The sequence below is a fragment of the Eubalaena glacialis genome, chromosome 5, assembly GCF_028564815.1.
Source record: "Eubalaena glacialis isolate mEubGla1 chromosome 5, mEubGla1.1.hap2.+ XY, whole genome shotgun sequence".
NCBI classification, from domain to species: domain Eukaryota; kingdom Metazoa; phylum Chordata; class Mammalia; order Artiodactyla; family Balaenidae; genus Eubalaena; species Eubalaena glacialis.
In genome coordinates, this window is record NC_083720.1 from 20,173,133 (window position 1) to 20,245,221 (window position 72,089).

At 40.5% G+C, this 72,089-nt stretch overlaps 1 protein-coding gene across 1 annotated transcript; it reads left to right on the forward strand.

Annotated features, from left to right (window-relative positions):
• Positions 1-27,277: 27,277 nt before the first annotated feature.
• Positions 27,278-58,612, forward strand: ANXA5 (annexin A5). Its single transcript, XM_061192019.1, has 13 exons — positions 27,278-27,489; positions 27,692-27,739; positions 40,620-40,704; positions 42,005-42,099; positions 43,268-43,381; positions 45,153-45,243; positions 47,809-47,888; positions 48,335-48,391; positions 53,597-53,690; positions 54,592-54,687; positions 56,249-56,307; positions 56,516-56,638; positions 58,082-58,612. Exons 2-13 carry the CDS (start codon positions 27,731-27,733, stop codon positions 58,139-58,141), a joined length of 963 nt encoding a protein of 320 aa, XP_061048002.1. The 5' UTR covers positions 27,278-27,489; positions 27,692-27,730; the 3' UTR covers positions 58,142-58,612.
• The last annotated feature ends 13,477 nt before the right edge of the window (positions 58,613-72,089 follow it).

The window sequence follows — 72,089 nt, forward strand, 5'->3', positions numbered from 1 at the left end:
TGGACTCTTGCCTGGAAAGCTAAAAAGAGCCGGAAGCTGTCTGTTGTCTGGAGCCCACAGCTGAGCACAGTACATGAGAAGGATGTGTGAATATCCATCGCTGGGCTTATGCTGAGGCCCTGCTAGAGCCATGCCCAGAAGCGGCAGCAGCAACTAAAACCAAGCTGGAAATTCCATTTGTTACCAACCGACTTTGAGAATGCTTTTCTGTTTTCTTAAATAAGACTTTTGAGGAGAGGGAAGCGGCAATGGGAATTTTAAAACAAATATTTTCAGGAGACAAAGGATTGACATATTTTGTTATTAGTAACTTCAAGCAGAAATGTGAAATCACTTTTTAAAAATGTGGTGAAAAAGACTCTTTTCTTGATAAGAATACAATATTTGGGGAAAACGTGGATCAGATATTTCCTCCTGAATTACTGCATCATAACAAATTCTGTATGATTTCACTCGTTTCAAATATATTTTAAGACAGGGAAATGGGGAGAAGGAGTTAAATAAATGAATATCCAAAGCAGTTGGAAGTAATGAAAAGTTTCCTTTTCCGTAGGAGATAATATTTTTTTAAATGTTTACTTTTTTTAATGCTGTTCATTTCAAATTTAAATGTTATTCACAGGATAGCTATTGGAAAGTTTGTACCTCTGAGCAAATTTTTTTTTTTAAGTTGGAGGAAACAAAATTTGGGGTGCTTGTTATTTTGCTTTTGAGTAGCTTATTAAAAATAAGCAACTTTGTTAAGCAACTATCATTTATTTCTAGCATATTTTGGTTAGATAGTTATGAAAATTAATTGTAACTAATTTCTTCAAACCCTGGGTTTAAGCATTATCGGAAATAACTCAGTGTTACTGGATTATTGTCCCAACCTGCACATTATCGGCCCCAAGTCCCTTCCCTAGCTTTCTTTAGTTTCTCAATGAGTCTGGGTGAAGGCAATGATTCTTCTCTTGCCCCATAAGAAACCACTTGGGGGCGACATCTCACCGCAGTCCTGGCTGCCTGAGCCCTGAGAAAGGGGTGGGTCTCGGACGCCCCAGACCTTGGGTTAGAAATTGGGAGAAGGCAGCCCCCTGCTAAGCTGTTTCTTTTTTGCCATCTCTGCCCTGAGGCAGCTCTTTCTCTTTGTGAAAACAGTTCCTTCACCTGTTGCTCGAGGCTTCCTTCTCTATAGCAGGATTTTTCCAAACGGGAGATGATGGGCTGTGAAACCAATTTAGTGAGTAAGGAGGGAGTGATCAATAACTTCATGGGGACAAGAGGCGTCAACTGGGACTGCCCTGGACAAAGCAGGACGTGTGCTCACCCGCTAGCTCAAGATCAGAATTAAAGAAAGTGAAGTGGAATCAGAACAGAAAATATCAGCGGGTCACATATAGAAAGTGTAAATAGTGTTTTATGACACTTTAGCTGGGAGCAGGTAAAACACATTTCTTACTGGAGTCAAGGACAGAAACATTTGAAAATCGCGGCTCTATAAGGCTGAGACTAGTCTGCAGAGGGGTCTTTGGGTAAGGCCATTATGCTTTCCTTCTAGGTTGTTCTCCTCTACTCTAGCCTCCTATTGCCCTAAATAAGGCTCTCAAACAACGCAAGTCTTACAACTAAACTCCTCCCACTTGAACCCCAGCACTGGGCCTGGAGTAAGCCAAGTTCCCTGAAACGTCATGTCTTTGCTTATAGGATAACACTTTGCTTGTCTGAAATCATTGAGGAATGTAAGGGGTTCATCTATTATAAGGGTATCTAAATGTGAACTTTCATGGAATAGAAGCTGACATAAATACATTTTTTCCTCTGCAAGCTCCTTGAGGGTAAGAGCCTTCTGAGCAAACGGCAGCAAGCTGACAGGTAGAGATCCTCAGTAACCGCTCATTGAACTTTGCTGGTCTGATGACTGGGTTTTCTCTCCTGCCTCATCCTGTGAAAACTGATACCCACATGTTGTTTCTTGGGTGGTATAACTGCCCTCTTTGTGGAATGTCTTCAGTATTTCCTCTCATAACAAGGATAAATCTCTAGCAGGAGAAGATGTACACTCTGGAAATAATAGTGCCCTGGGGAAAGGTTCAGTTAGAGAGTTCACAAAAAGCAGTTGGCACAGTGCTGGGTACCCAGTGAGTGCTCAGTAACGTGGACTGTGCCATTATTAAGGAAACAGAGGAAAGACAGAACAACACAGAAAAAAAAATTGTTGGCTCTTGTGTCACTTCACAGGAAGAGCCAGGGCCTTTAGCACTTAGCTTGGTGGTTCTGTTTATTAGGTAACCATTAGTGAATTGATTTTTAAGTGATACCATGGGTTCTCAGGACCCCTGACCCGCCCGCTTTTGTATGTCTTCTCCATGCCCTCTCTTTACCCAGATAATGCAGAGCAGACTTTCCGCCAGGCTGTGAAGCAAGAGAGGGCTCATGAGCTCTGGTGCTGATTCCTCTGAAATTGCAACGTCTGTGGTTTGGTTCAGGGGGGCTGTTGCCCTGCACTTGGCTGGTAGTCTGAGACAGAATCATGGCTTCCCAAGCAGATAAGCAGGGATTCTCAACCTCAGCACAGCTGACATTTGGGGCAGGATAATTCTTTGCTGTAGGGGTTAGCCTGTGCATTGCAGGATGTTCAGCAGCATCTTTGGCCTCTGTTCACTACATTCCAGTCGCACCTCCCTCCTCCACCAAGCTGTAACATCCAGAACTGTTTTCAGACATTACCAAATGGCCCCTGGGTTCAAAATGGCCCCAACCAAGAATCACTGAGCTAAATTAAGGACAAAAAGGCAAGATAATAGTCCTAAAATACACCAGTCTTAAGTGACTTTAATTAGTTACATATATTTTAGGACTTACCGAGTAGACATGTTTAAAGGACACTTTTGCAAGTTTTATTCGTATTGTGTCATGAATAATATAATTTAAAATGTCTCACCTTTTAAAATGCAGCGTGAATCAAGAAATCACTCCACCTGATTCCCGCACACTCCACGCACAAGGCTTGCCTTCTGCTTACAACGTACTTCCCTTTCTGGGCAAACTCCTACTCACCCTCCAACACCCAGCTCAAATGTCACATCCTTTTAAAGAATTCCATGTGTTCCAGTGGTATTTTATGTATATCTTCTACCACCATATTTACATATTATTATAATTATTCATAGGTCAGTCTCCCCAACAAGGGTAAGAACTATGTTTTACTCACTTTTCCACCTCTAGCCCTTGGCACAGTGCCTGTCACAAAGCTTTTCCACAGTAACTGGCTAAGAGCTGGTTGTCAGAGAGTCAGTGTGGAAGCTGCAAATCTGAGTTTCAATCCTACTCCGCTCCTTATTAACTATAGGACTTTAGACAAGGCATTTAACTCTCAAAAATGCTGTTTCTTCACCCCTAAGATGAAGATAATAGTATTTACAACTTGATGGTTGTAGTGATTTAAAAACAATGTTGTGGTTTAAAAACACCCAGTTACATCAATGCCTCTTTGGGAAATGAGCTGTGGCTGACCATGGGTTAGAATATATGAAGTCCATCCTTCGAGTTCTGTAGCTGGGCAGAGTGTAGTTCAGACACCTTGGGGAAATGTTGTGCGTTATTATTTGATTATGACTGTGTAATAATTTAATAATGATTTTCATTAAAATATTTTTTCAAAGAATTGTGTACTTCAACTCCCAGAAGTATATCCAAGGGGCTTCATTCAGGGCTGGAAGGAGGCCTAAGAACCACCATTATTTGTATGTTACTGTTCATGGGACCTCATCAGCACCACAGGCTGAAGAGGCCTGGTGACACTGGCTTATGTCCTCATAAATTGGGCGCTGCTCTAGGGAGCATTAATCACACTCCTGTGATTCATCTGCTCTCTGCTTGTTCCATTGGGAAGCAACCAGGAACAGAAAGCTCATGGGCTCTGGGGCCAGATAATCCACTTGTTAGTGTATAATCTTTAGTAAATTGTTTAACCTCTCCAAGCCTCATTTTTCTCATCTTTTAAAAATGGGAAGAAGAATAATTGTTCTCATAGTTGTTTTGGAAATGAAAAGAGGTCACATAACAATGGATTTTTAGCATAGTGAAACTACTCTGTATGATACTATAATGATGGAAACATTTGTCCAAACCCACAGAATGTACAACACCAAGAGTGAACCCAAGTGTAAGCTATAGTCTTTACGTGATTGTGATGTGTCAGTGTAGGTTCATCAGTTGTAACAAATGTACCACTCTAGTTGGGGATGTTGATAATTGGAGAGGCTACGCATGTGTGGGAGCAGGGGGTAAATTGGAAATCTCTGTACCTTCCCCTCAATTTTGTTGTGAACCTAAAACTTCTAAAAATTAAACTCTATTGAAAAAAAAAGAGGTCACATATATAAGACATCTAATACATGCCTGGCTCATAGGAAGTAGTTGCCCAATATTAGCTACATTTTGTTCACAGATGACAGAGTGCATTTCAAACATCACTCAGCTGTCCGTCCACCATGTGGAATATATCTGGCTTGCCTCCTTACTGTCAAAGGCTCTGACGTAAAGAACCATGAACCCATGTCAGGAATTATTCCAGTATTAGTAGTGGTATTATTGTTGCCTAGTAATAATAATCATATTAATGACGATATCAACCACAGTGAACAGGTATTAAACATTAGTGTGCCTGCATTTTTCTACATGCTTCATACACACTACTCAACAAACCTATGCAGGAAGTTCTATTATTAACCCCACTTAACAGATTAACTGAGGCACAGATGGGTTAACTGTGCCATGTCTCACAGTTGAAAAGTGGGGCAGCCAGAACTGAAAACCACAGACATCTGCCACCAGAGTGCATCTTTTTAACCACTGGGCCTAATTGATGGCCGTTCATTGTTTTGTTCACTGGCTCAACAAACACACATTGAACAGTTATTTCGCTCTAGGCACTGAAACTCTGGAGATAAATAAGACATAAGTCCTCAAAGAGTTCACAATCTAGTGTGCAGGACAGATATGTGAACAGATGATTTCCATGAAATGGGATAAGAACAACAACAGAGGTCGACGTTACATACAGGGGAAGCACCCTAGTGGCCGTGGTGGGTTCTCTGGGTTATACCCTCCTGAGAAAGGGCCCCTGGAGTGGATTAAATAGAGGAACAGCCTGCCACAGCAGTGAGTACTTGGCAGCTGGGGTGGCTGGTCAGACACAGGTAACCCCTGATAAACTTAGTCTGAAACCTACTTAGAGATAATGTAGCTTGTCGTTAGTCACTGGGCCCTTAATTTTACTACTTGGTATCTTTGTCTGGGAAAAGAACAATAATCAAATATCATGTGACTCAGAAGCTAAACAGTTGCTTATATTGTTCTCATTATCAATGGAACTGATAAACTGTGAAGCAGGTACTCAACTTGTGCTATAGAAATAAAAAAGTGCTGTACTTTGATGTGTACATTCTATGATAAGACTGTGTTTTCCATGGTAGGCTGCAAAATGGTGATCTCAAGGTTTGTTCTGAGCAGGAGGGAATTAGAAAGAAACGTTTCAGATTATGTCCTTCCTCTGAGAGTGCTTGTTTTCTGAGTTGTTAGGGAAAATGTGAAAAGCAGGACTCCTCAGGAAGGCTGCCCCACAGAGCATATGTTTGTGCTCTTCTCATTTTCACTGATGTCCTGGCAGAGAACTGTGGTCTTGGAGAAAAAGCCATTGTTCCAGGAACGCCCATCTATAATGCATTGTGGCTTTCAACCAATACATCACTTAAGGGATGGAAAATCGGTATGCGTACTCAGTGCCTCGGGGTTTCCAAATGAGCGGAGAAATGAGCTTCTCTGGATTCCAATGTTGCAGTTTGGCAATACAGGCCTTTCCCTGCAAAAAAAAAAAAAAAAAAAAAAAAAAGTTGTGAATTTAAGGGAGACTTCTTACATAGATCTCCTAGGTAGCTGGGTTAAAATGTGTAGGAATTTTAAGCATTTAAAAACACCAATAAGAGCTAATTCCAAGCGTGGTGAAATTGCCTTCATTATGAAACAATGTGTTGTGTTGTGAAGGGAGATATTACACAGGGATATGATGGTGACTTGGAAAGAAGAGGGGCTGCTGAGGGAAGAGGGGGACTGCTGAGGGGGGAAGCCATGCAGAGCTGACGCTTTCTGTTGTAGCTACAGAAATGCTTTCTGTTCAGCATGGCAAGGGGCTTTTAAATGATCTGGACCAGTGCCACTCCTCTTTCTTCTCTGCACCAAACACTTGACAGACACAAAATATTTGTAGTAGAAACCATTGCAGGGCTGGGTATCAGAACCTGGGTGGAGGTGGGTGCATTGGGAGGAAAGGGATGAGGTGGGGAAGGGGAGCAAGGCAATTCTAAAAACAACCCAACCAGGTGAGCGGGAACTTGCCTCCTCAGCCTCCCAGGAGTCATTACTGCTCCAGGGAGCCCCTCTCCTCTGGGACTTCTGTGACTGAGGCCACCACCCCTCAAGGGTTACACTGGGTCATATGTAGGCCACTCCTCCACGTCTGTTGGCCCTGAGTTCTCCGGAATTCCGCCAAACATGCCTGCTATCCCTTCCTACATGACCGTTCTTCAAATACCAGGAATCAGATCCCTTCTAAGACTCCTTTTCTACATTAAACTTCTGCTATTTTTTTTTCTGACCCATCCTACACTCTCATCCCTCAGGACCCCACTGTGTGCCAGGTGAGGCCAGGTAACCTGAAAAACAAATCCATGATACTGTGTCAGTCAGAGGTAATAAGTTACTCTTATGTCTACAATCACAAAACAGGAAGAGGCCTTAGAGGTCAGCTCAACCCAGCTCCACATTTATACGTGGAAAAAAATGGAGGTTCAGTTGTTGGTGGGTAAATTAGGACCAAAATGCAAATTTCTGAACCCTCAGCATAGCAGGGCATGTGCCAGACCACATTCCCGGGAAACATTTTAACAGGCAGCAAATCAAAGTATAAGGCGGGATTAACTAACAGCGCTATAAAGAATCCAGCCTGCTGTAGTTTTTGCCTCTTTTGGCACACTCCATATAATTTAATTTTACAAAATAAGATCATCCCGAAACCAGTGGGGCTCCTAAGGATGTTTTTTTCTTACTAGTAACCTGATAGTTTGTGGTTGTTACTGTTTTGTGGGTAAAATACTCACACAAAGTGAGTTGTTCTTCCCCTTCTTTTCGGTTGGTGGTATTTTACCTTCAAAGATGTAGTTCTATGGGCGCAACTTATTTCCAAAATGGAAAGATCCTCAAAGGACCAAGTAATAGTAAAGTGTGGGATTGTATTACGCAGCAGCTGTATCATTCCCTATGAAGGAAGGAGAGAGGAAAAAAATTCAAAGCAATATTATTGGTGTGAACATTTTGCTGAAAATACACAAAAAGTTCATATAATTCTTTTAAATTAACTTTTAATTTAGAATAGTTTAAGATTTACAAAAAACTGCAAGGATAGTACAGAGAGTTCCATATACCCCACACCCAATTTCTCCTATTATTAACATTTTACATTAGTATGATACATATAACATAATTATGAACTAATATTGATGCATTATTATTATTATTAACCAAAGTCCTTTCTTTATTCAGATTTCCTTTGTTTTTATCTAATGTTCTTTTTCTGTTCCAGGGTTCCACCCAGGATATAACATTACATTTAGTCATCGTGTCCTGGCTATGACAGTTTCTTAGACTTTCCTTGTTTTTGGTGACAATTGTGAGAAGTATTGGCCAGGTGTTATTTTTTTCCAACTTTTGTTTTTTTTTTTGGCCACGTGGTGTGGCTTGCAGGATCTCAGTTCCCCGACCAGGGATTGAACCTGGGCCATGGCAGTGAAAGCCAGGAAAAGCCAGGAATCCTAACCATGAGGCCACCAGGGAACTCCCATTGGCCAAGTATTTTCTGGGTCTCTCAATTGGGACTTGTCTGATTTTTCCTTATGATTAGAGTGGGATTGTGGGTTTTATGGAAGATGATCAAAGAGGCAAAGCACAGTTCTCAGCAATTGTATCAGGAGTATATGCTATCCACGTGACAAAGCTGTTGTTAATCTGGATCACTTAGCTGAGGTAGTATTTGTCAAGTTTTTCCACCATGAAGTTATTCTTTTTTCCCCCTTTCCGTACTGTACTCTTTGGAAAGAAGTTGCTATTTGTAGTCCACACATAAGGAATAAGGAGTTATGCGCCACCTCCTATGATCCATTTGGAGCTAATTTTTGTGAAATGTATAAGGTCTTTGTCTAGTTTTATTTATTTTTGCATATGGATGTCCCATAGTTACAGCACTGTTTAAAAACTATCCTTTGAATTGCCTTTGTAAAAATCAGTTGACTGTATTTGTATGGGCAATTCATTTGACATTGAAGGTACACTTGAGAGTGATTCTTGAGAAAATTAGTTGACTTTGATTTTATTTCCACTAGTCTGTGTAATTTAATTTTATTAAAATCTTTTATCTCCACACAGGTAGCTATCATCTCAGCCTTTGAAAGTGGCTTCTCTTAATAAGAAACAAAAAATCTTCAATTTCAATTTTCTCTTCCGTAGGTAAGATTAATAGAAAGGGATTTTAGAAAACCTCCACTCTACCGGTATTGTTTATCTTTTGAGAAAAGGGAAGATGCCTGTGAATGACGTAAGATCAAACAGCTGGCAAGTGGTAGGACCACTAACCAATGACTGATGATGATTCATCGAGGACTCCAGCCAGGCCTGTCACCCCGCATGGTCTCCTAATTTGAACAGAGGCTTCTGCCTCTTTAGATCATTTTCTCCAGTCATACTAATTCATAAATATACATACTTCTCAGGTGACTGAGTAAACAAATCCTCCACAAGGCTAACCAGAAAACTAGCCCCGGGGGAAATTACCCTGAGAAGGTTGGTTAGAGCAAAGCACTAACGAGGCAGCTCCTGAGTTCTTGCATCCCGGGAGACAGCTTATTTTTGATCTGCATCCAAATGGCACCTATAAAATCTCTTAACAAGTTTCTGGTCACAAAAGGAACTCAATGAGAAAATGTGGAGTTTATATGTGCAATCTACTACTATTATTGGGAAATATAGCTCAATAGCTCAATGGGCACATCCTGTGGATACTGTTAGGAAGATAATTTTCACATGAGAAAAACAATAGTGCACCTAACCTTGTGTGGGTGGGCATTATGTTAGGTGAGTATTTTGTTCACAAGCAAATAGACATATGGAGAGATGATGAGCCACTCAATAAATGGAGAGAGAAACTTGACATTTTGATTCCACAGAATTTCTTAAATATATTAAATAGATTTGTAAAGCTATGAATAGTTAGGTCTGTATGCTAAACAGTTAGATCACAAGATGCTTCCTAGTCTTTCATACATCATCCAAAGCAGCAAAAATGATCTTGGACGGTGAATGGAGGGGTTAATTTTATTCTTTCATTAAACTTTATTCAGACCTACTGCCGTAACCATCTTGCCAATTCTTTTAAAATATATTTGATTTTAAAACATTTCTCCATTATCTCCAAAATCATTATAATTAATTATAAAAGTCATCATTTGTTAATCCCCTACTGTGTGCGTAATATTATCTTAAGCATATTTATGCTCATTAATCTCATGCAGTCTTCACTTCAGTTCTATGAGGTGCATTACATTATTGTTTTCATTTTGAGTGATTAAGAAAACGACAACAACCCTGTAGTTTATGTTCAAAATTGTCATGACTTGTGTTTACTGCATCCCAGTCAAAACTCTAACTTCTTTATGCCCCTGATCACAGCTAGCTGCCCACGAGATTGAGTCATTTCATTAATTCATACTACCATGAAAATGATGACCAATGTTTATCTGTATAGAAGATTTGGAGAAATCAAATCTAATGGTAGATTTTTCTGTCAGTGAAAAGACATTGTTGGGAAAGGGAGTGCAGGAGACAGGGAGGGATTTCCTGCGTGCAGTCCACCTTCCTTTCAAATATACTTCTTCAATGTTTACCTGGTAAGATGGAAAACCAGGTATGTGTGTCTATCAATAAGAGCAGCATGTATTAGAGAATGAAGACTTGGCTTCTTCAGGGAGTACTGCTGGAAAGAGTGGAGACCTATGTACGTGGTGGGATTTTCTGTCAAAGTTATCTACCCACAGGTGGGATAAGTGAATTAACTGTAGTTCTGCAGCTAAGAATTCACAGGTTGCAATTATAATAATTAGAGCATGTCCAGGCAAAGGTTTACAAAAATAACTTAGGTGGTGGTTAGTATTGGGTACTATTTTTGGTCAAATTTCACATACTTGTTTTTATTTTCTATTTTTCTTCTACTTAAAATTAGACACATTTCTTCTTGGTCTTTTGTACTTTAGACAGACATTATTGGGCAGCGTGGATTCAAAAATACATCTCTATTCAGTTTAGGCTAAATTGGAACTTTCACATTCTCATGGTTTGGGGCTATGAGAAAACAGAAGAACATTTTGGTGACCTAAATAATTTGACCTGTCAGGATTCTACATCATTTTAACCAAAACATATACTATCTATGGCTACTGTAGTTGTACAAGACGCATACTCTATATAGTGTTGTGATTAAAAGTGAGGGCTCTGGAGTCGGACCATCTGAGTTCAAATTCTAGCTCTGCCATTTACTAGGCATGTGACCATAAACACTTGTTTAGCTACCTTGTACCTCAGTTTCCTCATTTGTAAAGTGAGAACAATAATAGTACTTTTTTCACAGGATTGCTGTGAGAAATCAAAGAATCACTTAGAACAATGCTTGGTACAAAATAATCATTCACGTTTGTAGCCACGTAATTTTGGAAAAGATGAGACAAATTATTAACAACAGGAAAAAGTGATGGTGATGAAAGTGACAATAGGGCTCATAGTTATGAAGGCAAGTTGTGGAGTTATAAAAATCTTCCCCTTATAGAATGTTCTTGGTTTGGTCACATACACACACACATAAAAAGGGTTTGGTAAATTCCAGCTACAGTTTTTTCTTTAATTCAACAACTATTTATTGAGCATCTACTATGTTCAGGCATTTTATTAGGCACTGGGAATTCAGCAATGAAGAAAGCAAACTCCTGTCCTCATGGAGATTATATATATTAAGGAGAGATATAGAAAATACAGACATGAATAATGGGAATTCCCTGGCTGTCCAGTGGTTAGGACTCGGCACTTTCACTGCAGTAGCCTGGGGTTCAATCCCTGCCTGGTCAGGGAACTAAAATCCTGCAAGCTGCACGGTGTTGCACTCCACAGTTCATATCTATAGTTTTAACTAATAATATCCATTCTTTTTGTCTATTTTTCTTGAGCATATTAATCATACTTAATTTAACTGTTTTTTGATAAGCAAAATATCTGGATCAATGTGTCTTCTATCTTTTGTTTGTTTGTTTTTTGATTTACAATGTTGTGTTAATTTCTGCTGTAAAGCAAAGTGATTCAGTTATATATATGTATACATTCTTTTTCATATTCTTTTCCATTGTGGTTTATCACAGGATATTGAATACTGTGCTATACAGTAAGACCTTGTTGTTTATCCATTCTATGTATAATAGTTATCATCTACTAATCCCAAACTTCCAACCCATTCCTCTCCACCCCCCTTGGCAACCACAAGTTTGTTCTCTATGTCTGTGAGTCTGTTTCTGTTTCATAGATAAGTTTATTTGTGTCATATTTTGGATTCCACATGTAAGTAATATATGGTATTTATCTTTTTCGGACTTACTTCACTTAGTATGATAATCTCTAGGGCCATCCATGTTGCTGCAAATGGCATTATTTCATTCTTTTTTATGGCTGAGTAGTAAACCATTGTATATATGTCCCACATCTTCTTTATCCATTCATCTGTCAATGGACATTTAGGTTGTTTCCATGTCTTGGCTATTGTAAATAGTACTGCAATGAACATAGGAGTGCATGGATCCTTTCAAATTATAGTTTTGTCTGGATATATGCCCAGGAGTGAGATTTCTGGATCATATGGCAACTCTATTTTCAGTTTTTTGAGGAACCTCCATACTGTTTTCCACAGTGGCTGCAGCAATTTTTAAAATTAATTTTTATTGGAGTATAGTTGCTTTACAATGTTGTGTTAGTTTCTACTGTACAGCACAGTGAATCAGCTATATGTATAAATATATCCCCTCTTTCTTTGGATTTCCTTCCTAGTTAGGTCACCACAGAGCATTAAGTAGAGTTCTATTACTATCTTTCTCTTTATGGTTTCTAGTACTTGTTGCTGTGTCCTGGAATGCCTGGGAGATTTTGATCCAATTTGATCCAGACATAGTATTTTAAAAATTATAGGGCTTTGGGGTAAAATCTTCCTCCAGAGAGGCTTTACCTCTTCTACTAGGGAGCTGATCACTTTAATCCAATCAGAGGTAGAACCAACTGCAGGCTGCATTACAGATTTTTATTTTTAGACTTTATTTTTTAGAGCAGTTTTAAGTTCACAGAAAAACTGAGCAGAAAGTACTGAGTTCCCATTTGCCACTTGCCCGCACCCTTGCATAGCCTCCTTCATTATCAACGTCCCTCACCAGAGTGATACATTTTTTTAAAAATTTATTTTATCGAAGTACAGTTGACTTACAATGTTGCGTTACTTTCTACCGTACAGCAAAGTGATTCAGTTATATATATACATACATATATATATAAACACGTATATATATATATACACACACACACATATATATACGTGTATATATATATATACTTTTTCATATTCTTTTCCACTGTGGTTTATCACAGGGTATTGTATATAGTTCCCTATGCTACACAGTAGGACCTTGTTGTTACCCATTGTACATATAATAGTTTGCATCTGCTCATCCCAAACTTCCCATCCACCCTTCCCCCACCCCCACCCCCTTGGCAACCACAAGTCTGTTCTCTATGTCTGTGAGTCTGTTTTGTAGATAAGTTCATTTGTGCCATATTTTAGATTCCACAGATAAGTGATATCATATGGTATTTGTCTTTCTCTTTCTGACTTACTTCGCTTAGTATGATAAACTCTAGGTCCATCCATGTTGCTGTCAGTGGCATTATTTCATTCTTTTTTATGGCTGAGTAGTATTCCATTGTATATATGTACCACATCTTTTTTGTCCTAGTATGGTACGTTTTTTTTTTTTTTTAACCAGGGATGATTCTACATTGACACATCATTATCACCCAAAGTCCAGAGTTTATGTTAGGGTTAACTCTTGGTGTTGTACATTCTACAGGCTTTGACAAATGTATAATGACATGTATCCATCATTATAGTGTCATACAGAGTAGTTTCACTGCCCTAAAAAATCCCTTGTGTTCCACTTATTCATCCCTCCCTACCCCTAACTCCTGGCAACTACTGATCTTTCTATTGTCTTCATAGTTTTGCCTTTTCCAGAATGACATATAGTGCATTACAGTTTTTGTGAGACTCCTTTACATCTCTGATCTGACCCTATTCCTAGAGAGTAGTCTTCTGCTATAGACTGAATGTTTATTTCACCCCCAAATTCATATGTTGAAACCCTAACCCTCTAATGTGATGGCAATAGGAGGTGCAGCCTTGAGAGGTGATTTGGTCATGACGGTGGAGCCCTCATGAATGTGATTAGTGTCCTTATAAAAGAGACCCTGCACAGCTCCCTCATCCCTTCTGACAAGGGAGGACAGAGCAAAAAAATGGTCATCTGTGAACAAGGAAGTTGGCTCTGGCCAGACACTGAATCTGCCAGAGTCTTTTATTTATTTATTTATTTATTTATATTTTTGGCCGTGTTGGGTCTTCGTTGCTGCGCACGGGTTTTCTCTAGTTGCAGCGAGCGGGGGCTACTCCTCATTGTGGTGCGTGGGCTTCTCATTGCGGTGTCTGCCAGAGTCTTGATCTTGGACTTTCCAGCCTCCAGAACTGTGAGAAATAAATGTTTGTTGTTTAAGTCACACAACCCGACCCAACTAAAACACCCTCCTGGGGTTCCACCTGAGGACCTGGGGTGCTCACTGTGGCCCTGTCCTCCTGTGAGTCTTTTGAGTTTGCAAAATCTCTGTTCTACTTTATAGAGACTTTCTATTTAGTTTCTTAACATCTTGATCCATGTAGTGTCAGAACTTGGGAAAACAGGTCAAGTGTCAGACTCGGTTTTCCAGCCCCTCTTCTCACTGGCATCCCAGCCTCACAAGATTCTGAGTTTTCTCTCCAGCCCCCCAAACTGCCGACAATTCTGCTGCCTTCTCTGCCCCTTGGTGATCTCCTGCCCAAATCTCTGGCTTAGATTCTTGGCCCCTTGCCAGGTACTCAGAACTGGCAAGTGCCCCCAAAGAAAAATCAACTGCAGAATGCCAGCACTCCTGTCCAAGTTTCGTCCTTCTCCAGAATCTTATTGCTCAAGTCTGAGCTTCCCCAGCAGTTCTTCAATGCCTTCAAACAGGTACTGTTCTGTGTATTTTATCCAGCTTTTCTAGTCATTCTCAGTGAGAGCATTGGCTTCATCTCAGCTGAAAGCAGAAGTCCTGACATACATTCCTGACAGATGCTTCTGTGTTTTCTCATTTATTCTGTTAAGATTAACAAATAATAGAAACAGTTTAGCCAAGCAATCTACCTACATGCTTGATTTTATGGATGATTTGTCATTCACAAGTATAAATCTGTACTTTAATTTAGGATGTTGCTATATTAACATATTTGATCATCTGTTGTGTAAATACTTATGAATTTTTCCATGAATTTATAAATGAATATCTGGTGGTCAATAATCACCATATTTGTGTACTATACATGAATTTCAACTGACCAATAGAAATATTGGGGAAATATAATTTTTTTAAACTGAAGTATAGTAGATTTACAATTTTGTGTTAGTTTCTGATGTACAGATAATTTTATTTTATTTTTTTTGTAACTCAAATTACTTTCAATCTTGAGCTTCCATTTTACTTGGGTGGCAGAAACTAATCTCAGTCAATTTGGGGATTTCCCTAGGATTGTGTTTAAGTAATGAGGGACTTACATAGTGTCAAAGCATCAGGGATGGGAGGGATCTCAATGTCATCCGTCCATGATGTATCTACCACACGGGCATCATCTGTTCATGATGTATTCACTGACATGGCACCATCCTGTCTCCCCACTCAGTGGTCTAGTCTGGCATTTCTTGACCTTCATTCTTATCTATGAGGCTCCTTTAGATCCACTGGCTCTCTCTGTTTACCTTGTTTTCATCCATGAATGCAAAGGAAACTTTCCGGGACTCCTGAACTATTCCAGTGGCATGAAATGATCCCAACTGTCTAGACACACTGTCCATTTTTTCTATAGGACTTTGATGCCTCCCTGGAGCTGAGCTCTGACTCTCTTTTGGATCAATCTTCCAGTGTTATGGGAGAGATAGAGGTATGTTTCACAATGCTTTGCCCCAATATTTTGTTTATGCCGTAAGCCCTTTGAATTTTCCTAACGACCGAAACATTTGAAACTCAAAATCCTGGCAGAGTTTGCTTTCTGTTGTCCCATGCATTCCCTGAAGCCATAATAACAGATTAGTCTAGCTGAAAAAGGGAAAATGAAATACTGGAGAGAAAAACAAAGCAAAACATTGGTTACTATTTCAGAAAAATTACCGTGCTACGTGTGTATTCATTCCATAACCCCTTACTTTCTTACTGAGCACCTCATCTACGCCAGGCAATATGCGAGACACCAGACTATCATGATACATGAGACACAGTCCTCAGCTCAGCTACCACCAGACTGAACAGGGAACACAGACAAGAAAGAGGCAATTTCAAGACTTCTGGTTAAAATATGGCAGAGTAAACACGTTTACTCACCCTCCCTCCCAAAATTACGTAAAAGTAACAGTAAAGAGTTTTTTAAAAAACCATGAACGTATAAAGACAAAAAATGAAATACTTGTAAGTAGAGTATATGGCAGCAATGGAATGTTGGAAACTAGAAGGCAGGGGGACTAGTGGCAAAACTGACTTAATAATTGAAACCAAAGCTGGCAGTAAGGAAAGCTAAGAAGAAGGCTGATTTGAACTACAGGATCTCAGAAACATTTAGAAATATTAGAGGAAGGGTGCAGGTGTTGCTGGCAATGGGAGGATTCGTTGCTGGTCTGTAAAAGAAATGAACTGGCAGCCAAAGCCATTTTATACTTTCCTGGTGAGAGTGTGGTTGAGTCATCTGTGGGAAGCTAGCTAAAAACAAAAGCAAAGAAACAAACAAGAAACAATGTAAAACCTAGTCAGACCTGCTGTATAAAAAAATAAATAAAATTAAATTAAAAAATTAAAACAAACAAACAAAAACCTAGTCAGATCACCTACAGGGGTGTATACCAGTCTATTCCAGGCAGTTTTTAAAAACTGCTTTATTTTTAAATATGAGCAGACCACAGAGTTTTAAATTTTAAGGTAGTCAAATGCATTAGTTTTCCTCTTATGATCTGTTATTCGTGGTCTTAATTTCTTTGTTAATGTAATGTCAAAACAAAGTAGAGTGAAATGATTGCTAAAAAGCACATGTAGTATGTTACTAATTACATTAAAATGGAAACATATCAAGAAATACTACACATTGTTTTTCATTAGATACATAAATATGTAAGGGAGAATAACGATAGTAATACTATTCTGTGTCTACAACATTTTATTTCTTTATTTTAAAATCTGTTTAATTAAGGTATGAATTGTAACAAGGTTTAATTGGGAACAAAGTATCCCTTTTTACTTTTCTATAATTTGAGATATTTCATAGTTAAAAAGAGGATAAAGAGGCAGCCACAATACCCTGAGGCAAGGCTTACCATAGAGGAAGGTACTTGGTGTTGGGGAACCCATAGAAAGCAGATTGCTGGGTGGTTAGGGAAGAGTTGGGAGGGAGTGATGGCATGCAGTCTACAACCCAAGGGAAACATTGGCAGTGCTGGAGGAGGGGGAAGGGGGGGGCGGGAGGGGGGGGCACCAGGAGTGGTGGAGCTGTGTTTCCCTAAGAAAGTTAGGGGCATTTGTGGTATGTGTGTTGGGGGAAATAGTGAAGACCCTATAAAACCAAGTTCTGTGAGTCTGGATCTCATCCCCAGGAAAAGGTGAAGCATAAGGAGGGCTGAGCATCAGGGCCAGGGAAGGACCCTGGAGACCTAGTGAGGAATCTGGTGTCAGTATGTAATTGGCAGCAGCTCAAATTCTTTACAAAGGGGTTTTCCCCTAACATGATGCCTTTCTGTCTCAGCGAGCTATACTGTTTTTGCCTTTTCCCCTTCGCCACGGCAGAGGGGAGGGAGGAGCCCTTGTTCCTAATTGCTTTCCCCTCGTGTCGCAGCCCCCGGCCGTCTCCAGTCTCCGCTAAGCGTGTCCAGTGCTCCCTTCCTGTTGCATCAGCCGATCCCACCTGTCTCTCAGGCAGCCCCAGTTTGCAACTGTGAAGGCCTGGTCAATATGTTTTTTCCTTCTTAGTCTCCTTTGTAAGCCCAAACGCCTCTTCCTCTGTCCTTGTGGGATTCCTGCACGCTGAGTCACCCGCGGAGCCCTCTAATTCCTGCCCGCTGCCCTGACTCCTTTGCTCTGCCTGCCGGCCTTTCTGCTGCATGGCGGGTCCCCTTCCTACAACGTGTGCTTCATGAGCAGAGCAGTGTCCCAAGTGAGGAGAGGTGGATGTTGATTTTCCCATCCGAGCCAGCTTGAGAGACAAGGCAGGGCTTGTGCTATGAATCAGTGGGTATTTATCATGGCTCAGGGGCTGGGGTTTACTTTTCTCAAAGGTAATTTTTGGAAAATATTTGGAAATATTTACTTTCTTTCACTTGTGTGATGTGAAAGCTCTTTCTATTTGGTGTTCTGAATTCCCTGTTTACACCTTCTAAAAGAGAGGTTATCCATCCAAAGGGGAAACATGATTTGGTTTTTACTTTCTTTTCTTTTTTTATGTTGTCTTTTTTTAGATTGAGGTAAAATTTACATATAGTAAAATGAATATAACTAAATTGTGATTTTTGATAAATATCTACACCCATGTAGTTATAATCCAAATCAAGATAGAGAACCTTTCCATCGTTTCCAGGAAATTCTTTTGCTCCTCTTTTAGGTAACTTCACTCCTACAAAAAACTACTCTTGATTTCTATCACCTTAGCTTAGTTTTCATGTTCCTGAACTTCATAAAAATGGGATCAGATAGAATCTATCCTTCTTGTGTCTTGCTTCTTTTTCTTTTGTTCAACACATTTTGAGATTATTCCTGTTGTGTTCTTTTTTACTGCTGAATACCATCCTATTATATGAATATACCGCAATTTATTTATCTATTCTCATTGTGATAGACATTTCAGCTGTTCCTACACACTAGTGTAAACTAACTGTGTAGAAAGATTTAGAACTTTTCTTTATAGTGGAGAGTGTTCTTTATAAAATCAAAATTACATCCCTAAACGAGAACAAACTAGTAGTTACAAGTGAGGAAAGTGGGAGGAGCAAGAGGGTAGGGGATTAAGAGGTACAAACTATTAGGTATAAAATAACCTACAAGGATATATTGTACAACACGTGGAATATAGCCAATATTTTATAATAACTATAAATGGAGTATAACCTTTAAAAATTGTGAATCACTATATTGTACACCTGTAACTTATATAATACTGTATAGCACCTATACTTCAATTAAACAAAATTACATCCCTAGCTGATTATCTAACATACTGGAATTAGAGTCTCTATCTTATAGACTCTTCTATTATTGGAAAAATAGAAGCTTGAATGTCAAGATCCTTGCGGCCCTACTCCCCAGATTCCTGAGTCAGCTGGCTTCTGGGAATTCCCTGGCGGTCCAGTGGTTAGGACTCCACGCTCTCACTGCCAAGGGCCCGGGGTTCAATTCCCGGTTGGGGAAAGAAGATCCTGCAAGCCGTGCGGCACTGCCAAAAAAAAATAAAAAGAAATGTCTTGATGTTTCCTCAACTCCCATCCTGAGTCTTTAAGGCCATATTAAATAATAATAATAGAATTTTGAACTGTTACTCTGCATATTACTGTATGAACATTGAGTAGTTAAATCCACTAAAAATGTAATTAGTTTTACCGTGTTTCAAAAAGAAACTGGAGAAACAAAAGACAGTTCCTGGGTATTGTTTAAAGACCCCTGGAGGCTTGAGCTAGGAGGACTCAGCACCCCACACTTGAAACTTGGGTCTGGAATTTCGTTCATGTTGACCTCTGCAGGTAAACTGTTTGAACTGGTTTTCTATTGCTCTGTCACAAAGTACCCCAAAACTAACGTGGTGACTTAAAACAGTAAACACTTTTTATTTCATCATTTGTGTGGGTCTGGAGTTCAGGAGCAGCTTAGCCGGGTGGATGAGCTCAGGGTCTGTCGTGAGATTGCCGTCAAGGTGTCGGCACACGTGGCCAGAGAGGAGCCTTAAGAGAAAATTGAGAAGAAGATGCTTAGCGATGGGCCTTGAAGGAGGAACAGGAGCTCACCAGGGAAACTGAAAGAATGTAGGGGGTGGGTGTTTGAGGCAGGCAGAGGAGGTAAATGCAAAATACGAACTTTTATGTGGTTCATTAGCGAGAAAGTAGAGAGTGCAGTAAAGTTGGAGGAAAAACTCAGGAAGGCCATGGTACATCTTGCTAAAGAATTCTGAATATTTCCCGCAAGCAATTTGGATGTACAAAAAAATCTGTTGATTTTAAGCATGGAGTAACACAATCAGATTCACATTTAGAAGACAAATTAGAGAGAGGGGAAATTAAGAGGCCAGTAGAAAATGATTGCAAAGCAAATGGGTAGAAGGGAGCCGGAACAAGACAAGGAGGGGTGTTATTAGAATCTACCACCTTAGATGTGGTGGTGCGAGGGGCTGGCGAGGGAAAGTGAAGGATCCAGAAATGTTGCCGGGATTCTGCATCAGTGACTGGTTAACAGTGAAGTCTTTAACCAGGACAGGGAATGTGGAAGAAGCTGGTCTTGAAGGAAAAATGGTAAGTTCGGTTTGGGCCTGTTGCTTGTGAGTTACCTGTGGCCCATCCTGGCTGAGACATGAGAAGCAGGCAGGGAGCTATGTGAGCCTAGATCACAGGAGAGAGGTCTGAGCTGAAGATGAGGATTTGGAAGTGTCCTTTGTTGTGACCGGACCTGCTGCAGGCTGGGTGACACAGTAACGAATGAACATGGAGCTGTGGCTCAGCAAGGAACCCCTCATATAGGTTAGTGGTTCTCAACTGGGGACAATTTTGCCCTGCAGGGGACTTTTGCCAATGTTGGGAGACATTTTTATTTCTCACAACAGTGGCGGGGTGGGGGGGTACTACTGACAGTGGGTAGAGGGTGGAGAGGCTGTTACCAGAAAACTGGGTTTGCCTCTTGGTGGGTATTGAGCCAAAATACACAATCAAGCCAAAGAGCAGGAGAAGGAAAGATTTATTATTACTTGCACAAGTAAGGAGAACACCGGGGATCTTTCCCAAAGCAGCATCTCCCAGGATAGCAAAATTGGGGAAGTTTTAAGCTAAGGGTACATGCAAATTAACGAAGGGGCTTGAGCAGAGGAGAATTCAGTGTAGAGTTGGGGCAAAGGTTGACGGAGTCCAAGCTTTACTTGATTGAAGTCAGAAAACGTCAGCATCATCATTCCATCCTCCACCTGGGTTGGTGCTTTATTTCCTGCAGAACTCAAAGATATATATCAGATTGTTATGTGTATCCCTGGAGGAGGACCTAGGACTCTATTTCATGCTGAGGTATTATTTCTTGTAGCCATGTTTTTGCCACAAGAAGAAAGCTGGTCTCTGAGAGAGGAAAATGAGACAGAGAGAGCTAAAAGTGTGTGATCAGTCATACTTTCCCTTTATTGGCATTTCTGTTTTTGTTTTTCTTTTTTAACTTCTATGAAATTAATGTGGGAAGGAAGGATCCTGCTTCCATAAAGTTGAAGTTAGCACTCACTTCCCAAGACCTTGAAGTATGACTGATGACACGCTCTTAGCTCTCTCTCTTTTTACCTAAACTAGCTTGAGTTGGGTTTCTGTCACTTGAAACTAAGAAAGTCCCGACTTAAACAGCTTTGTTAATTTAGCCTGAGAAGAAGCTAGTGAAAGGAAAAGATTTAAATACAGATGAGAATAAGATCATTATCCTGGAGGATGAACCTTAAACCTTGGGTAGGAAGAGGGTCCTCTCACCCCCTGAGTGAGAAAGAAGGAGGTAGGAATGGGCGTGGGTGAAGATGAGTTTGTAGGTGTAGGGTGAGAATTCAGGGCAAGGAGACTGGCTGAGTAGGAATTAATGTCATCTGCTGGGAGAAAGGATGAGGGCTAGAATCTTAAGGAGAGCAGTGAAGATTAAAATAAATATGATGAGGGATGGAAAAAGAGCTGCGCAGGGACATATTAAAGGGTCACTAAGAAACGCCAAGGGCCCAGTTGAGACGGATGACTCCAAATCTGTTTCATGGCCAATCTATGGTATGATTTTGTTGTGTCCAACTGTGCTCAGCAGCCTGCATATAGGGGCAGATGATGGGGGGGAAGTGGTCAGCTGGACGTGTGAAGAGAGTAGACTGGAGGAAAGTGACAAGACGGTGGGGAAATGACTTACTCTATAGGCCATAGGTAGGATAGAGAAGAAACGAAGCAGGAGAAAGGATGGATGGTAGTCTGGGTGGGAAGAGAGGCTAGGGGTGGGTGAAGTCTGAGAGTACTAGCAGATGTGGTTGGAATGCCAGGAGAACATGGAGGAAAGGAGGGAGCTGCCGGGGGTGGGAATTAGTAAGGTTTTAGAGGAGGAACCGTGTAGAGAATGGCAGTGTTCAGGGTGTGAGAGAGTGAACCCTCATTCCCTCTCATCCAAATAATAAGGTTGCATAAAGGGGAAAAAAATAACACTACTTCCATCCATCACGTGCCTTGATATCCCTGTTAGGCTGACTTCTGGGAAGGACACCACCCTCCTGCCCTCCTTCTCCCACCCCTCCACCGCCGCACATACACACCCACTCGGCAAAGGCTTTCCTTGTTTAAGACTACTTCCTACTCTAACCTCCTACCCTAAGGTTAACAGAATTCTGCTGTGTCATCTCATTTAATCTGCTAGACCGAGCACTGTAATTAGACAGATTCTATTTTTTTTTTTTTAAATCACTGTATCCTTAGTGCCTATGACAGGGTATGACACACGATAAAGCTGTTGAATGAATGAAGATAAACTTCAGATAAAGAAACCAATGCTGAGAGGACCATAAACTGGTCCCAGAACTGGGAGTGGGCTGGGGGTAGGGCACCAGTGCTGAGAAGCTGGCTGTTGATGGGTAAAGCCTGCTGCAGTGGGGCAGTGGATGCAGAAGGACTTAATCTGGGTTTTTAAGTGGGATGGGTGGGGACTGAATGATCAGCATGGAAGAGATGAGGGTGGGGTTTCGTGGTGAGAGTTTTTGGAAGGAGAAAGAGGGATGAGAAATTGAAACCAGTCTTCCTGTTATTTTTAGGCGTTAAACAAGTGAGCTCATCTAATCCTAGCCACCACCCCAAATTAGGAAAAATCAAATCATTATCCAAGGTCACACACTACTAAGATCACAAAGCAAAACTTTACCCACCCAGGGATGAGTCCTCCCCAGAATTCAGAATCCCTGTCTGGGACTACATCTATTCCACTGGCAAAATTCTCTCTTACAAGGTTTCCTTTTAACTTTTTTTCATATCTTCCTAGTCATTTTGAGTATCAACGGTTTGCAGTTAATAACCCACACCACAATGGATTCATTCAGCCATTCACGCATCCATTCAAAACATTCACTGCGCTGCTACGAGCAGGTACTGAGTGTTACTAAGGGCACTGTGCTAGGTGTTGGGGACTCAGCAATGAACAAGAGAGACAGGATGCTTGTCCTTTTACAAACAGGCTGAGTAGTTTTGGGTTTCTTTTTACTAATTGCTCTGAAGATCTTAATCAAGCTTAAAAATCCTGCCTGAAAGATTCCTATCAGAACCTTTTTTTTACCTATTTACCCAAGACCTATATTCCAGTCTCCTGCTAGGGAAGCTGACTTACATTTTATTGGATAAACACAAATATTGTTTTGAATAAAAACAGTGGCAGGACTTCTAAAGATAAAAATCTCCTGAGGAGTCTCTGCTTTTAATTTCTGGAGAGCATGTGGACCTCAACAAGGGGAGATTAAAGTCTCCTCCTAATTTCACACTGTTGGCTCAGGATGAGTTTCTGAAAGTAAATCTGGACCTATTTCTCCAAAGGACATTACAACCACTTTAAGTCTGAAGGGCAAGGTTGGGTGGGGGGGCCACTAGAATGCTGGCTACGCTCCAGTATTACTTCTGGGAGGTAGAAGTGATGGTGCAAATGGACAGGGCAGGATCTGCAGAAGAATGAGGCCTCACCTTCTCACCCTGGGAGGTTCAGGGATGGACGAGATGAGGCCACGTAGATGGCTTGAATTAAATTCCAAATGGTGCTTCTGGAGTCTTTGGCCACATCAGATAGGGACCGTGGGGGCCTGCATATGGAGAGGAGTATAGAGGGTGGGAGTCTCATTTAGCTGTACTTGATAGGGGCCACTGATGGGAGACTCTAGTAGAGCAAGGATAGGAGAGAACCAGGAAGCATCAGCTTGGCCCTGGAGAGTTGGGGCCTGCCAGGCCTGAGGGATTGGCTGGTGATAGGACAGGTCCTGTCGCACGGGGCAGTGGGACCATCAGAGATTAATTTGTTTTAAATGTGAGAGTAGGGGCTGAATCATCAGGTTAGGAGCTGAGAATGGTAGTGAGGGTTTTGCAAAGGAGGAAGAACTGTGGAGGAATGAAACCAATCCTCTTATAATTGCTAGGCAGTTTTACAAATTAGCTCATTTAATCCTTAATTTCTTGCAATTCACTATCTTGTCTTCTTTACTTCTTCTTTAAGTAATCATAATTTGTAACAACTATATTTATTAAATGATATTAATTTAAAAAGAAGACTAATTGAGAATTTTATATTCTAAAAAACAAGACTAACGCTTCTAGAATTAGGGAATATTGTCTTACTTATACAAAGCCTAATAATCATTTTGTTTTTCTCTTTATGCATCAGTATAATTAAGGGAAGCAATAGGTCAATGAATATATGATGAAAATATTAGATTTGAGACATGTAGAAATTACAACACAAGGAAGCTAGACCTGTTTCGAATAAATTGGCTAGTTCCTAAATGATCCAAATAATTGAGGTAAAGAGGGAAATCAGGAAAATCTCCGGTTTACAAATAAATTGAGGTTCAAAAATGTGTTTGGGGACTTCCCTGGTGGTTCAGGGGTTAGGACTCCACGCTTGTATTGCAGGGGGCGTGGGCTCTATCCCTGGTTGGGGAACTAAGATTCCACAAGCTGCACAGCTTGGCCAAGAAAAAAAAAAGAAAAACAAAAACAAAAATGGGTTTGTAAATTAGTTATCTGAGATTTGGTACATTTCCCCAATGAAAAGAAAATTTTAGGTATGGCTGTAACCTGATACCTGATTATCTCATCAGAAAATAGCTGAAATCCATTATTTGTACACAAGAACTGTACAGCAAACAAACCAAAATTATCACAAAATACTTAAAATTAATGCAACATAAAGAGAATGCACTAAGAAGACTTTAATTTTAAACTCAAGAAAGAGAAAGTTTAATTAGGAGGATGAAAGAGTTAACTGAAGAATCTGGTGGAGAGCCTGAGGATGCCTTTTGGACACTGAGCAGGGACTTTTAGGATAGATGACAGATACTGTTTTTAAGACATAATAAAGGAGATTTTCTGAGTGCCCATCATTTATAACACCCAGTAGTTAAAAAACACCACTCATTCAAAATCCATCAATTAAATATACCATTCAAAGCAGAGTCTTTAGGTGGTAGTTTTTATGCACTTTGCACTCCAGCCATTTTAGAAATTCAATTCACACACACACAAAGGCACTTCCCTTCTTTTGGTTTTGCTGTTCACTTAACCAGATCACCCTTTCTCCTCTTCCTTTCCTGACAAAATATCCTCCCTCGAAGCCTAATTCAAATGACACATCCATCAATTTTTTAAATCTCTTGACAAAATATTAGCTGTCTCTCTTCTGAAACCAGTTGCATTTTGATTACATTTTATGCATCTCGTTTATGATTTCCAGTTTGTCTCCCATTGTAGTATTTGTATTCATGCTCTATCTGTAATATTAATGGGAGTAGACTCTTGTGCAGGCCTTCTCCACAGCTTCAGACCACCTTTGCAAAACAATGCTCCCCTCAGCCTGATTCCCCAGCTCCACTTAATTTTTTTATAGAAAACTTCATACTGGACATAATAGGTATTTTTTATTGTCTGTCCCCTCCACCAGAATGTATGACTTATGAGGGCAGGGACTTTGTTTCATTTACTGCATTACCCTATCCCCAGTGCCTAGAACTGCACCCGGTCCACAGTAGGAACTGAATAAGTCCATGTAACTGGAAGTGAAAGAAATACCAACTGGGGTATGTATATCAAAACACTGAGTCTAATAATTCATTGATTCTATCACTATTTATTTATTTATTTTTTATCAAAAAAAATTTTTTTTTAAATTTATTATTTTTGGCTGCTTTGGGTCTTCATTGCTGCGCATGGGCCCTCTCCAGCTGCGGCAAGCGGGGGCTATGCTTCGTTGCGGTGCGCGGGCTTCTCATTGCGGTGGCCTCTTCCGTTGCAGAGCACCAGCTCTAGGCGAGCGGGCTTCAGTAGTTGTGGCATGCGGGCTCAGTAGTTGTGGCATGCGGGCTCAGTAGTTGTGGCATGCGGGCTCAGTAGCTGTGGCTCACGGGCCTAGTTGCTCCACAGCATGGGGGATCCTCCTGGACCAGGGCTCGAACCCGTGTCCCCTGCATTGGCAGGCGGACTCCCAACCACTGCGCCACCAGGGAAGCCCTCTATCACTATTTAGCTGCAGGACACAGCAAGTCATTAACCTGTGATGGGCATCATTTTCCTATAAAATCAACAACATCGTTAAACATAGGATTGCTGAGTTCTGGTGTCATTCCATTACTCTGAGAGTAGAAACTGAGAGAGATGATGAAGAAAAGGACTTCAAGTAAGTGGATGTGTGAGGGGAAAAGAATGCTCCAGGCCACACTGAAGGAGCTACTCTTGGTGAAGGTCAGAGAGAAAATGATAAGCATAAGTGAGGAGAAAAAGATGCAGAGGAAAGGGCTGCCTTCAGACTCCTTTGCCTGTCAACAGTGCTCTGGGAGAAGTGCTCAAAGTAGGGAGCCTGAGGCCACGTAGAGATGCCAGCTGCTTGGGAAGAGGCTTCCAGGGAAGAGGAAAGGCAAGCTGAAAGGGGAGTGTGTGTGTGTGTGTGTGTGTGTGTGTGCGTGTGTGTGTGTGGTGAGCTCCACATGCTTTGCAATTTTGCCTCTCTCTCCAGCAAACAATCACTCTGCTGTGACTTTGTCAAGGCCTGATTAAGCATGTGGCTCATACGTGAAAGCATATGAGAAGTTCTATCTATACAAAGAACACATTCGTTCTACATTTAATTTATGACAAAAGCTCTTCTTTATTCTTTATTCTAGCAGACTAGATTCTTATGTCTTACCTTGAATCTCCACAGCACTTTGCGCTTCTCATCCTAGAATATCTTACTGCGTCTAGGGCTGCCGGCTTCTGTCCTCCTGCCTCCCGGCGCCCGCCCGGTGCCTCCCCTCTCGCCACGCTAGTAAGTCTGAGAAGGGCACCGTCTTTCTGTCTTTGCATTCTCTGCACCAGCCTAGTACAATCTCCTGTAGTGTCTGTGTCTCCGTCTTTCTCTCTCTCATACTCATGTATTTTACGTTTAACTAATAATAGGGAATGGCTCAAATTTAAGTTATTTAAAAGTTCTAGGCTGGTTCTGAAAATAGGAACCGACCCCAGGCGGAGGTTTTTAAATTTCCCAAGGAAGTCACCAACGAGCTATATATACATTTAAGAGAAGGCCATCTAGGAAGCAACGATTGACACTTTTTATTTTTTTTAAACAAACTTAAAAATAAACTTGGGAATTCTAGACCGTGGTCAAAGACGCGCTGTCCTTGCCCGCAGAGACTGTCTGGTCTTCACGCTCCTGCACCGTTAAGGCCGAGCACCGGGTGAGGTCCGCGTTCCTGCGGCCACGGAGGGGAGGGAGGCCCCAGCGATCTCAAACACGGAGTCCTGGACAGCTCCCCACGCCCTCCCGCTGCGCGAAGGCCAGGATGTCCCGGGGCCCTCGGGGAGCCGCGCCCAGCCCAGGCTGCAAGGACCCGGACCGGCCGGGCTCCACGCAGGCGCACTAAAGCCCGGGCAGGGCGTGTCGGAGGCACGCAGGGATGGGCCGGCGGGGGCGGGGCGGGGCCGATGCCGTTTCCGTTGCCTGGAACCCGCAGAAAGCAGTTGTCTGGAGTGTTCTTCGCCCGCGTCTCTGCCCGCTTTCTGCGCCGCCGCTCTCCCGGAGGTTCGGGTCTGGGTGAGTGAGCGCTCGCCTAGCCCGCCGAGGGCAGCGGGGGCGCCGGGGTGGCGCGGACGCTCGGCGGAGGGCTGTCCCGGGAGCTGCGGAGAGGGCGGGTCTGCGGCGGCGGCGGGTCTGCGGCGGCGCCCGGGGGGCTGTCTGGGCGCCGGGGCGGAGAAGTCCGGCTCGCTGAACCCGCCGTCTCTTTCTTCTCTTGCAGTCCTGCATCAGTCACCTTCTCCTGACCTGGGCAGTCGCCATGGCACAGGTAAGGCCGTGCGCCCCCGCGCAGCACTCGGATTTACCAACTTTGTAAACTGTTCAGGAGTTCTAGAATTTGTTGGAAAGCCAGAAGAGTTTAGGAGTAAACTGAATCCGCCTTCGGGAATTTCTTACACCTTTCTGTTTCCCCTTTGCTCCCCTTCCTAGGGAGCGCCCACCCAAACCTGCTCCCACCCGGCGCTGCAGCGCAGCGGGCGCAGCCGCCGGTGACGTGGCCGGATTTGGGGGGCGCTCCCTCTTCGTGAGTGAATGTGTAAAAGGGAGCCTTCCTAAAATTCCAGAGAGTGGCTGAAATTAGAACCAGAGCAAGTACAGCTCCTTGTGGTCATGTGAAGCGAACGCATTTCTTTTTTTCTTTTCTTGGCTTTATTTATTTATTTCGCCAAGTTTCCTGTATTTGAATACTATGGGTGGGCGTTGGCTTTTTCCAGTAGAGTTGTAGTGGAGCTTTTTCCAGTCGCTCAACCCAATTTAACTAAAAGGAACTGTTCGTCGTTGGCACTGATTTTTTTTCGCCCCCCCCAAGCAAAAAGATTAAACCGAAGAGCTGCTTTTCCTAAGTAACGAACTCGCGGAACGAGTTCTGAATTGAATCTGCCTTGGGACTGTTTCAGAATTTGATTACCTAATAACGGCTTTCTTTGCTGTTCTTAACATTTATCAAAAATGTAGGGAAGAGAAAATCGTTTAATCTATATAGCACTCTTTAAAAATTGACCGTGTTGTACAATCTTTTGTGAATAAAATATCGGTGCTTACGACAGCTCCACCCCGAAACTAATTTTACAAGATCTCATCGATCTAACTGGCTTGTCAGAGTCCAGAAACTTTTTTTAAACAAGTGTTTCAACTGCTCAAACAATGCCCTCTTTCATGTATAGTTCACTTTTTAAAAAAAATCAGATTGACTTATCAAAATTGAATAAGGTTTCATGATCCTTTCCAAGAGAAGATGGGAGGATTAAGAGGAGTTGGTAATTTTATTAAATTTATACAGTACTTCCATTCTTACTTCCTCTTTTGCACTTAAGAAGTATTGCAATAAACCAAGTCTCATGTTACTTCAAGTGGAAACTTTGGTTTAGATTCTTCACCATGTAAAGGATACTTTTATATGGAATTAACTTTGCTGAGCATTATTTTTCCTATCTTGATATGCTGGTGTGGTGATGTAAATGATGATTTCGTAAGCATTAAAGAATAATTCTCTGTATCCTAGCTCTTTTGGCTGTTTCTCTTGTCTCTTTTGTAAATTTACCCAGTGATTTCTGAAGTTTTTCAGTCAGTTCCTTTAATTATGTAGACTCTACCCGAGATAGCATAAATGAACACATTTTCCCAAATGTGGACATTGATAATTTCAAAGAATGAAAATAGTGTAAAAACCCTTATATATACAAAACCTGGGAGAATGGTGGCTTGTATTATAGAATTTTGTACATGACCTCTATTACAATATAACCAGGACTGTTTTCTATCCAAGTCACAGTTTTTAGTTATCATAAAAATTACAAGTAATATTAAGAAAGATACAGTATTGAATTTTACACTAGCTTTGTTATTAGTTATCCTTGGAAACCATGGAAGTAAAACATTTTGTTAAAGTATTTATTATTAAGGTGAAGTTTTGTTGGCTTTATACTCACATTTGATGGTGTGCAGAATGCCCACATTATGGAATTGCACTTTTACTGTCTAAAATTTCCTTTGGACCCCAGTGTAATTGTAGGAAAGCTGAAGTACTTCAGTGTTGGGTTTCAAACAGTTTCCATTGGTAGTACCTTTTGTTGACGTGCAGTATGGGCTTCCACTCTCTGGCCATCTGTAGAGTAATGGCATCATGGCTGAGTCTTAGAGGTGCACATTCTGGCAATTTAAAATATGTTGTTAAATATTAATGTCTCTTATTTAATGAAAAGTGAAAATGTAGCCTCCCACAGCAGTGATTCTTCACGTTTATGAGCTACATCTTCCATACCAGTGGTTTTCTCTTCTTACTTAACATTAGGACCACCCTGCAGATAACAGTCTGCAGATATCCAGGAATCAATTATCGCATATGTAGATCACGGGCACGACTGTCTTATTACGAATTTGACAAGAAAGCATTGATTGATCTTTGACAGATACATTGGAGTTTCTTTTTTTTTTTTTTTTTTTTTTAATGGCTGTGTTGGGTCTTCGTTTCTGTGCGAGGGCTTTCTTTGGTTGTGGCAAGTGGGGGCCACTCTTCATCGCGGTGCGCGGGCCTCTCACCATCGCAGCCTCTCTTGTTGCGGAGCATAGGCTCCAGACGCGCAGGCTCAGTAATTGTGGCTCACGGGCCCAGTTGCTCCGCGGCATGTGGGATCTTCCCAGACCAGGGCTCGAACCCGTGTCCCCTGCATTGGTAGGCAGACTCTCAACCACTGCACCACCAGGGAAGCCCGAGTTTCTTTTTTTATGTAAACAAATATTATTAGGGATATTTTACACTCTTATGAATATTTATATTAATATATCTTTAAGTAAATTATAAATTATATTATAATGAATGTACTTCATGTCAATGCTGCTTTTTTTTTTTTAATTTTTTAAATTTATTTTTTGGCTGCGTTGGGTCTTCGTTGCTGCGCACCGCGCTTTCTCTAGTTGTGGCAAGCGGGGGCTACTCTTCATTGCGGTGCGTGGGCTCTACGTGTGTGGGCTTCAGTAGTTGTGGCACGTGGGCTCAGTAGTTGTGGCTCACAGGCTCTAGAGCACAGGCTCAGTAGTTGTGGCACACGGACTTAGTTGCTCTGCGGCATGTGGGATCTTACCGGACCAGGGATCGACCCGTGTCCCCTGCATTGGCAGGCAGATTCTTAACCTGCCTGGCAATACTGGGCAAATATTGGGAACAACATAAAAAGTGACTTATCATGTTAGGTAAATACATTCGGAGCTGGAGGCATTTGTGGGGTACCACTACTTGAGCTCTGCCCTTCTCCTTCTGGTCCTAATCCTCGTCCATTAGTATTGAAATATGTGGGATTCAACCAGTTAACTGTTATTTGGAGAGAAATAGTCTAACCTGAGGCTTCCCAGTTTTTCTCAAAGAGAGCACACTGGTTAACTCTATCTTCTCCATGACATACGAGAATATAAATTACAAATGTACCTGCATGTAAACAGTTCCTGGACAGTATTTACTTTTTTATAGGTTTGAAACTATTCATTTGAATGGTTTTATATTTATCTGGTTTGAAACCACAGCATCCATGTTATTTTAGCATAAAAGGCTAAATGAGTAATAAATTATTATGATTATTGGATCAGTAACAAAATCTACTATGTTAAATTTGGGTACAAGCTAGTTGAAGATGTTTACTAAGGAATAGCCAAAGAGCTGTTAAAATTGCCTGAGTTATCTATATATAGTAAATATTTTTGAATCCCTTCATCTTTTTTCTCTCAACAATCAGCTCAGCTTCTGATTATATAAGTGTGAATTTTTCATTAGGTTTTAGGGTCATTTCTTTAATCTGACTTACAGTATTTGGGGTTGGATTTCTTAAATAGGCTCCTGACCTATTTCTCTCCTATGGCTTTACTTGCTTACACAGGTTTTTTTTTTTTTTTTTAATCTCAGTATTTAGCTAGAGCCAAATTATTTCATAGATATTCTAATTTATTTAAGTATTTGAAAGTACATCGTGTAGTTCTGTGTTCTTTGGAAAAATCAAGAGTTGGCTATATTTCATAGACAAATGATGCATTTAATACATTTTAATTCAATTTAAGGCTTTTATGTCTTTAATTTTCTTTAGGATAATGAAACTTTAAAAAATTACATTTTGGGCGGTCTGAACTCAGTTTAATTTATAGTGTTGTTTACAAAGAGTCAATATATTCAGAGCATCAGGAATGTCATGAAGCAAAAGCAGGGTACATAATTTTTGACTAGAAACTTCATGAACATCATAGTTATCAGCCTGATACATATTTAAGCTGTACAAAATTTGAATAGAAATTTTTTTGGTTGGCTTGAAATCATCGCACTATGATAATTTACAAGGGTCCTGTGCTGAGCAAGCAGGACCAATGTAAATAAGGAAATTTGAGGTGAGGTTCGTTCCAGAGGAGTTGACTGGATGTTGAGTGCCTCTTTTCATGCCATTCACTTTATGGCCACATCTCTCTGTAGTGATTCCCTTGGGGGTTCTTAGATCAGGTCACCTGTTTACCCATGGCCTATGCTGCTTTGGGTTAGTCTTTCTCCGTTCCTGATTCCTTGACTATGGTCTTCATTTTGGATGCTGAGAAAGAACTACATCACAAGCTGCTTGGCTGCTTTGCAAGCCACTGAGCAATTCATTGGTGTTTAGTAAACCTTAATTCTCTTATCCTGAGCTAGTGCCCCTTGGACACAGGTGGCAAGTTAGTCTGAGGTCCAGTTCTGAAATAAATTCTATTCATATAACCTGTATACTATTCTAAAACTTCACAGATGTATCAGTTGATTTTGTTTGTTTGCTTGTTTACCAAATTAGTGCTCCTAAGACCTTTTCTTTGTGTTTTATGGACCCATCTTTCAGTTTATTGGTTTGTATAATATTTACATCTGTAAGCAATTGAGTAATCGAAAGGAATACATATTCCAGTTGGTGTCATTTTCTTTGGACTCCAGTTCCTAACTGTTCTCTTTACTTTGCCATTCATGCATACATTCATGAATGTTTGAAGCTTTTGAGTTCCTACTGCGTGTCAGGTATTATTAGACATGGGAAATAAAAAGGGAAATGGAGCTAAGATTTATTGATACAACAGGTGCATTGCCAAGTCCTTTTTATGCATTATTTAGTGGTCATAATACAGTTTTGGAAATAAATATTACTATTTCAGTTTCACAGAAGAGGAAATTGAGGTAACTTAGCCGACGTTAGTCATATGGGACAAAGGAGGAAAGGCATGATATGTAGAGGCAACAGGAGCAAAACTACATGCTTGGGGCTGTAAAGGAGTTTGGCAGGGCCGGGAGCTGCAGGCAGTCTGGTCTTGCTGGCGTGAAGCTGCAGTCAGTTGGGGAGATGGAGCCCTGCCTTGGAAAGGGGTGCCGGAAAGGCAGACGGGAGCCGGAGCTAAAGAATATGTGCCATTTTGTAGGTAATGGAGAGCTACCAGAGAGTCATTAGTTGGGGTATGCCATGGTCAGATTTGTATTTAACAAAGATAGCCCCGGGGCCAATGTGATATTGTGCTTCTGGGGGCTGCAGAGGTGGGATGGTGGTGTGGGAGTTGAGGAGGGGAGAGGGAAGCGGGACATTGGAAGACTACTTGGGCATCTGTTGCTGTAATCCCAGTGAATCTTAAGGGCTTAAACTAGGCAGTAGCTGGGACTTTAGATAGGAGGGGACTGTAGGAGAGAGTGGGCAAATTGGATGCATGAGTGAGTGGGAGTTGGTGAAGGGCCAGGTTAAGGTAAAGATGAGCGACTTCCTTGATGGAGTGGTTGATTGTGTTTTTCTTTGAGAAAGGAATGCAGGTTGGAGGTGGGAGAAAAGCAGAGTTGGTAGATTTGTTGAATTTGAGTTCTTTATAAAACATTTAGGTGGTGCTATCTAGTACACAGCAGGGTGTATGTGATCTTTAAATCTATTTTCATCTCTATAGGTCATCCATTTGATTATGTATTATTTATCTCTTCCTACAACTAAAGATTTGAAGCTAACTTATTTCTTCCCTTTTTCTAGGACCAGCCAAGTTCATTAGATTTCTGTCTCTTGTTTAGATGCAAAAGGAAGTAAAGTTGTGAATCCATGCACACTCTTCTCTAATATGAGAAATCTGTAAACTTGATTGTTTTCTGAAGCATCGATGTGAATGAATTGGTTAGTGAAATAGCTTTTCACGTGCTATGTGCAAAATGGCCAATTCAACAACTAGGTAAAATAGCCCCTTCTTCGGAGGTTAATACATTTGCCCACTTTACTGACTCAAAGGTATCACCATTATTCATGGACAGTTAAACTTTCCACTTTATTAGTATTTGCCAAGGGAAGGCATTCTTATACTAGCAGGGAGGTAGCCATAGGAGCATTAAAGAAACACAACAAAAATCTAAATTATGTTGACAAAACCTTTATTAAGTTACTAAAAACTTTTCTACCGCTGTGCACATAATGTAAACTATTTTATAGTGATGCTTTGTTTCCTTACACCTGACTTTGAGAGGTCAAAGGTAGTTGGATGATTAGACAAAATGGAAAGAAGCAAAAATAAGAAAGAGCATGAAAGGGAAAGGAAGTTATGTGAAACTTAGCAAAAGTTATAGACCAGTTCGAAGTTGAGGCTTTGAACTATAATTTTCACCTCTTTTGATGGGATTGAGCAGCAGTGAAGATTAGGACTTGAGACCTTATTTCTGACCCCTCATGGTATGTGTTTGTGCCCCTCAGTCCTCTTGGAGGTTCTAGTTTTTTCTGATATTTAATTTACTTTGCATCTCAAATCATAATCATGTTGCCCTGGCTTTTTCCTCTTTTCTTGCTCATCTCATTTCTTAGTACAGTGATTTTCAATTTTTCTTTCTTTGCTGATCAGTGGGACCCATTATCAAAGGAAATATTAATGGGCCTGTTCTGTACTGTGTCCGTCAGATAAGACCTGAACTGCTCTGACTGGAGAGGGAAGGCAGAACTCTGCCCTTGGCCTCCCCACCCCACCCTTTCTTGGGGGAGGGGGGGAAAGGCTTTTTGCGAAACGTGAGCCTCAGAAGAACCGTGGGTAGAAACCATCGTACAGTTGCTCAGCTGTAGTGTTTTCTGGCTCTTAGTTAGTACTGTGTGGAATGTTGGGTAGCTGTTTCGGTGTTGATTTCATTGAACTGGATGACAAATTTAAAGAGGGTTTAATTCTCCTCTTAAAATGTCCCAGACCAGGTGAATGTTTTCTCATCTTTAAATTTGAAGTGTTATTTCTGTATTATTTTCCTGTGCATTTAAATTCTGTGTCTAGAAAAGCAACTCTTCACTTCTGCTTTGGTTTAATTTTATTCGTTTTATTTTGGCATAACTAGTCTTTGAAGGTAAATAACTTTTTCATTTAGAGCAAACAAGTGAAAAAAGCCAACAAAATTATAGAGCTACAAGAATGTATAATTTTGAAGCTGAGAGTTAACAGACCGAATTATATGTTTTGGCCACGTACCGTCTGAGCATATATAATAATTCCCTTGGTGCGGCACTGGTGGCAGAGGATTGAGGTAGATGGGGATGAACTGAGGGTGCGTGAAGGGAACAGTAGCTGCTTACGGTTGGAATTCATCTGGGGAAGGTGTACATGTTGAACTTGAGGCCGGTGGCAAAGATGGGAAGCAGGGGAAGCCCTCTGTGAGTCATGCAGAGTCCCATTTGCCCAGCGTAGATGGTTTTGTGTGGGTGGGGATGGAGCTTGGACAGGATGTCCAAACAAGGGTTCTCTCTGTGTGAGTCACGTCTTGTGATTCACATCTGGTGCCTTACTACCGCTACGTGGCTTTACTGGCTTTCACGATGACTGATCAAATGGAAATGTAGCAAGAGTGTTTCCCAATCTTTAGAAAGCTCTCAAAAATACAACCAGCAGTTATGTCTTCTTCACAGTAGCTGAGACTCAAGGATACGTCTCTTCTTTCCATTGTTCACCTCGTTTCCTTCAGGCTCAGGGGTCAGATGTCTCTTCTTTTTAAGGCAAATTCCTCCTGTCTCCTCTGTTCTTAACCTCTTCGCTGTTTCTCTATCTACTAGAAACTTCCTCAGAGCCTATAAGCTGGAAAAAGTATTTTTAAAGTGTGTGTATTTTTTTGATTATAAAAAAAAAAAGCCTGTTTGTAAAATGGGAGTTCACAGAGATGCGCTGCCTCTCAATTCACTCTTTAGCGTCCTCCAGTCAGGCTTTTACCGCCGCCAGAGACCTCCTAGCTGCCAAATCCAGTGGACCCTTTTCCATCTTCCCTCTTACTTGACTGCCCTATGGTTTGGGCACTGCCTTTTCTTCCTTTCCTTGGAACATTTTTCTCCTTTGTCTTCCATTCCATCACCTTCTTTGGATTTTCTTTTTGCCTTTGGGAGGCTGTGTAGAATCATAGTTAAGAGCCCACAGTCCCATGGCCTGTGTTCAAGTGCCAGCTCTGCTACTTGCTTGCTTGCTGGTCACCTGGGTGATTCGCCAAACCTTTCTAAGCCAGTGTGTTTCTTTATCTGTAAAATGGGGTTTCACTGAGATGGTCCACGTGAAGCTCTGAGCTCATTGCCGCCCTGAGCTGATACTAGCTGCCATTCCGATTGTAGGTGACCTTCCCTTCTCCAGCTCTTCTTTCCATTACATTAATATTGCCTTTCGTGAAGCCTCCTCACACAGCTCTAGTTACCACTTATGTGCCCCAGTAACTACTTATGTGCCCCAGTAACTGACAAGCCTGCTTCTCTTTCAGTATGTGGAGAAATGCAAAACCAGCCATCCTGTTCCTTATCCAAAAAATGAATCATCCTAAATGGTTTCCTTCTGCCTTGGCCCTGTTCCTGTCTGCCTTTTCCTTTCCATTTCCACTGCTCCTGACTTAGATCAGGTCTTTTTTAACCTTCTTACGTTTAGTAGTCTTTAAAACAGTCTTTCTGTCTCCACACATGCACAATTCTGTCCTTTTGTCCCCACCACTGCCCTAGTAATATTACTGTGCAGAGTCGACCTTGTTCCTTGCCTGCTTGCTTAAATACCCTCCAAGGGCTTCCTTTGCCAACGGGGTGAAGGCTGCTCTTCTCAGCCTGGCTTCCAGCCGTCCTCGCTCCCCACTGTGACCTTTCCCTTGTTTGTTTTTCTATCCAATTTTACTGCTTGTTCCAGTCTGTTGAAATACTTAACCCTTTGTCCAAAGCACCACATTGTTTCCTTCTTCCATGTTTTTAATTCATACTGAAATAGCTGCCTGCCCTTTTCTACTTTCCTGAGCCAGCCTGGCAAAATTACAGGCAACTTTCAAGACATTTTGGGGAAGTTTTTCTGATTTCTTTTCTCTCCACTCTTCCTGTCTCAGTCCCTCCTTTTTGTGCTCGTATTACCCTGATGAAACCTCTGTGTGTGTATACTCTACTGCGCTTGATTATTTACATGCCTATCATTTTCTCTTGACTTAAGAGATCTTGACTTTTTCCTAGTGATTAGTACAATAGGCAGTGGAAGGCATTCAGAAAATGGCTGTTGAGTGAATAGTTAATCAGACAGGTGAACTAAGTCATCCAAGTTCTCACAGTGAGAGAACCCATGGTATTTGTTCATTTTTATGATGATATTGATGGTGTCATCCTCATCAATTTGAAGTGGTCTTACTAAACAGAGAGGAACTGCAGTTTGACTTGAGAGAAATAACTTTCCTAACCCATACCAATTTTGAAGGGCCATCTCCTCAAATCTTACCAGTTTCTCTCCCAACCTATTGCTCCTTTTAATTATGTTGAACCATTTGAAGCTGCCAGTATTCAACCATTCACTTTCATATGGTCAAGCTATAGAACAAATGGCAGGGAGTTTATTGGCCCTTATGCATCTGTGCTTTTTAGATACGGTGGAAATGGAGACTAGCCTGGCTTTGGGTGGATTTCTAAAAGGGTTCTGAACCCACTTCTAATGTGGGGTGTGGTTTCCACACACCAACAAGCAGCTCTCCTGTACCAGATGGGTGTCTTGCTATTCAGCTCAGTTCTGCCATTGTCTGCTGGAGATAGCATCAGCTCCTACAGGTTAAGGGCTCAGTTCTGCAAGACCACACCTCTTCATACCCGCACCCCCATTTTACACGCCAGTTGCAAGGCCAGATTGTCACCTGTGATTCTGACTGACTGGCTGTAGATTGGAGTTTCCAATGACTCCATCATTGGCTCACAGATCTCAGAGGAACATTTTACTTACTAGATCACTGGTTTATTATAAAAGGATACAACTCAGGATCGGCCAGATGGAAGAGATGCGTAGGGCAAGGTGTGTGGGAAGGGGCGTGGAGCTTCAGTGCCCACTCCGAGTGAACCACTGTCCCTACAACTCCACGTGTTCACCAGCCTGGAAGGTCTCCAAACCGTGTCCTTTTGGATTTTATGGAGGCTTCATTACATAGGCATGATTGACTAAATCATTGGCCATTGGTGATTGAACTCCATCTCCAGCCCCTCTCTCTTCCCTGAGGTGGGGTTGCGGGTACGGGACTGAAAGTTCCAACCCTCTAATCGCATGGTTGGTTCCCCGGGCAACCAGCCCCCAAACCCCCATCCTTAGATGCTTCCCAAAAGTCACCTCATTAACAAAGTCAGGTGTGATTGAAGGGGGTTTGCTATGAATATCAAGCTCTTATCATTATGAAATTTATTACTCTTATCATCCGGGAATTCCAAGGGTTTTAGGAGGTCTGTGCAGGAAATGGGGACAAAGACCAAATATATATGTTTCTTATTATAAATCACAGTATCGCATTTTCCCACTTAGTAGAATGAAGAGCTCTGGCTTAGCTTCATGACCTCCCCATGAGATAAGTGAGGCTTCCCTGCCCCTCCTTTTCCTGCTTGGCCACAATCTTTTGTTTGGCTGTGTGTCGGGGGGATGGCTTGGGGGGATGAAAGCTGCTACCAGTCAACACTGGGGCTGGGAGATGAAACTGGGAAACACCTCTTCTCTTGGATTGTATGCTTTTGGCCACATAATTACAACACTGAGGTTTTCCTGTAGGTTCTCTCAAGGCTGACTCTGTTCAGAGGAAAGAAGAGTCTTTCTTCTTTCCTTGAACAAGAGGAGACTATTGTTAAAGAAAAAATTATTCTCACACTTGTTAAATGGTAAAGAAGACTTTCAAAACTATTGCAGTAAAGGTCATGCTTATTGCAATAGAAGAGAAGAGATTGGGTTCAAGTCCAGATATAGCAAAGGCAGCTGGGAACTTACAACCAGTGAGCAGGGTGAAGGGGGTCAGTGGATGGAAAGTTACTAAGAGGAGACATTAAGGGTAGAGGGATTCTTGCTAAAGGCAGCCCATGGATTTATACGTCAAAGATGGAGGATAAGGAACTTGAACAGATATTAAGGTTTGTGGGATTCTCTGTAAACTGACTTTAGCAGGATTCTTGCTACAGCTGGGCTTGGCAGGCTAGAGACCAGTCCTAGTCAAAAAGAGGGCTCTGAGGAGCCTGCCTGAAGTTTGGTCAAGGAGAGAGTCTGTCTCCTGGGTCCCTGAGTGCTGCTTTTTCAGGAGGCGAAATTCAGTGCCACTGAAGAGAGGTCTCTGAGCTGACCTCTGGTGCGTGTCCCATGGAAGTTCTTCCCCATGGATATGTCTCTTTGTTGTCTTTTTTTTTTTTTTTTTTTTTTAATGTGGTTGGTGTTAAGATATTGTAGGCAAATGCAGCAGTTGGATGTTAAGGTGGAAGAGAAATTTTTTTCCTTGTAGGTGATCGTGCTTCCATGCATTCATAATAAAACAGAAGTGATCGTAAACCAGACAAGTATTCTCAGTCCCCAACCCTTATAGCTGTTTATTTCTCAGTTTTGGATGAAACCTTGACAGGAGTTGTGAGGTACTTCAAGAACATTTATTGGTAAAAATAAATCCTGGGAGCCTCCCTTTATCATAAGATAAAAATTTATGGCTCAGTATTAATAAAGCCTTCTGATTCTAAAGATCTAATGATATTACAAACATTTTTTGGAGGTATTAAAATATTTGGATGATTATAAAATAGGAACTCTTACAAACAGTATCTTCTAATATATCTTTAAAAGTTCTAAATTCAGAAATTTGTATTCTTCTGGCACATGAGCTACTGAATATCTTTTCAGGTTTTGCCAGGTTATCTTAAAATCCCTAAGTAAGTATAAGGAAACAGGACTACATTTATTAAGAGCATTGCTTAGAGTTCAATGCCTAGGGTAAGGTCTCAAGTTTTTTTTTTGTTTTTTTAAAAATATCTTTATTGGAGCATAATTGCTTTACAGTGGTGTGTTAGTTTCTGCTTTATAACAAAATGAATCAGTTATACATATACATATGTCCCCATATCTCTTTCCTCTTGCGTCTCCCTCCCCCCCCCCCACCCTCCCTATCCCACCCCTCTAGGTGGTCACAGAGCACCGAGCTGATCTCCCTGTGCTATGCGGCTGCTTCCCACTAGCTATCTGTTTTACATTTGGTAGTGTATATATGTCCATGCCACTCTCTCACTTTGTCCCAGCTTACCCTTCCCCCTCCCCATATCCTGAAGTCCATTCTCTAGTAGGTCTGTGTCTTTATTCCCGTCTTGCCCCTAGGCTCTTCATGACCATTTTTTTTTTTTGATTCCATATATATGTGTTAGCATACAGTATTTGTTTTTCTCTTTCTGACCTACTTCACTCTGTATGACAGACTCTAGGTCCATCCACCTCACTACAAATAGCTCAGTGATGTTTCTTTTTATGGCTGAGTAATATTCCATTGTATACATGTGCCACAAAAGGCCTCAAGTTTTAATGCAGGCTCAGCATGCTCCCAGATCAAAGTGGCGAGAGGCTTAACGGGAATGAAGCCTGCAAGGAAGTGCCCTCCGTGAACCAGGAGGTGCTGGTGGAGCTTGATCACTGGGGCGATGCCTGAAGGAAGAGGGCCTTGGAAGCCAGCCTTCCTGCTTATGGTATCGCAGGTGGCCCAGGAGAGCTCGTGCACTGAATTGGTGCACTGCTAATCCACATTGTAATGGTCTGTTTCCCATTTCACATGGGGTTGTATTGATATATCTTATCAAATGATAAATTTATGTAAAGTCTGAACATGAAACAGAGCAAGCGGCTTACTGTTTATGTTGTCTGTCATATTAGTCATGCTGTGAATAATATTGCTGTTTTTCCTGTGTCAGGCGCTCAGAGGCACTGTGACTGACTTCTCTGGGTTTGATGAGCGGGCCGATGCAGAAACTCTTCGGAACGCCATGAAAGGCCTGGGTAAATTCAGCCTTCTTTTTGTTCTAAAAAAAATTGTGACATTTGTTTTTCTGAACAAGAAGTCGTTGTTTTACAGTAAGATTAACTTTAGAATATTTTGAGCTAAACGTATATAGAGAGAAACATTAAAGGAACAAAAATAATGACTGACCACCCCTAGTATTTAGTCTCTAGAACCAAACAGGAGTTAAATTCAACCTCTTTGTTTTTTAGCTTTTCAGCTTTACCCGTATGGTAGCTGACTGAGTAGATAAACAGACATTCCTGAGGGTGATCAGCTGTGCAGCCTTTTGCTCTCAGTGTCCAATCAGATATCCAGTTCTGTAAGTTTCTTACATCCTGCTGTCTTCTCTGTCACTGCCTTCCTTTTCTGCAGTTTAAAAACCTCTCATCATGAGGACTTCCACCTATAATTAATCCTCCTGTCCTCAGGCTCCTTCTGTACCAGTGTCCTTGTGAAGGCATCCATCTTCCTCAGACTTGGCTCTGACCCCATCACTCTCCATTCTGAACATCTTGTGAGATCTCCTGTTGTAGCAGGAGGTGCAGGCTTTCTGGCCTTGTAAGGCCCTCCCTGGTACTCCAGCCCACCTCGTCGGTCCCAGCTCACATTACTGCCTGGTGTGTCCTCTGATCCAACCGTGCCAGGTGATCTGCTGTTCAGGAAAGCTCTGTATTTCCCTCCTGTTGAGCTTTTCCTGGATTCTAAAAGCCTGTCTTTCTTCCTTACATCACTGCCCGTCAAAATCTTTTCCCCCTTCAAGACTGTTTTGGGTGGGTGTCACCTTCTCCATGAAGCTTTTTCCCAAACTGTCTTCCTCTGCCTTTCAGCTACGAGCACCTCCTCTGAACCCCATTTAACGCCTGGACCTCTCCTGAGGCCCTTGTCACATTCTGCCTTACCTCACACAAAAAATTTTGTATTTTTTACCCTAAATTGTTTGTAACTTGAAACCAGGGTCTATATCTTTTCTCCTTTCTCAACCCCCTGGAACACCCAACACATCATGCCTTGTGAAGAGCTGTTAATTGAGTAGCTATTTGTTGCAAGAAAAGCTAGGTGCACTCAGTTTTTAAAAAGTCAGGAGAATGTTTGCATCTCCTTCACAATGTGTAGGGGTAGTACGTATTGTTGGAAACAATAACATTTTGATATTGTAAATTTTATAGTTTAATAAATTATTTAATAAAATATATTTTATGAGGCAAGGAATTAAAGTGACTGGGGAGCTGGTTACAAAGGTTGTTGAGAGAGTGGGCACGTGGGAGCCCGGATGTAATGGTTGGAACGTAATTGCAGGCACCGATGAGGAGAGCATCCTGACTCTACTGACATCCCGCAGTAATGCTCAGCGCCAGGAGATCGCTGCGGCTTTTAAAACTCTATTTGGCAGGGTAAGACTGTACTTCATCCCAAGGTAGAATGTGAGAGCAGCTTTCTCTTTTGAGACTAGTTTGAAATCTACTAATATTCTTTTGTAAATATCATTAATCTTATGATTCTGACTTTCCTAATCCTCCTTTTTTCTTTTCTAGTTTGTTTCTTAGTTATCAGCTGTTGGTTAAAATGCTCACTCAACTTATCCTCATATGATTGTTTTTCCTCACTTGACACTGTATAGGTGCTGAAAGATCCCATGGGGATAACTGCCCTTCTTTCCTTCTGTGTTTCCCACTCAGGACTGTTGTATCATTTTCCAGGTGTAAACCTGTATTGCAATATGTTTTGCTCTGACACAGTCACAGTTTTGGTTCCTTTTGGAGTGGTATTTTAATAAATGAGTTTTTAATTCATTGATTTAAATGTTCTTATTTGATTAACAATTCAAAGTAAAAATTAAATTTGTTACTAAATGAATTAGTACAGACATGAAAAACTTAAATGTAGTTTTGTTATTCTGAAAATTTTTGTTCATTATTTCGAGAAACAAATGCAAAGAAAAAAAAAAAAGCAAGTATTTTAAACACAAATTCTAGTTGCCTGTGTGCTGAAACTGAAATGGATGAGAAATACTGCTTTTATCTTTATAATTATGCAAGTTCCCCATAATAGCAGCTGTCCTGCAGTAGTCAGGGGCATAGTAATGAACATAATCTATTATGTATGTATTAGAATATTATTAGATATGGAGAGAAAAGAAAACATTGTTTTGTTTAGGTATGATAGGCCAAATTTTGTCTTTTGTAAAAATGCATTATGATATTTTGGGGAAATTTTTTTTCTGAGATAGACACGTTTCTCAGAAGAGTATTTTAAAAATATTTTAGGCTTATTTTAAAATAAATATTTTTTATGAAAAGTATTCATTTTTAAGAAACTCTGAGATTAAGAAAAACATCTTAAAAACAAATACCTTGACACATGCGTGGCTTTGCTTTAGCTTAAGGTCAGATGTCAAAAGTACATTATTAAAAGCCACAGGGTGTTGTTTAGCTCATGTGTCTTCTACTTGGAGATAGCAATGTAAAGAATTCATTAGAGCAAAGGGCTATCGTTCATATTTAAGAAGAATCTCCTTAAAATTTCTGCATGGTTAACCAATTTATATTTTCTGTGAGTTAGGACCTTCTGGATGACCTGAAATCAGAACTGACTGGAAAATTTGAAAAATTAATTGTGGCTCTGATGAAACCCTCTCGGCTTTACGATGCCTATGAACTGAAGCATGCTCTTAAGGTGAAAGGATGAGTGCGAGGAGTAGTCCTGTCATGTGTATAATATTATTTTGTGGTGGTAATTACTTTATGGTATTTTTACTTTTATTTATTTATTTTTATTTTATTTATTTTATTTTATTTATTTATTTTTTTGGAACATATAAATCATCACATCAGTTTATTACAGTCATTATACATGACAGTTAGTTGTTCTAACAGCTATTTCTTTTTTTTTTAATTTAATTTTATTTATTTTTTTTATACAGCAGGTTATGGTATTTTTATATTAAAACAAATTGAATTATTTCACTGAGGGTTTCTTGAAGGACAAAACTGTGTAGGAGGCAATAAGAAAAGGAGGGAGAAAATGACAAGTGTGTCATTTAATCTTTTTCTATAGTTAACTCAGTAGTAGTGGTTTTTTAAAATTTTAGTGTATTTTACAGCCTTTTGTACTTTATTTTCATGCTTGTTTTCTAATTTTGAGATATGTTTTAAAAATGTTACAGATTAGGTGTTTTATCTTTTAGTTTAGAAAGTTGCCTGATTAGGGAACAGTAATATTGTTAATCGTTGTAGCATAAAAGCTGAAGCTTTGGAGAGCATTTTGAGATAAGAAAGATTTTCTAATACCCTTTCCTTCTTTCCTGTAGTTCTAAATACTAAAATGAAGCAGCTGGTAAACTTGATAAAATTTCATTGTAGCAAGTATATTGTATATTCAAATGTATATTCCCTTGCCTGGTGTTTGCAATGTTGTATAAATGTGATTACATTGAATCATTTGTTTAGACTTACGGGACAGGGAATAACTCTGTCACTAGTAGTTAGGTTTTGAATGGACAAACTGAAATTAACAAGGAGATGATGTAGCTCAGGTGGAGGGAGGAGAGGGTTTATCAAGTTAGGAACCTTTCTGTGCTTCTTCATTTTCCTACAATGATTCTTTGGAATAAATAAAATCTTAGGTTACTGGAAATGGGCATTTTTGCAGCCTTCTGAAATATTAGCAGTGGCTAAAATTCTGCCCGAGCATAAACCTAGTTCTTTCAGTGTTTGATTTTTTTGGTAAAGCAACAGAAATATAAGGAAATTAAGGCTTAAATATGCTATCTTTTAAAATTAAGTTCAGCTATGTCATTGCTTGTGTCTTCTAATTTAGTAGTGTAGATATGACTTATAATCAGAAAAAGGAAAACCAACTACAATTATTCTTTAAAAATCCAGAAAGCAAGTCCCAATTCCTTTATGCTGATCCAATAACTGATTCCTAATAACTAAGCCATGCTATATTTATTGTTACCTGTGTTGCAGAATTTCCCTGTGATCCATAGAGAACTTAATTTGAGGGCAGGGTTGTTTATGTTTCGAGGTACATATTGTTTAAGTATCAGTGTTCCTCCATGTAAATTTATGTAAAGTTTTCCATTTTTACTCTTTCAGCCTTTTTATTATTTCCTGTTTCATTAAAATGTTTCCCTTTAAAACTATTTAGAATTAAACTGATAAAATTACAAATTTATGTAATCTGTTATATGTCATATACGTAGACACATTCATACAATAAACATTTTTTTCATTAGGCAAAAAAGGATAAAATTGTCTTTGGAAAGAAAACTAATTTGAAATTTCGTATTTCTGTAACTAATAGAACTCATATAGGAAGTGAATGTCATGTTGGATAATATATATATATTTATGCAGTTGGGGTAACATCTGTTCTGGGAAAATCACTTTCTTTTTCATCTTATTAACATGTTTTTTTCTATTAAAAATAAATCTCCGAACAGGGAGCTGGGACAAATGAAAAAGTCCTGACAGAAATTATTGCTTCAAGGACACCTGGAGAACTGAGAGCCATAAAACAAGTTTATGAAGAAGGTAACTGTTTCGAATTACATCTCCCTTCACTTCCGCTGTCACTTTGTCATTTCTCTAAAGTGAATGCAGTTCTTTGGAGTTATAGGAGGGCAGGCCATACGTGATTTCTGGATGAGTGAAGGAATGAGTAAACAAATAAGCAACCATTCAAGCTAGTTTCTCTTTCAGTAGGGAAAAGGCTGCCTTTTTCTATACCTATAACTACTTTAGTATTTGTAAGAAACTTCTGATGAGGATGGGACTTATTTTCATATAGGATTTGCAGTCAGTGTTGGGATATACAGGTTGTCTCTTTCACATTAAATTTAAGATGTAAGTGGTTTTTCTTCCTTAAAAATTTCAGTTTTATGTTAGTAGAAGTTAAGAATTACTGAAAAGGAAAAGAAACCTTGTCCAAATCAGAGTCGATAATGTCTGAGTAAATGTATGTCATTTTAGCCAAGGGGAGTGCTTGACTACTCTGCATTTTGACTTTTCTTTTTGGTGTCTTTTCTTTGGATTTTTAAATTTTTTTTGCGTGAAAAAAAAAAATCTATATTTCAATCTGAAGCATATCCTGTTAATGGAACCAAGAAAATGTAATAAAAAGTAAAGGTAGGGAGTTCTTTTCTCATCAGACTTTCTGTAAAAGACTCTGCCGTCTGCGTGACTGAGGAGGGTCAGACTGTCCAGATCGTCAGCTCAGTCAGCAGACCTCCAAGCCTAGTGCCTGCAGCTGGGAAAATGGGTCCCTATCTTGGCATTAGTTGGTTAATCTTAGAAATGACCCTGTAACCCAGCAAGTTAGAATGGTGTGAAATTTACGGCAACTAAACAAGTACCTTTTGAAGTGCTGGAATCTTTCTTTCCTGCTCCTCTTTTTGTAGTTGGATAGGACCCAACCACTAAGGCAGAGGTGATACATGTATCTCAGCTGCAGGTGATCACGCTTGAGTTTTACGTGATATAATATTCAAATATCTCCTTCTGGGGATGTCGACATTGATGAATGAGGCTTTGTGCTGCCGGATGACAGATGGGGTGCCACAAGAGGTATAGTAACTGTGTGTGGTCCATCCAGTCAGCCGTGCTGTTGTGCGCTAGCTATGTCCAGCAGTGTACTGGCTGTCATGAATGATGCAGAAGATGCACATAACAAAGCTCCTGTCCTCAAGGAGTCTGCAATCTATTTAGGGATGACATGACTTAGAAAAAACTACAAGAGTTACAGGATAGTAAAATTCAAACATCAAACATGTTTAATGAAATAATTCATTCAGAAAAGAGAGGTCATTTTGGCTTTGGATGTCAGGAGAGGCTTCTTCACAGTGAGGTCAGACACTGAGCCAGGGTTTCAAGACTAGATAGGTTTCGAGTGGGTGAAGAAGGCATTTTTGGTCAAGGTGCACCCACTGTCTGCCATGGCATGGAGACCAGTTTGAGAAAAGTATGTTGAGGGAACAGAGGGAACGTGACTGTAGCGGAGGGAATGTGCATGCCCATTGTGGAGATAAACTGAATAAGTGCAGTTAGGCTCTGTTACAGATGGTTTTGTATGACTGGATTAGAAGTTTGGACTTGGTTCAAAAGCATTGTAAGCTCCTGAATGGATAGTAGAGTATTGAAGGGACAGTTGAGGGAGGAAGAAGGTTTGAATTAAGAGGCTGATTAGGTAGCTGTGTTGGGAGAGGTAAGCTGGGCAGTTATGGCTCAGCCTAGGTTGCTGGGAGGTATGAGGCGAATCAATCAGAGAGAGGAGAAATATTTAAATGGATTTGATGGTTGATTATATATAGGTGTTGGAGTAGAGGAAGGAATAAGAAATTCCTTCAAGGTTTTGTATTTGAGCAACTGATTGAAATAAATATGTATCTCTTTTGTATCGTTAGAAGTGTCAAGCTTTTAAAGTTTGTCTCCTTTCAAATAATGATGAAATGTTTAAATGCCTTAGAGTAATACCTCCTTTCCTTCAATGGCAGCTGGTTGAGAGACGGTGAAAAGTACCTGTAGACTCTTGTAGATCCTGGTTTTCCCCTTTGCTGTGGCTTTACGTCGAATAGCTGGAAATGGAGGGGAGAAGGGCATATTTTAAAATATCACTGCTGTCTCTCAGAGTTAACTTTATTTGTTGCAGAGGAAAAATATCTTATTAGGGGAAGGAATGGCCATGCCCCAAAGGAAAAAATAACTCAGAATATTTGAGAGTGGAAGACCTTTGGAGATGAATCATGTAAAACATTTGAAAGAAAGGGAAACAAAGTTTAAAATTAAGATTGTAGTTTAGAGACTTTCCAGTACCATCGTGTATCTACAGATTAATAACTACGTTGGTTGAGAGCATTTCTAAATGGCCGAGTCACGATTTAGGTTTGAACTGAGTGCTTTTGGGAGACTTTAATTTCTTTTCTTCCAGCCACTCACCACTTAAAACATTTGCCTTCAGTCTTCAGAGCGCTCAGAGAAGCATGAACTATTATGCTAATCAAATATTTCTTCCTTTATGTCTCTTCCATTGGATTAATGGGGCAAGATATCCTTTTCTAGTTGAAAGAAGCTGTAAATAAGTGTGAAATTATTCTGTTGCAGAATATGGCTCAAGCCTGGAGGATGATGTGGTGGGGGACACTTCGGGGTACTACCAGAGGATGTTGGTGGTCCTCCTTCAGGTACTGGGTGGAGGCTATTTGTGGCTTAAAAAATCTGAAGCCGGACTGGTCTGAATCTAGTTAAGTAAAGTCACTTAAAATTCTTTTAATTATTTCTGGTACTTGCTTGATTCTGGCTGTGTGGTGCCAGTGTGTGTTTGTGTTTCAGAATATCTGACCTGAACTCGTAATAGGTAACTCATAGTTTGTTTTGTTTTGTTTTTTTTTTTTTTTGGATATCACTGTCCTCTTTTATTCATAGATTTTAAAATCAAGAGGGTCAGGTTGGTTTTGGACAGTGTTTGTGTGATAATGTAAAAATATTGTAGGATTGATAAGATCTTAATTAATGCATATTATTCCTAAGAGAAAAAGCTTTATGTGCATAACCATCAGGTGGAACCGTTTTTTTCTTTAGAACAAAAATATTCATGTAATCCAGTAACGTGACGTATTATCTCTTCTAGGCTAATAGAGACCCTGATGCTGGACTTGATGAAGCACAGGTTGAACAAGATGCTCAGGTGAATGAGACTTAATATGTGATGACTTTATTATGACATAAATGAAAAAAAGAATCCATGCTAATGGCAAATCATAATATGTTGTAATAGTATCTAAAAATAGTCTAATGGGTCGTTTACAAATCACAAGACCCATGTAAGTAGACGTCTCTCATTTTGATCTGGCCAACAAAATGTTTTATCCCAAGGCTGAAGTGAAATAAAATAAATTACATGTAAATAATGAGTTCCACCTGGATATGTTATTTTCCTTTAGATTATGGGACATTCTCAAAATAGAGAATTTTACAAGAAAACCAGGTGTTACGGATTCTACTGCCAATGTCACTTGGCAGGAAAGGATAAAGAAGAAAAAATATTTTAGTGGTAAATGGTGTTTTATTACATAATAGATGACACGTTATTGTAGAATTTGAAAGTTCCTCCACTTTTCCTTTGATAGACTTCTAAACAGGATTGTTCTTTTGTCAGTTGCTCTTTAGTCACTCCCTAATGAAATTTTGTACTTAAGTGGCTTTTAAATTCCATTATAGTCTCAGTATGGTTTATAAAGTAGTCAAATGTAGGAAATAAGCGTTAAGAAATTTGAAACATGAGACCTGAAAACTGGAAAATGGTAATAAAGGAATTACTTGGGTTCCTAGAATCACATATCGTAGTCCTGTCTCTCTGGTCACATGTTTCAAATATAGGCATACCTTGGAGATATTGTGGGTTTGGTTCTAGACCCCCACACTGAAGTGACTATCACCATAAAGCAAGTTACATGAATTATTTTGGTTTCCCAGTGCATATAGAAGTTATGTTTATACTATACTTCAGTAACTGTGCAATAGCATTATATCTAAAAAACAATGTACCTCCCTTAAATAAAAAATACTTTATTGCTAAAAAAATGCCAAATCAATTACAATAGTAATAACATCAAAGATCACTGATCACAAATTTAATAATAATGAAAAAGTGTGAAATATTGTGAGAATTACCAAAATGTGACCCAGAGACACAAAGTGAGCAAATACTGTTGGAAAAACGGTACTGATAGACTTGCTTGACACAGGGTTTACAAACCTTCAGTTTGTGAAAAACGAAGTACCTGCAAAGCACAATAAAAAGAGGTATGCATGTAATAAAATGTAAAATTTTGATTGCTAGTCATGCACCATTGAAAGGGGAAAAGCTATATTCACTCCTCCAGTTGTCTGTTCTCTATGAAGTAACCATTGGATGTGTGATCTGACTTTGCTAATAGGAAAGAGGAGAACATTATTCTAATTTGGGGTGGGTTGATTTCGTAATGGTGTTGGGACGCTGTCATCTCTGTGTGGCTGGAGAGAGAAAAGGAAAGGAAATGCATGTTTGCTGAGGGCTGGCTGTGTGGTGTTTGGCACTCGCCTCACTATCCCTTATAAAATGCAAACCTGTTGTGTCCCATCTCTGTTTAAAACCTTAAAACCCTTCAGTGGTTCTGACTGTCCGCAGGATAAAGTTCAAGCCCCTAAATGTGGTTTATAAGCTACTTCGTTATCTGTCCCTTGCTTTCTTATGCCTCCGTCTCTCTCTCTTACTTGCCCTCTCTTTCTTCTCCCGCCCCTTCTCCGCTCATTCACCTAATTCCTCTTCAGGGGTCAGTCCTCAAATTCGCTGCTTTCAGGTCTCCCTGCCTGACCCCCAGGTGCGTGTCAGGTGCTCCTTACAGGGGAGACTATAGCATCTCAAGCTTCCTGTCGCAGTTCTTGCCACCTAATACCGAAGCTGCCTATTTACTTGGCTGCCCGCGCAGGGCACTCTGAGCTGTCAGTTCAGTTTGTATCCTTTGCCCCTAGCACATGGTTAGCACTTAGTAACCATGAGTTACTGATGAGTGACCCAGTGCATAACTCTAACATAGAGGGGATCATTTCCGTTTTCTAGATAAGGAAACTGAAGCTCAGGGGTTCGAGAAACAAGCCCATGGCCCCCACTGAGTGGTAATGGGGCTGGAATTTCCACCTGGGCCTATCTGACCCCAAAGCCCTTCCTCTTTCCCTAGACAACAGTCTTGGCGTTCTTCCCTGTTAGCTCCTCTCTCTCCTTTCCGTTACCGTAAAACGGGCTGAGTAAGTATAGATTGGAAGGAAAGATCCAACTTAACCCTGCCTACTTGAGGGAACAGGGCTCGAGCAGCCTTACAAACCCGTACTCCCAAGCCGTTAGGGGCCTTGCTCGTTGCTGAGACGCGCTTGTTGCTTTCCAGGCTTGCATTGTCTGTGGGTCTGTAGATGTGCTGGTTCTCACACTCCTGCTGTCAGGAGTGGGACTTCCGGATGCTTTTCAGGGGTCGTGGTCCTGGTGAAAGGAGCAGCTTTAGTAGTCTCAGATGACTGCAGTGAGGCCTGCATTAGCGGGCGGTGGGCAGATTTCCCAGCACAGCTGGTGGTGTGATGACAGCACTGCTGCAGTGTGAGGCTACTGAACGGGAACAGTACATTTTTACCTCGTTTTCACTGATTTCTCTGCTTGGAGCACTCACTGTAGAGCATGCTTCTCAGACTTTAATGTGCCTATAAATCCTTTGGGGATCTCCTTAAACTGCAGATTCTGACTCAGTAGGTCTGGGTGGGGCCTGGGATCTGCATTTCTAACAAGCCCTCAGGTGATGCCCGTGCGGGTCCTGGGGCCACACTTTGAGTACTGAGGCTGTATAGGCATCACTTTCCTCTGCTGCAGGGGATATGACCATTCAGAACCCTGAAGGGGAAACTTTGTACATCTGAAAACTGACTTATGAAGTTACTTTAAAATACCCCTGAAATAGTATCCAGGCTTTCTTTACCTTTTCAGTGACCAGGGACAACACAGAATACAGACTGGCTGTTGATCTTTGATTCATAAAAATGCTATTAATTAATTCAGCCTGTTGAAAACAATTACCCTTTCCGCGTTATGAAAAGGGAACGCACCCATTTATACCTTGTAGCGAGGCTACCTGGACTGTTATCGCTAATGGGAACTTCAGGTCTCTTAATTGAGCGCCATCCAAGACAACTAAGGGCCCTGCTCTAAGCATCTGAATTTTTTTCCCTACTGCTACCTGGCACTAAGAGGATTCCTGTTATTTCAGGGATTTGATAAGCCTCAGTGAGTCATTCACCTGGGAATTGAACATTTTGTAGTTAATTCACTTAACTTTTTAACATTTTTAATGCGTTGAACTGATTTTACTTTCTCCCCTACCAAATCCTTGTTTTATGCTTTCTCTGGAGAGAAAATTGAACTCTTAAAGGAAGGAGGGAGAAAGGAATCAATGTTTATTGAGTACCTGCTATTGATTGCCTGACTCTGTTCAGTGCATTCGTTATGTGAGTTATATAATCTCCATTAATAACACTATAGAAATATTATTCCTACTGTGTAGGTGAAGACACTGAGGCTCAAGAAGAGATTAAGTAACTCATCTAAGACTCACAGATAGGACAGGACCAGTTCTATTTTGATTCCAAAACCTCGGTACTTTGCACTGAACCAGAGGTTATCAAAGCCCCCTCTGAGGGAACGGGGAGGGTGGGGAGGTGTGAGGGTCCCTCATCCAGAAGAGCTCCGTGGATATTGGGCATCCTCATTTAACCCTTACGTTAAGACAAGACAAAACAAAAAACTTTTAAATATTGCTCTATATGATGATACCGTCATTATTATTGCATATGATTTAGTTAGTAGTAGTTTTAGACTAGGTAATGATCCCAAACGTAATTCTTCCAAGAAAATTAAGAGATTATAGTTAAAAATAGCCATCTCACCAGGTTTTTCCATACAACTGCTACAGCTACTAGAGAACATCCCTAGAAATGTAGAACAATTGATAAGAAAGGAGGCTTCAGCAGTGCTTTCAGTATTGTACAGGATGAGCCCTTCACCACTTTTAGGCGTTAATGTATATGTATATCTTATCTGTATGTGGAAAACATACTAGAGGTAGTAGCCAGTATCTTTGGGATGTTGATATTCTTGGTAATTTAAATTTCCTTATTTATGTTTTGTCTCTGTTTTATAAAATTTATCAATGAACATGTGTAATTTTTGTAATTAGATTAAAAAAGTTATCTTAAGAGAGGTGTGCAGCACCCTGATATAGTTGTAAGGTTTAGATACTTGCATGACTTTCGTAGTAACACTCTTTTTAGTTTTGAAGCGCGTGCTCACATGACCAGGATTGATGTTGTTTATTTTTATCATTAAAATAAATTAATTTCAAAATTGAGTGTAAAGATGATTCTCTGGAAGTGTAATACAGAATAGATCTGTAGTAGCGTAGTCTATATTCTTAAACATACTGTGATCAAAATTTCTACATCCAGACACGTGGTTTGATCACCTCGTATCATTTGTTTTGCCACTTGTGGCCATAAAGGCAGCTCCGAGTAGTAGTCTCAGCAGATTGCATTTGGCTTGCTTTAATAGGTGTACTTACCTTGAAACGATTAAAAGGCTAGTCTAGGCATTTTAAAGATTGATTCTTTGGGTTTTAATAAATAATCTACAACCCAATAAGTGGACTCAGATTTAATGATGATGTTTGTATATAATTTTTTCAGCAATGATATGGACATTGGAAAACATATATTCTTTTCCATGTAAAAAAGTAAATGTAGACACTCAAACTATTCAACAAGTATATGTTAAGTGCCTGCTGTATGCCAGGCACCGTGCTATACTCACAGTGTTTAAAAAATTCGTTGTGATCTCTTACAAATGGGAAAACTTTTTGTAGCTAGCATTGGTTAAATTTCAGTTGTAAAGAGAGAATATGGAGTTTTATCATGTATTACTGAACAGCTACAGAGCAAGCAAAACAGAAAACACAGACCCCTTAGCTCCTAGTTAAACTTTCCCAGTCTGTAAATGGATGTATCAGCAGTGAGGTAATCAGAACTTTCCACCAACCATATCATTGCTCCTGAATGATTGGAAGTCATGGTAGACATTTTGGCAACATTTACCCTGGCACCATTGCTCTGCTTTATTGCTTTGACACAGTTTAGTGGCAAGCTCCCAAGTAGCCCCAAACTTAGTGAGCTGAGTTTCAGAGTAGGAAACATCAGAATTGAAAAATATAAGGTGATGAATCAGGCAAATTAATATTCAGGGAATAAAACACAAGTGTGATTAAGAACCTGGAAATGAGATGGGAGAACAATTTATTAACTGAGGTTGAAATTTTCACAGGCTTTGTTTCAGGCTGGAGAACTTAAATGGGGAACAGATGAAGAAAAGTTTATTACTATCTTTGGAACACGAAGTGTGTCTCATTTGAGAAGGGGTGAGTGATAAAAATGTGTATGATACAGGTACTTTGATTAATTTTGAAAGTACAAGAGTCAGTAAGCCAAATACCTGCTGCATAACAGGCTCTTACTGAATGGATCAGTTTTTAAATTTCTTCCTTTTGGTGACCTTGAGAAATCTCATAATTCTCTGCTGCTATTGTAGCTTTTACAAAACTTAGAGATCCTTAGTCCACTCTTTGCTATCAGAGTGATGAGGGAGATAGGCCTCTAGATTGTTAATCATAGTGACAAATCACTGAGCTATAGCTCACTACAAGTATTTCCTCTTAGATAGTGGTACCTAAGAGCTCACTTCTGGGTATTCATCAGTACTTGTGGCATCAGGTGGGAATAAGTTCACTGGCAAGTGACAGAAAACCCTACTAGTAGTGGTTTTAACATTGGGCTTTCTGTAGGTAAGATTCCTTGGCTGATTTGGCAGGACGTAGGCTCTTTCTGTTTTTCTTCTCCGCTGTCCTTAGTGCTTTGGTTCTCTTTCTTATCTTCGGTACCTCATTGTCACACGATGACTGCTGTTGCTCCAAACATACCAACCGTTTTCACAGCAAGAAGAAAAGAAAGGGGTAAACTCACCATATCTGTCTATTACTTTTAATAAGGAAAGAGAAAGATTTTTCAAATCCTGTCCCACAGATTTCCCTTTAGATCTCATTGGTTATAACCAGTAAGGAGAGGCTGGGAAATGAGTGAACAAAGAACATTTATAATCCATTGTTTTGGGCTTGGCACGTTGAGGCTCTGAACAAAATCAAGGTCTGTCAGCAAGGAGAAAGGGGAGATTTGCGTTTGGTAGGACAGTACCTGGTTAGACGAAGTATCTTTCTGGAAAGAGTGATTCTTATGTGATTAAGAAATTGTTTTCCTGTTTTCTAGTGTTTGACAAATACATGACTATATCAGGATTTCAAATTGAAGAAACCATTGACCGAGAGACTTCTGGTAATTTGGAACAACTGCTCCTTGCTGTCGGTAGGTAATTTTATAATGTATGTAATATTCATGGTGTTAAGAGTTAAAGTATTTTATTCAGTTGAAGCTGTATCTGAAAATAACCACCTATTTCTGTATAAAAAAAGAGTTTATCATGATATTTGGGTGAAGCAAACTCCTAAATTTCCAATTCAAAATCTGTCTTGATGTTGGAAACACGTGAAATATCTGGTTATTTCATTTAATCTTATGGAAACATTAAGAGAATTGTTTAAAAATCATTTTGAAGCTACATTAAAAGTATTACTGTTTCACTGTGAACCTGAAATGTGGGCATTGTTATCTCAGAGGCTTGTAAATGTTACTTCTGATATCTGTGGAATTTTATTTTTCTTTAGAATACCATCCTCACAGTTTTGAAGCAGACTGAGAAATTGGAATCTGATTTAGAATAAGTATCTTTGATATAATGGAAGATGTGTGATAGCGGTTATTTTTCTGAGTAAATAGTTCAGAATTTTATTTTAGCTAAATATTCAGAATAACCTGGAAAAATTGGAGAAACGAGTTTGTGCAGTTTGTCGTATTACGTACTCACCAAATTCCAGGGAGCATCTAGTTTGTGAGTTCCCTGTGGTCCCAGTTTTCATATGGGTTTGGAGTGAACCTCTGTCTGCTGTTTGTTCTGAGTATTTGGTGTTGAGCTGAAGTTTTTGTGCTCTCCGTCTTCTGGAGAATAAGCTAAATGTGTGCACGAACCAGCACTAACAGTGACCTTTCCTTTGAGTCCACAGTTAATGAATTTTAATAGAAATCTTTTAGATGGCCCCTTCATAATAGAATACACATAAAAGTTATGACAGTTTTAGTTACTGGTGGCTGTTTTCGTAAGCATTGGAAAAGGACACACCACCCCCAACCAAGGATTTGTTATTTTTGTATATTAAGGAACTTTTATGATAGTTTCTGAAGCTAAGCAGACTGATTTCTGAGGAGCCCTAACATACAATAGACAGGTTCATGTTCAGGGAAGATACTCTTTTCTGTTACCAGTTTATCTGGATGTTTCTACCAAAATGGGTGAGTCTCATGCTTCTCTGTGTGAATCATGGATGTTATATCAATAGAATACGGAGGGAATACCTATATTAAGGTTACAGACAGATAGTCTAAGGTTTGTCAGATTAGATGAGGTAGTAATCTTGCATTATTTGCTTGAATATATTGGAATGAAAACCCCCAGGAGGTCTGTATAATTTACTGGGGATGAAGAAGGTTGTGGCTTAACAGCCCAGGCTGCCAAAACTGTTACAGCAAAAAGGTGCTCATAGAAGAAAGGGGCACTGCAAAACTTGCAGCCCCTGTCCGACATGCCTTTCTGTGTAGAACTCCGAACTCTAAGGGAAACTCAAGCCGGTATCTATGGAGATTCTCTGTAGTCAGGAGATCAGAGCAGCTTGCAAATGAGCAGCTCTTGAGCCTGTGTTACTTTCGTACTGTATTTAAGTAGAGCTATAAGCGTTAGGCAGCTTTGATTTTAATTACTTTATCCTTTTCACATCAGAATGGCGTGTGACCATTATATTACTTATTTTCGTAGTGAAATCCATTCGCAGTATACCTGCCTACCTTGCAGAAACCCTCTACTATGCTATGAAGGTAAGTGCATGCCTTGAATCTTCTATCTAATTAATTTATCTCTCTAGTATGTTTTAGATGATAGACTTTGAGGGTTTTTTCCTCCTTAAAACAGGTAGTTCAGTTTTACTAAATTGTTTTACTTTATTGACTCACCCCAACTCAGGGGAGTTTGATGCTATAATTGACATTTTTAAACACTGTGCCTCTCTTTTGTTCTTTTTTAAAGGGAGCTGGGACAGATGATCATACCCTTATCAGAGTTGTGGTTTCCAGAAGTGAGATCGATCTGTGTAACATTAAGAAGGAGTTTAGGAAGAATTTTGCCGCCTCTCTTTATTCCATGATTAAGGTAGTAGAACCTTTCTTTAAATTATGTTTAGAAATCCACAGCAGGCCAGTGCATAACTTGCAAGACATGGGTGGGAGAGCCTAATTCCTGTGTTAAGTTTAGAATTTTAGGGATGTGATTAGAGCTGTGAGTTACAAAGTTTGGCGTAATGTCCCCTGAAGTACGGGTGATGGCTCCTGAGTGAAAGATTGGCTCTCGGTGAGGCAGAGGCTCCTGGTGAGCTTAGAAGCATTATTTAATAGTGGTGACAGATGACTCACTAAACCCAGTCTTGTCCACGATAATAATATGTTTGTTCTTTCTGTCTTTTATCAGTTCCAGCTGTCTTTATTAGTTTCTCCTTTCTTTCATATCGGTCTTTCCTTTCTTTATTGTCTGTTATCACCTTATCTCTGGTATTGGTTCATAGTTCAGGAAAGAACCAACCAGGTCATATCAGGAGTAAGTAAAGAGCTTAAGTATTACTGTCATTTTCATCCTTTTAAAAGCAAGGGACACTGTGGCCTGTAATTAAATTTGGCTTAAGGCCTTTTAACTTCCTCATTCTTTCTTTTCCTCCCTCCCTCCCTCCTTTCCATCCTTCCCTCCTTCCTTCCTGTCTCTGTCTGTCTTTCTGTCTATCTTTTTTTGTCTCTCTGTCTTGGTCTTTCTCTTTGATAAAGGGGAATGTGGGCTGTGTGCAAAGCAGCATCTCAGTTGAGAAAGCATTGAACTTTGTGTGTGCGTGGTGTGCTGGGTTGAAGGGTACTAGAGGGTTCTCCCAGTGACTCATAGCTTAAAACGTTAACTTATCCCACACATCTGTGCATGACACAAGCAGAGGCAAAATGTACCTTACCCTTCCGTCTTTGAGGCAAAGCCATAACAGACAGGCAGTCCCAGCATTGCCCCCCATAGCCAGCCATATGCTCTGTGATAGGACAGGGGTCCCCAACTCCCGGGATGTAAGGCCTGATGATCTGAGTTGGAGCTGATGTAATAATAATAGAAATAAAGTGCACAATAAATGTAATGCCCTTGAATCATCCCGAAACCATCCCCTGCCCCCCCGGTCCTTGGAAAAATTGTCTTCCATGAAAACGGTCCCTGGTGCCAAAAAGGTTAGGGACTGCTGTGATGAGAGACTTAGAGTTTGTTTAGAAACCTTGACTTGAACATGGTTGTAAAAGCTTCCCTGTTCTCTGTGTTACTAGAGGGAAGAACGTACTTCACTGTCTTAGGTAGAACTGTGCTTTTAAGGGGTAAAATTAGAAAGTTAAACATCAGTTGCATCAGTAGGAAATTCTCTGCAAAACATTCCTGATGTGAAAGGCACTCACAGAGAGATTACCCACTTGGGAGAAACGTCATGTGAATAAAATCTGTTGCCAGATATGTCTTAGTTTTTTATTTTCTGTGGCTTCTGTGAGTCACGGGGGTTAACGGAGTCCATTTGGGTTTCAGGGGGACACATCTGGGGACTATAAGAAAGCCCTCCTGCTGCTCTGTGGAGAAGATGACTGATGTGCGCCTGCGGAGAGACCCTGCACCGTGCCTGCCGCCGTCACCACTGCCTTCCTGCAGTGCATCTCCCTGCACTTCCTGCACGCCAGAGCTTGGCACGTGGCCTTATTCATGCTAGCATGCTATGACCAAAACATACATGTTGTAGAAGAAAATAGCGGTGCTCCTTTCTGATCTTCACTTAAAATCTTTCTCTTTGACTGTCGTAGTCCTGAAGTGTACTTATGTTACTAAGACTAAAAGTCTGGATCATTTATATTTTCCTTTAAGAGGTCAGACTGCTTTCAGCCTTTTTTAAAAACTTCATTTATATTAAATTGATAACCACATTACCTTAACCGGAACCTTAGCCTTGGAATTGTGAACTCCTGGAAATGTTATTAATCAAGTTTGCTACTAAATTAAACCTGAAAAATTATGGTGGTTGCATTCAAAGGATTAATGAATAATAAACATTACCTTCCTCCTGAATTACGTGTGGGTGTATGTCTAAAGAAAACTTATTTAATTTACCTACTTAACAATGATATGTTTTTTCAAGCTAGTCAGTTGACAACTGAATTTATAGTTGGCTTTTGGGTGAAAAGCTTGAAATACAACATGCAAAATGAATTGGCTCTGCAGTGTGGAATGAGGGAAGAGTTGAAGGGGGTCTCTGATTTATTGGCATGTTTATGTGGGCATCAATTAAAGTAATGCTTATGCTAGTTGCTTAGTAGAAAAGCTGATTTTAAAACTTAACCTAAAATTTCAGAGTGTTACTTTTCACTTTCCTATTATCAACTTGTTTTTCCTGTTTTCATCCACTACCTTCTTTGAGAGAAAAAAAGCAGGCAATATAGAGGCAAAAAGAGAGAAGCGGCTTCTTTCTCTCTTCTAATATTTACCTTTCAGTTTTCTGCTTTCAAACTGCTTCTTGAATTGGTGTCAATTTCCTTTTTTCACTTACTTCCTTATAAATGTGTTTTTTTAAAAGCAAGTGATTGCTATTAATAAGACATTTTAATAAATGGACTACTCTCCTACTGAAAACTCTTAATTAGTGATATTGTTCTTTTCACAAGCTTGGCTGGTCATCAGAATAACCATGAGAGCTTTGAAAATTATGTGTTGACACATAATTATAAAAATTATATATGACATGCTATTTTTTTTTCCAAAAGCTCTGTAGGCAATTCTAATGCAGAGCCAAGTGGAGAATCAACTGCCTCTACCGCCCCCAACCCCGCATACTGAGATATAATTGACATACAACACTGATAGGTTTAAGGCATACAGCATAATGGCTTGACTTACGTATATTGAAAAATGATTATCACAGTAAGTTTAGCTAATATCTATCATCTCATATAAATTAAAAAAAAGAAAGGAGAATATGTTTGTCCTGGTGATGAGAACTCTTAGGGTTCTCTCCTAACAAGTTCCAAAAGGCCAGACAGCAGTGTTAACTATAGTTTTGTTGAACGTTACATCCCAAAGACTTACGTATCTCATAACTGGAAGTTTGTACCTTTTGTCCACTTTCTTCCAATTCCCCACTCCTCACCCCTGCTTCTGAGAACCACAAATCTGACCCCTTTTTCTAATAGTATTTGTTTGCTTTTTAGATTGTACATATAAATGAGATTGTGCAGTATTTGTCTCTCTCTGACTTATTTCGCTGAGCATAATTCCCTCAAGATCCATCCACGTTGTCCCAAATGGCAAGACGTGCATTTTTACGGATGAATAATATTCTGCTCTGTGTGCGTGTGTGTGTGTGTGTGTGTGTGTAGCTATTACTTTTTCTTTGTCCATTCATTCATTGATGGATACTTAGGTTGCTTCTATATCTTGACTACTGTAAATAATGAACATGAGGGTGCCTATATCTTTTTGAGTTAGTGTTCTCATTTTCTTTGGATAAGTACCTAGAAGTGGAACTGCTGGATCATATGGTAGTTTATTTTTAATTTTTTGAGGGCCCTCCATGCTATTTTCCATGGAGGCTGTACAAATTTACATTCCCACCAACAGTACACAAGGGTTCCCTTTTCTCCACATTCTCGTCAACATTTGTTATTTCTTGTCTTTTTCATAATAGCCATTCTAACAGGGGCAAGATGACATCTCCTTGTGGTTTTGATTTACATTTTCCTGATTAGTGATGTTGAGCACCTTACCATGTACCTGTTTTGGCCATCCGTATGTCTTCTATAGGAAAATGTCTATTCAGATCCTCTGCCCATTTTTTCATTGGATTATTTTTTATTATTATTTGAATTCTTTATATATTTCGGATATTAACCCCTTATCAGATGTATGATTTGCAAATATTTTCTCCCATTCTGTAAGTTGCCTTTTAATTTTGTTGATGGTTTCCTTTGCTGTGCAGAAGCTTTTAGATTGATGTAACCCCACATGTTTATATTTGCTATTGTTGCTTTTGCTTTTGGTGTCCAAAAAATCATCACCAAGACTGATGTCAAGGAGCTGACCACCTATGTTTTCTTCTAGGAGTTTTGTGGTTTCAGGTCTTACATTCAAATCTTTAATCCGTTCTGAGTTAATTTTTGCGTATGGTGTAGTTTAGTGGTCCAGTTTCATTTTTGTACATGTGGCTGTACATTTCCCAGCACTATTTATTGGAGAGACTGTTCTTTTCCCGTTGTATATTCTTGGCTCCTTTGTCAAACATTAATTGACCATATATCCCTAGGTTTATTTCTGGTCTCGATTCTATTGTGTTGATCTATGTGTCTGTTTTTATGCCAATACCGGACTGTTTTGGTTACTGTAACTGTGTAATATAGTTTGAAATCAGAAAGCATGTTGCCTCCAACTTTGTTTTTCTTTCTCCAGATTGCTTTGGCCATTCGGCGTCTTTTGTGGTTACCTACAAATTTTAGGATTGTTTGTTCTATTTCTGTGAAAAATACCACTGAAATTTTGATAGGGATTGCATTGAATCTGTGGATTGCTTTGGGTAATATGGACATTTTAACAATATTAATTATTCTAATCTATGAACATGGAATATCTTTCCATTTATTGTGTCTTCTTGAATTTCTTTCATCGATGTCTTGTAGTTTTCAGTGTAGAGGTTTTTCACCTCCTTGGTTAAATTTATTCCTAAGTATTTTATTCTTCTTGATGCAATAGTAAATGGAATTGTTTTCTTAATTTCTCTTCCTGATTGTTTGTTATAAGTGTATAGAAGTGCAACAGGTTTATGTATATTATTTTTTTTATCCTGTAACTTTACTGAATTCATTTATTCTAGCAGTTTTTTGGTGGAGTCTTTAGGGTTTTCTCTTTAGTATCATGTCATCTGCAAAAAATGACAGTTTTACTTCTTCCTTTCAGTCTGCTGTCTCTGTGCTGTGCCCTGAGTAGGGGTAACCAGTCAAGGATTATTTGTTTGTAAGAGTCCTGTGGGACATATGAGTGCAAGCCCCGCTGGCCACCAGAGCCAGGTAACCACGAGATGTCTCCTGAGCAGTAGCTGCAAAAATTGTTGCATCATACAAGTGCACCAGCTCCTTCCTGGGAGAGACTGGCAGTCTGGAGTGAGGCAGAGTGAGTGTGCGAAGATGGCACCCACGGGCATCCTTCCCCAGAGAGCACCTCTACAGGTCCCTATAATTGTGCCAAACCAGAAGCCTGCCCTCTTACCAAAGCTCCAAGATAAGCAAATAGGTCTCTTACACAGAAAGACTGGGGGTGTGTTGTTGTCTGCTGTCTGTGAAGTGCCCTGAGAGTGGCAGTCTGCCAAGAACTATCCCCACATTTGTTACAGCCTCAGGAAGGCAAGCAGCGCTGACCACCAGAGCCAAGGGATCCAGGGGTGTCCCCTGGGCGGCAGCCACAAAAACCAGGGCACCAGACTAAAAACTGGGGCACCAGAGTTGTGCCCAAGCTCCCCTATGGGAGATCCTGGTAACCTGGAGCGTTGCAGAGGGAGAGCACAAAGATAGTGCCGGCCCTCCAGGGTCTCTGGAGAGAATTACAGTTAGCCCTAAGCTGTGTGTTCAATTAGAAACCTGCCCCTCAGGATGCAGCCAGGAAGATATAACAGGCCTCTTTCACAGAGAGACTGGGTGCCTCAGTCTTTTGCATCTCTGCTGGGCGCTGGGGGTAGCCAGTTAGGAGCTCTTTCTCCATTTGTTACAGTTCCACGGGACCTGTGAATGTGAGCTGTGCTGGCCGCCAGAGCAGGCGATTTAGATGTGGACACATCTGGGCAGCAGCCGCAACGCTTGGAGCACCAGATGAGTGTGTGAGCTCTTCTCTGGAGACAGCAGTGGCCTGGAGCGAGGCACAGGGAGAGCGAGATATGGTGCCTGCTGGCCTCTATCTTTGGAGAATATTTCAGGAGGCCTTTAGAGGTGTGTTCAGTTAGATGCCTGCCCCTCAGGCTGACACTTTAAGATATTCACACAAGTCTCTTTCACAGAAATTGTGGGCACTTTTCAGTTGGCTGCCTCTGTGCTGGGCCCTGGGTGGGTGATCTGTGCCAGCCTTTTAAGAACTGTTTCTCAGTTTGCTGTAGTCTTGTAGGTCTCATGGATATGAGCCCTATTGGTTTTCAAAAGCCAGATATTTTGAGGGTTTGTCAGGGGTAGGTGTTAAAAATCGGTGTGCCTAGTATATGGTTCAAACCCTTAGCTCCTCAGGGAGAAGCTTGGGGTTTTGAGTTCCATCCCCATTGTGGGGTGTTGCTCTGGGGTGGGGTTTATGGTGAGATTGTGTCTCAGCCTCTCCTACCTGCTTCGCTGTGGGGTTTTTCCTCATTTGTTTGATGTGTAGGAGTCACTCAGCTAGGTGTTTTTTTTTTTAACCCTACAGAGGAAATTGTTCCCTATGTAGCTGTAGATTTGGTGTGTCTGTTAGAGAGGGTAAATTCAGGATCCTCCTATGTTGCCATCTTGAACCAGACTCTTGGTTTTTCTTCTTTTTCTATTGATAAGGTGAACTATGTCAACTGATTTTCAAATCTTGAACAATCTTGCATTCCCAGGATGAACTGCACTTTGTCATAATGCTTTATCACTTTTCTATATTACTGGATTTGTTTTGCTAATATATTTTTGAGAATTTTTGTTTCTATGTTCATGAGAGACACTGGTCTGCAGTTTTCTTTTATTGAAATATTTTTTTGTCTAGTTTTGGTATCAGAGTAATGCTACTGTCATAAAATGAGTTGGGAAGTATTTCTATTCTATCTTGTGCAAGTTTGTGTAGAAGTGGTATGAAAAATTTCCTTGTACGTTTGGTACATTTTCCAGTGAAGCCTGTCATGAGCTTTTTTTTTTTTGGAAACTTTTAAACTACAAATTCAAATATCTATCTATCTGATTTTTTTTTTTATTTTTATTTTTTTGGCCATGCCTTGTGGCATGCAGGATCTTAGTTCCCCAACCAGGGAGATTGAACCTGTGCCCCCTGCATTGGAAGCGTGGGGTCTTAACCACTGGACCGCCAGGGAAGTGCCACTATCTGATTTTTCATATATAGACATCACGTATTTATCACAAACTCAGTGGCTTAAAATAACACAAAGTATTATCTGACAGTTCTAGAGGTTGGAAATTCAAAAGCATTCTCGCTGGGCTAAAATAAAGGCATTGGCAGGACTGTGCTCCATTCTGGAGGCTCTAGAGGAGAATCCATCTCCTTGTCTATTCCAGCTTCTAGAGGATGCCTGGATTCCTTAGCTCTTGGGCCCTTCCTGCATCTCCAAAGCCAACAATTAATTCACTGCAATTTCTGCTTTCTGACCTCGCATCTTCTCTGTCTCCGACTTTTTTAAGGACCTTTGTTGTTTACACTGGTCTTGCCTGGGTAGTCCAGGTGGTCTTTCCATTTCAAAGTCACATCTGCAAATACCTTTTTGCCATATGAAGTCATGTACTCACAGATTCCCCGGATTAAGACATGGATTTTTTTTTTTTTTTTGAGTGGGAGTGGGGGCATTTTTCTGCCAACCACAGATGGTTTCCAAAAAATGTTTTTGTGGTATACACAGTATTTTCCCTTTATTAGGGTAGGAATGATGCCCTACATCCTAGGTATAAGTGAAACTTCCCAATAATATATACCCTTAGTTAATTTAGCTGACATAAATGGGGAAAAACATTTTATTACTGGATTTTGAATGTATACTTAATTTTAATGATCAAAAACCTCTGAGGATGTTTTTCCCGCCTTGAACATGTGTATGTACACATGCGCTTTGAAGAATCTCCCACCAAGTCTGTGGCAGTCTATCTTGTGACAGTGGGTGGTGCTGTTGGCATAAATTTACTTCCATCACATAACACTGCACTTCTACTTAACTGAACTTGTTGATTTTTCAGCAGCAGAGGGTGTTCCTACACAATCTTCCTCACCCCAACACTCAGACAAAGAGTGAATTTAAAATTTAATTCCCTACTTGGTTACTCATCTGTCACTTGGTGGCTTAGAATCATCTTGTTTTCCCTAGTTTAGGATATTCAGTGTTTTCTGAAGCACTGGTTTGTCTTTTCCCCCTGAGATGTTTGGTAGTTAAGTCCCACCTTCTCTCCTGCTCCCAACCCTGCAATGGAGCATGGAGCACGTCACCTTCCCCTGTAAGGTCTTTGGATATTTTCTATGGATGATGTATATTTCTCTTCATTTTTCAACCTGACAGCATTTAAAGATACAGCCAGAGGTGCACATAGAGAAAAAAAATCCCCTTCTGCAGAATGAATTTGTCTTCTGGGTTTTGATACTTGAAATGAAGGAATATTTTAAAAATTTATATTCACTTTTTTAAACCGTTGTCTTTTCATACACAAATATCTAAAGCTATATTCATCACACATCCCACAGACAAGTTTGCCCTCCCAAATTCCCTGTTTTGGGTAGTAGCTCTAAAATTCTTCTAATTATTCAGTCTCAAAACTTTGGGACTATTTTTATATCCTCCCTTTCTGTGTCTTTCATGTTAAACTAATTATCAATCAAGTCCAAATAATTCTTCCTTCATTATGTCTCTCACATCTGCCCCCTCCTTTCCATTCCTGCTACTCCCCTATTTCTAGAACCAACTAACTTATTACTACACAAATGACTTCTTTTTATTAAAGAAACATTTCTTTATTTTTTATCAAAGCAATAAATGCACCAGGTAAAAAAGTCAAAAAATGTGGAAGTATAAGGAAAAGAAGAAGTCCTTATCCTCTCACTTCCCAGCCTATTCCATTCCCCATTGGGAATAAATAGCCTTAAAGCCTTAAACATTTTTATCATTTTCCATTTAAATTTTTCCAGGAAGTTTCATCCATCAAATATATATATTTGTATGTAATACTTGTAATACTACTATGTATATGTACTACTCTTTCCTCATTTATTCATTTCAAGGTTTTCTATTGGTTCTGTGCTGTAATAGGTGGTGATCAAGCGCATCTACCCCGCTTTCCTTTCATCTTCTCTTCTCCCTCCTCTCAGTATTCTTATGTTGCTCTTCTTAGTTCCTCTCAGGTTACCTATGTACCTTTAAACAATATATTTACATTTTCATTTTTTGTTCCCACAACTGTCAAAGAATCTCTAGAACCCTCATTTGGAAGGTAAGGGTACTAGAGACACTTCACCTCTCCTCTCCCCTTTTCATCTTCCAACTCTTGTCAACTGTAATTTTGCTTCGTAAATGGTCAGGATTAATCCTATAAACACTCTGATCTATGGTCCCAGTTAAGACTTTTGTCAGTATATTGATTCTACAATTTGAAATGGAAAAGTTCAGATTATTGACTAATCTCTAACCTAGCTGTGTTCTATGATTTTATTTCCCTCTTGGTATACTTTTATCTTCCAACCTCATGATATCTGCCTTTATTGTTTCTTAAGTGTCTATAATATCCAAGCATTGTGGGAACTCTACGGCACCTTCCCCACATTTTTCCTCCTGGGATTTCTTTCCTGGAGCCCCCATCCTTTGATTGGACTGATTTCTCTCTAGACCTGCTGCATACTGGGCACCTCTAAATATCAGCATGTGCGTGGCTTGGCTCTGAGGGTAGCCGTACTCACTATCCGACCTGGTTCTGCTTAGACATGCCCTGCAATCTTTTTAAAAGATCTCCCCTCCCCTCCCCTCCCCGCCTCCCTTCCCTTTCCCCCTTCTCTCCCCTCCTCTCCTCCTCTCCCCTCTCCTCTCCTCTCTGTTTCCTTCCTCCCTCCCTCCGTCCTTTCCTTCCTTTCTTGTTTTGTGGCTGGGGGTAGGGGTAAGGAGTTGGTGAGAGGGGTTCTGAGCTTCAGGGTATTTTGTGTGTATGTGCCTTGTTTCATATACAGATTTTCAATTAATTCTTCTGTTTTAGGTCCTGCATGCCATTCTCACCTCCATGCTACTTGATATTTGTGAGTCACAATCTTTTCTGGGGTGCCGTGGGGCAGTCTGTCTTTCTCATTGCGTGCAGCCTCTTTTCTGTGTATTTTTGGTTAGGGCTTCATCAGACAACACTTGTCCTTCCCTTCTTTCATTTCCCAGAAATTTGATGACATTTCTCTTGCTCTGATGGCTTCCCCCACCCCCCATTCTTTCTTTTGTGAGATTTTTAACGCCTTGATTCTCATTCTTAGAGTCCAAGGTTCATAACTACTCAGACTGCCATCTAGAACTGCATGTCCTGAAATGACTTTGTCAGCGCCCGTGCTGGTTAGAGCCTCTTCTGCAAGTCCTGCCTATTTCCCGTGCCCTTGCTCTCCTATTTGCCTTTGCACCACCAGTGCGTCTCCTTTCCAGAAGCCTTGACCCCGTTCCTAATGCGCCAATCAGGTTGACATAAAGAAGACGGTCTCTAAACTACCTCCCTACCTCCCTCACGGAGGATGGTCACCAGTTGCCCTGCTGGGCTGTGGGCGGATTCCTACCGCTGATCTCTGGGTCCCAGGTTTGTCTGAAGACACCACTTCTCCTGCCCCTTCTGCCCCAGGCTCCCAGGACTTCACTTCTGCTTCATTCCTCTTTCTAGCAACCTTGTCTTGTGTCAGCCTCTTCTCTCGCCTGTTGGCAGTCTTGTGAGTCGGCCACGGTGTAGCACATCTCCAGGGCGATCGTGGCTGGCAGGCCCCAGTCACCATTTCGGATGCCCTGGTACTATGTTCCGTCTGCCTCGTTGGGCCTCTTGCCTTCTCCTGGAAATCGAGCCGCAAGCTGCTGCCCCATCTCCCCTGAAGGGGCCACCTCTTTGAGCTCTTCCTTGTCCCCCTGGTTGCCCTTCCTGCTGTTGGCTCAGTCTGCCGCCAGACAGCGCTCGGACCTAACACGTTTTCTCTCATTAGGTGCCAGCTTCTCCCTTTCCTTGCTTGCTTAGGTTGCTACAAGGAATACAGAAATGCTTTGTACTCCCATCTGTTGAAATATCACCCTCCAGTCCTACACATCTTACAGTCTATATATTCTCAATGGGGGAAATATCACCCCTAAGAGGGTGAAAGTTGGTTCTTGGGGGCTGAAAAAAATTTACTCTTTTTGTGTATAAAGCATAGATATATACATACAGTACATAAACAGATAAGCAGTATATCTGTGGTATTAAAAATTCATGGGGGCTTCCCTGGTGGCGCAGTGGTTAAGAATCCGTCTGCCAATGCAAGGGACATGGGTTTGAGCCCTGGCCGGGGAAGATCCCACATGGCGCAGAGCAACTAAACCCGTGCGCCACAACTACTGAGCCTGAGCTCTGGAGCCCGCGAGCCACAACTACTGAGCCCACGCGCCACAACTACTGAAGCCTGTGAGCCTGGAACCCATGCTCCGCAACAAGAGAAGCCACCGCAATGAGAAGCCAGCCCACTGCAACAAAGAGTAGCCCCCGCTCACCACAACTAGAGAAAGCCCGTATGCAGCAACGAAGACCCAACACAGCCAAAATAAATTAAAAAAAAAAAAAAATCACAGGGAGTGGTGATTACGGGAAAAAGATGCCTGTGAAAGCTGCTTGTGTGTGTGTTAGGGGACAATAATGAAAAAAAGTTAAGGAACGCTGCTGTAATCTTTGCCAGTTTACTTTTTAGTTCTCATTTTCATCATGTCTCCACTTTCCCAGAAGCCTTCAGTAGCTTCCCGTGGCCAACTCTATAAAGCCTGAATTGTGTTCTGTAGTTCAAAGCTCTTCCTATTTGGCCCCCAACCATCTTTCCAGTCCTGGATCCCATGTTCTCCTTACACAGATCATCCACTCCAATTAGATTGCTGTTCATAGCCTCCTAATCACAGCCTCTGCTCTCCTACTTTGCTCTTACCAGCTTGCGTGGTTGGCCTTTGGCTGGCATCTGGGTACTTGGGTTTTGAGAAGGTTCTCGTCATGGCTACAACTGATAAGAGCAGCTTACTGGATTTGGCTTGTGCTGAACCCCTGCTTTCCTTCTGGGAGTCTGGAATTTGGGTATGTGCTAGGCAGAGAATGCCTACGTGACCAGCCCCCAAGGAAAACTTCAGGCAGTGAGTCTCTGATGAGCTTCCCTGGCACACAACTTTTCACATGTGTTGTTACAACTTACTGCTGGGATAATTAAGTGCATCCTGTGGGACTCCACTGGGAGTGGGCTCTTGGAAGCTTGTGCCTGGTTTTTTCCAGACTTCTCTGCATACAGCTTTTCCTGTGCCGATTTTGCTTTGTATCTTTTCACTGTAATAAATCTTAGCTGTGAGTATGACTATATGCTGAGACCTGTGAGTTCTCCTAGAGAAAGATTGAACCTGGGGGTGGTCTTGGGAACCCCTGCGATAATATGACTAGTGGTTTCCATTGTCCCTTTGGTTCTCAGCCATTCCTTCATGAAACGAGAGTGATAGGAGTCTTGTTGCCCAAAGATGAACAACGAGACTTAATAGCTTTGGAAGGAAAGTAACGGGCAGGCCGTATGTCCGTGGCCTGTGGTGCATTGCATTAGGTTAATTTAGCTAAGCTGAAATCGTGTTTTCCAGAATTCCCTTTCCAGTATGGTTCTGGGTTAGCACAGGTCATGAGAGAGATTTTGCACAGGATTCAGAAGGCAGAAGCGGAACAGCAGTCAGCTTGCTTTTTATTCTCTAAAGCTTAGTGAGGCGCCGTTACGGATCGTGAGTGCTGTCGTTTATCCACCGGCTCGTCTGGTTGGCATGGGACAGCCGCTGGGCTTGTATCACCTGCAGCTCCTGCCTCATCCTCCTTCAGGCGCCCCCTACCCCTGACTCCTGGGCTTAGGTGTGTGTTTAGCTTTAAGGTGAAGGGCACCGGGTCTCCTGCAGGACACACCCATCATCAAAGTTGGAGACTTGGAGGTGGTGAGAGACAGAGGCAGGTTCCAGCCCATCCATATGGGTTCAAGCTCAGCCTCCCGGGAGCGAGGGAGGCAATCCACCATGGGCTAGGAGTGTCCACTGGTGTTCTTTCTGGGAGAGCCAAGAGAGCAAGTCTCCTCCTACTTGGACATTTCTCAGGGCTGTGTTTACAGCAAGGATGAGATAATATCTCCGTGTGGGACAAAGAACAGGTTTGCTTACTGCTTACTACACTTACTTATTTTGGTGAAATAAGAGTGTCTCAGCTGGGATGCAAATTCACTGTATGTGCAGCATTCATCTGGGACCCTCTGCATTGCCCCCATGGGTCTTGGGGGACAAGGGGAACCCAGACAAACCTCATGGTCATGCTGCTTGTTGCACTGTGAGTAACAGGGTACTTTATCTCATGTCTTCTGCCAGAATCCTCAAATAGTAAAAGGCTAACTTAGGAGCTTGTTAGTAGGTTAAAATCCTAGACTCTGACAGCAGGTTCTGGTTTGTCCTTGCTTCTTCCATTCTGTTTCCATCTTCCCTTCCTAACTGTCGGCTCTGTGGACTTCAGGCACCAGACACAGAAACACAGACTCACATAGATTATTTAATCAGATCCCACAACTGTGTAGGGATAAATCCCCCAAATAAATACCTATTACATATATTCCTCAGTGGATCTGCTTCTCTGATCAAAACCTGATTATTTCAGTTCTCCCCACAATCAGGCTAATCAGTTTCCTGAAGTTTCATATTGTTTCAGGTTCTGTGTAAATATAATATTTAATATAAATATCAATATTTAATTATATATTATTTAATGGCAGCAGAATATTTCACATTGGGTATGTTAGACATAATTTATAGACCTGAATTTTTGGCACAAAAAATATTTGGGCAGTCTAATTATTCTAAAAAGAAGAGGGATTTGTGAAATTGAATTAGATTTTTGAAAATAACCTTTATCTTTCTGCATTATTAATTTTGTGTAAGTATTGGAACGCTCTGTTGTGTACTATTCTGGTATTTGTTTTTCATTTGTTTAGATCTGTACCACCTGCAGTGTAACCTTGGGAGAGAAAAAGAACACTGAATTAAAATATTCCAGGCCTTGGGACTAAGTTCTTGTTTGATAGGGGAAAGGTTGCTAAAGGAGAGGGTAATGAAACCAAGGTCAGTTAAGGCCCTCTATAAACTCCATGAACATTTTCATGTACTTAGTTGCTGTAAGAGTTAATTTTAAGGTATAGTCAACACAAAAACCAACCTGACTCTTGGATGTAAGGCAATATGAAAATGTGTTTTGTGACAAATAATATCTGCATTTTTTTCCAGTTAAAAAGTTCAAATGACTGTGTTCATTAAATACGATCTTTAAAGAGGGAGAAAATCATTATTTGAGTTTCCTGGCAATGAAAATGACTGTTATTTTGCTCTGTGCAGTTCTACTTCTGTGGAGGGGAAACCAAAGATCTTTCATAGAATAATCCTTCTGGCACAGTGTCCCAAGTATAAAATAACTTAACTATCCTAACATTGCTGGAACATGATAACACCTATTTTTATTTTAAGTGGACAGCAGATATGAGAAGAGATTCTTGCTTAATGTAGTATGAAGAATGTGACCCAAGAATGATCTTTTCTACTGAGAATGGAACAGAAGTGAAACACTAGACTGCAGGTTTTTTTTAAGGAAGTGATTACAACTATCTGATTTACTGCTATATTCTTAGAGCCCAACACAGTGTCTGGCACAAAGGAGGTGCTTACAAATTATTTGTTTAATAAATGAATGAAGAGGAGCTCAGAGAGAGACTCATCAAGCTTTACCCCTAGAGGGTAGACTCCTCCTGAGTACAGACAATCCAACTGAATTCCTGAATTTGGAATTTAATTCCAGAAAGGACTTATCAATCTTACTATATATGATTTCCTGATATTAGTGTTTATTATTTTGACTTATTCTTGGCCAGTATATATTCTATGAGTTTTTTGAGCAAGAATGTTCGTGAAATATTTTTCATATCTGTGCATGTCTGTGAATGTCATTTTGTTGTCTTCCGCATGAAAAGCAACTTGGTTGGTTATAAAATTTGTTCTTGTTCAAAAGCTGTAGATGTTTCTTTTTTTCATTTAGCACTGTAGAAGAAATTTTAAAAAATGAGACCAATCTGTGTTACTTTCCCTTCTCCCTTTACCTCCAACAGACTGGAAGTTTATAAGATTTTTTTTTCTTTATTGTTTTAATTTAAAAAATTTACCAGGCTGCGTCTAATGATGAATTTCTTTTAGTTGGCTTTCCCTGGAATGAGGTGAACTGTTTTAATCTGAGACCCCAAGACTCGTTTTAAAATTTAGAGGATTGCTTAATTATAGGTTTGGTTTTTTCCAATTGTTTTAGTTTCTTCCTGAGAGAAAAATATAATTCTTAGGTTAGATCTCTCTTCTCTATTTTCCTTGGTTTTCATTTCTTTATCATTTTTCTCTGTGCTTTGAGACCATGTCTCAAATTTGCTTACTGCTTACTGCTTTCCCTCACGGTCTCAAGTTTTTATAATGTGAATTCTGATCTTTTCTTCTCCCAAAGTTAATTATAAGTGTTATTGAATATTTACTTTCTCTGCAACCCTCTTATCTGGTTTCTTTCCTGTCTTGCCATTTTATTTCAGGATC

Coding starts and splice junctions, on each gene's coding strand:
- ANXA5 (XM_061192019.1), top strand. Junction 42,100..43,267: donor TTAAAACTCTATTTGGCAGG/GTAAGACTGTAC, acceptor TCTGTGAGTTAG/GACCTTCTGGATGACCTGAA. Junction 47,889..48,334: donor TGTTGGTGGTCCTCCTTCAG/GTACTGGGTGGA, acceptor TATCTCTTCTAG/GCTAATAGAGACCCTGATGC.